The sequence below is a fragment of the Amblyraja radiata genome, chromosome 8 (assembly GCF_010909765.2).
Source record: "Amblyraja radiata isolate CabotCenter1 chromosome 8, sAmbRad1.1.pri, whole genome shotgun sequence".
NCBI classification, from domain to species: Eukaryota; Metazoa; Chordata; class Chondrichthyes; order Rajiformes; family Rajidae; genus Amblyraja; species Amblyraja radiata.
In genome coordinates, this window is record NC_045963.1 from 31,037,995 (window position 1) to 31,107,392 (window position 69,398).

At 43.4% G+C, this 69,398-nt stretch overlaps 1 protein-coding gene across 1 annotated transcript; it reads left to right on the plus strand.

The window, feature by feature from the left end:
- The first annotated feature begins 16,069 nt into the window (after positions 1-16,069).
- On the plus strand, positions 16,070-58,939 carry kcnk12 (potassium two pore domain channel subfamily K member 12). The gene is made up of 2 exons (XM_033026374.1): positions 16,070-16,406; positions 57,791-58,939. The coding sequence occupies exons 1-2, from the start codon at positions 16,070-16,072 to the stop codon at positions 58,687-58,689; spliced, it is 1,236 nt and encodes a 411-aa protein (XP_032882265.1). The 3' UTR covers positions 58,690-58,939.
- Positions 58,940-69,398: the final 10,459 nt, after the last annotated feature.

A 69,398-nucleotide genomic window follows, 5' to 3' on the forward strand; every position in this document is an offset into this window, starting at 1 on the left:
TTTTATATACCTTTTGTCATGTTGCTCCCTTATCAACAGATCAGGCAGGATAAAGGGGCATTCTCACTAATGCGGTTCTCATTTTAACGAGTAACTGAGTAAATTCCTGCTATCCATTTTCCCGCATTGGTTCTTTGTGCAGCAAATCATTCCAATGCTCTTCCTCTCTCAGCCAGGGAGCATGACTCACCCCATCACCAGGCAGCCTCAAATATTTGTTTTTTAGTAAGAAATGTATGAATGCAATTATCAGGTTAGTACCAAACTGCAGAAATATTTTGATGTGCAAGAACCGGTCTGCAAAAATGCATAATATTGAGAAACTTTATCCTCAGCAAAGTATAATGATTTTTATCTGATTTATTTGAGCAGGATTGTTCTCCCAGGTCTCAGAGGATGAAGAACATTATGAATTCTCTCTGCCGTTCAGATCTCCAACCAACTGCATATAGGATCCAAAACAAAATGGAAAATTGTGTATTTTCTTTTTATTAGTCTTGCTTATAAATTTTCCAATGATCACCACAGGAGTGTTTTTGTATTCGTGCTTACCTTGTTTTCAGTACTTTACAAATGGAATTATTTAACCAACAATACAATGCAGCGAATGTACCCAAGTAATATATCACATGACTAAACCAAAGCAAAATGAAAATGTAACTCACTGATGCATATATGGACATAGAAATCCAATCATAGGTTGGTTTGTAGTGTAACATCAATTGTGAAATGCAATGTGGGCGTTATGACATGCTTGCTCTAATTTGTCTTCCAATCGTACACCGTATGTACATAACATTCATAAAAGATGTAGAGAAAACTATCCACAAACATTGCCCAACTGATGCTCCAACGTGAAATGCCTTAAAAATATGCAGTAAAGCACATCTGGACAGTAGGGCCAAATCCTGTACTGAGAATCATAGAGTCATACAGCAAGGAAACTGGTCCCTCGACCCAACTGGCCCAAGCCGACCAACATGTCTCATCTACACTAGTCCCACCTGCCCACGCGTGGCTCATAACCTTCTAAATATATCATATCCACGTACCTGTCCAAATATCTCTTAAACGTTATGAGAGTACCTGCCTCAATTACCACCTCCTGCAGCTCATTCCATACACCCACCGCCATTTGTGTAAAAATATGACCCCTCAGGTTCCTATTAAATCTTTCCCCCCTCACCTTAAACCTATGTCCTCTGGTTCTCGATTCTCTTACTCTGGGCAAATGACTCGGTGCGTTTACCCGATCTATTCTTCTCATGATCTTGTACACCTTTATAAGATCACCCCTTATCCTCCTGCGCTCCAAGGAATAAAGTCCTTGCCTGCTTAACCTCTCCCTGTAAGTAATTGTAGACAGGTTTAAGTCTGGTCACTGATGAGATAACATAAATGTTAGCACCATTTCTCTCTCCACAGATACTACTTGACCTACTGAGTATTTTTTGGCAAATCTGTTCCAGCATCTGCAGTTTTTTGCCATTTGATATGGGAAGCAATTGGTGGACATTGTTTGTCTGGAGCATTATTTGCCTTTTGTAGATTCAGATTCAGATTCAACTTTATTGTCATTGTGCAGTGTACAATACAGAAACAACCAAATGCAGTTAGCATCTCCCTAGAGGGGGGGGGGGGGGGGGGGGGGGGGGTGATTGTCAATCACCGAGGTACAGTGTTGAGTAGTGTAACAGCTGCAGGGAAGAAGCTGTTCCTGGACCTGCTGGTCCGGCAACGGAGATACCTGTAGCGCCTCCCGGATGGTAGGAGGGTAAACAGTCTGTGGTTGGGGTGAGAGCAGTCCTTGGCGATGCTGAGCGCCCTTCGCAGACAACGCTTGCTTTGGACAGATTCAATGGAGGGGAGTGAGGAACCGGTGATGCGTTGGGCAATTTTCACCACCCTCTGCAGTGCTTTCCGGTCGGAGACAGAGCAGTTGCCATACCAGTACAATACAATACAATACGGTTTATTTGTCACATTGCACATAAAGTGCAAGTGAAATGAATATGTCAGCAGCGGTACAATGATAAAGAACACACACAGAAACACAATAAAAATTTAACATAAACATCCACCACAGCATTCATCACTGTGGTGGAAGGCACAGAAATTGGCCAGTCCTCCTCCATTTCCCCCCGTGGTCGGGACCTCAACCCTCCGCAGCCGTTGCTGCGGGCGTCCAGATGGTAAAAGGACAAGGTACAAGTCCAGGTAAGTCCAGGATCGGCTCTTCCCCACCGGAGACCGCGGCTTTAAGTTGGTGTAGGCCGCAGGCCGGCGGTCGAGATTTAAAGTTTAAAGTTCCCACCGCGCCGCAGCCAGAAGCACCGCAGACCGCAGGGCCGGCGGTCGAAGCTCCCCTCCAGGGGTGATGGTAAGTCGCCACCGCGCCCGCGGTAGAAGTTGGCCGCGGGCCGGCAGTGATGGCTTCTTCTTCCCCCGGGTCCCCCATGAGGGATCCCGGGCTGTAGACGCCGCGCCAGCTGGAGCTGTGCAGACCGCGCGCGGCTTCAGGCTGCCGGCTGCCCCGGGCCAGCAAAACGGAGCGCTCCCCTCCAGCGAGCCCCAGCGAGGGCTCACCCGCTCCACGCCGAGAGTCCACGCTGCGCCCGCCGCTGAAGCCCCGGGCGCGTCTCCGGGAAAGGCCGCGCCGATCCTTGCTGTTAGGCCACGGGGGAGGCGACCTGGAAAAAGTCGCCTCTCCATGGAGGAGGCGGCCGAAACGGTTTCCCCCTCACCCCCCCACACCACCCCCCACACAAAACACACAAAGAAACTGTGATACAGTTGGTAAGGATGCTCTCGATGGTGCAGCGGTAAAAGTTCACCAGAATCTGAGGAGACAGATGGACTTTCTTTAGTCTCCTCAGGAAGAAGAGACGCTGGTGAGCCTTCTTGACCAGAGTTGAGGTATTGTGGGTCCAAGAGAGGTCATCGGAGATGTTGACCCCCAGGAACCTGAAGCTGGAAACACGTTCCACCTCCGTCCCGTTAATGTGGATGGGGGTGTGCGTGCCTCCCCTAGACTTCCTGAAGTCTACAATGGGCTCCTTCGTCTTCTTGGAGTTAAGGGCCAGGTTGTTGTCAGCGCACCATGCTGCTAGGAGCTGGACCTCCTCCCTATAAGCCGACTCATCGTTGTTGCTGATGAGGCCAATCACCGTTGTATCATCTGCATACTTGATGATGGTGTTAGTACCATGTACAGGTGTGCAGTCGTAGGTGAAGAGGGAGTAGAGGAGGGGGCTCAGCACACAGCCCTGTGGAACGCTGGTGTTCAGGGTGAGGGTTGAAGAGGTGTGCTTGTCTAACCTAACAGACTGGGGTCTGTTGGTTAGAAAGTCCAGTATCCAGTTGCAGAGGGAGGGGTCGATGCCCAGGTCACCGAGTTTGGTGATCAGTTTAGAGGGTATGATAGTGTTGAATGCTGAGCTGTAATCGATGAACCGCATTCTTCCGTAAGTGTCTCTGTTGTCGAGTTGGGAGAGGGCGGAGTGAAGTGCCGTTGAGATGGCATCCTCCGTACTCCTGTTCTTGCGGTAGGCAAACTGAAAGGGATCCAGTGTGGTGTGCCTTTGAGGTGTGCCAGGCCCAGCCTTCCCTTGTAGGGTAGATATAGTCAGAGTAGACACAAGGAACTGCAGATGCTGGAATCTTGTACAGAACACAAAGTGCTGGAGTAACTAAGTGGGTCAGGCATTATCTCAGAGGGTCATTGATAGGTGATGTTTCGGGTTGGGATCCACCTTAGTCAGTGGACCCACTTGCTTCCAGCTGTCAGCAGCAGGAGGGGAAAGGCCAAAGGCCAGGCCTCCCTCGCAGAGCAGCAGGGCAGCACTGACCAGGAGTATTCCCCAGAAGTAAGAAATAAGGAACTGTAGATGCTGGTTTGCAAAAAAAGACACAAAATGCTGGAGTAACTCAGCAGGTCAGGCAGCATCTCTGGAAAACTTGGATAGGTAACTTCAGAGTCTAACAAAGGGTCCTGACCCAAAACATTACCTTCCCATAGATAGACTTAAAAAGCTGGAGTAACTCAGTGGGTCAGGCAGCATCTCTGGAGAAAAGGAATAGGTGATATTTCGGGTCGAGACCCTTCTTCAGACTGCAGACTTCAGACTCTTTGAGTATATCTTCAGTGCTAACCACCATCTGCATTTTCTTCCTACATCCCCTATCCATGTTCTCCAGAGATGCTGCCTGAGCTGCTGAGTTACTCCACCACTTTGTGTCATTTCCCTAACAGGCCACGAATCATTGCAGCACATAGAATGTTACACATGCTATTCTGACACTCATCTTACCCAATAGTGAAAGGCCTGGATAGAGTGGATGTGGAGAGGATGTTATCACTAATGGGAGAGCCGAGGGCCAGGCCTCAGAATTGAATACTTTATTGTCACGTGACAAGTCACAGTGAAATTCTTTGCTTGCATATCTTGCCAAGATATCCCTTTGTTATTCCCCCCCTCCCCCCTCCTTCACGACGGGTCCCCATTGTCCATTGTTCTCCCCCCCTCAGGGTGGCCCCTATGCCGGGTCCTCCTTTGTTCTTTCCCGAGGCAACTGCGTCCTCACTTCCGCGTGTGTGTCCACTATCACCGTCGGGTCCTCTCCAGACGCCTCCACCGCGTCGACCCAGGCCCCAGCTGCGGGCTCCGATCCACGGGGGCTCTGACCGCGGCTACTCCGCGGCTCACCGGGAGGCATCTGCCACCGAATTAAAGGACATACCTTTAGAAAGGAGAGGAGGAGGAATTTCTTTAGTGAGAGGATGGTGAATTTATGGCGGCTAAGTCATTGGGTATTTTTAAAGCACAGCTTTACAGATGCTTGATTAATAAGGGTGTTAGGTTATGGGGACGAGGTAGGACTATGGGGTTGAGGAAAGATCAGGGTTGAGGGAGAAAGATGTGGCCCTTGTGGCTAAAGGGATCAGGGGGTATGGAGAGAAGGCAGGTACAGGATACTGAGTTGGATGATCAGCCATGATCATATTGAATGACGGTGCAGGCTCGAAGGGCCGAATGGCCTACTCCTGCACCTATTTTCTATGTTTCTATGTTTCTATGAATGAATGGCAGAGTAGAGTTTCTATGGGCTGAGTGGCCTAATTCTGCTCCTGCAACTTATAAACGTTTCTTCTCCTGGAGTGTTGAGCAGCAGGCATCTAAGGGAAGATCACCAGCCTCACAGAGAAAGTCGAAGACTGCATCTTTATGACACTCTGGGTTGCACATGAGTACTCCAGGAATAACTGAGTATCAGTCCACGAATATCTGGATTGTGTGTGTCATCAGGAAACATCTCCTCCATGCAACTGGGAAGGCAGCAAGGAACTTTTATTCTAAGGACCACACGTGACATATTTCAGCTACTCGGGTGACTGAGCCGACCTTACACCCTTGGCTTCTGTCTATGCTCTTGGAATATAGAATAGTACAACACAGGAACAGGCCCTTCGGCCCACTATGTCTATGCTGAACATGATGCCAAGTCTGACTCTCATCCACCTGCACATAATCCATAACCCTCCATATCCATGTGCCTGTCCAAAGTCCTAGTTGTATTGCAGTGTGTAATAATATCAGCAGTCACAGAACTTGGCACAGTGTCATGAGGATGCTCAGTTTCTGCTGTTGAACGACTTGGGAAGGGGGTTCTGCACTGCAGAGCACATCACAGGTAGAATAAGAACAGTGAGAATGTTGAGGAGTGCCTTGTTACTAATATCCATTTATACAGGGTCCTGACCCGAAACGTCACCTATTTATGTTCCCCATACTTGCTGCCTGACTAGCTGAGTTACTCCAGCACTTTGTGTGTTTTGTTTTGTAAACCAGCATCTGCAATTCCTGTGAACCATATATATTGTTCCTCCCCTTTAAATATTGTTTGAAGGTTTCTTCCTCACCATCAGTTCTTCAAAGTGTCAAATTATTCCTTCTCACAGGAGCTGGATATGTAACAGAAAATGGAGATCCCCAACACCCAGGTCAGTTCAAATTTCCAACTCAAATTCTGGAAGTTCACATTCACAAGTTATAAGAGTAGAATTAGGCCATTCGGCCCATCAAGTCCACTCCGCCACTCAATCATTGCTGATCTCTGCCTCTTAATCCCATTTTCCTGCCTTCTCCCCATAACCCTTGACACCCGTTCTAATCAAGAATTTGTCCATCTCAGCCTTAAACATATCCACTGACTTGACCTCCACAGCCAAGATTTGCACAAAAGGAAAGGCCAACAGTGTGTAAGCTACAGTTGTATGAAATCATAGTCTTTAGAATTCTAATATTTTATATCATATTGTAAGTCCGAGGGATAAGGCAGTAGCTAAAAATAAGATGAATAAATCGGTATTAAGCTTTCTGTATGAATGGTAGCTTTGAAAAAAATAAAAATATAATTGTTTTGCATTCCAATTAATGCTGACGGACTCAAAAGAACTTCTCTTCCTCATTAGTACCATTTGTGACATTTTAATCATTCATTTGAGACCATTAGAATTTTGGTTTGTAATTTAATAGGCAGGTTAGTATTTAAGCCAATTAGTTTTTTACCTGAACAAACAGGGTAGTTTGAGATGTTTCTGAATGACACGTTCAATTGCGCCCACATTTCACGTTTTGATGGAAGGTGCTCAATGAAGTTTATGAGAGCATTTGGTTAATATCTAAATAGCAGAATATTTCAACAGTATAAGTGCATACTGGTGGTTGTACACTTGGATAGTCTGTGTTGTGGCATGTAACAGTTCCATTGGCAGTCACTTGGCCTAGAAACCTTGTTTAGTGCGCTGAATGAGTGCTGTGGTTAGAAGTAAATGGGTTCATTCAGAGGACTCCACCCCCCCCCCCCCTAAAAAACCCCACAAGAATTGAAAAATAAAATACCCATAAACAAAACTGTTCAAAGTGTTTTTTCACATTGAATGCTACATTAAAACACTGTTAAATCATTGTTGTTAGGGGTTATGAGAAGTGGGTCACAGCTGTAAATACCTTTCTGCTTGTGGGTCACAGCAGAGAATTGCAAACAGCTGGCATTAAGGGGGGGGGGGACCGGGGGGGGGGGGGGGGTGGATTGGGGTAGGTAGTGTAGGGAACGGTAAGGGAAGGGACGGGAAAGGGAAGGGAAAGGGGCAGTAGAATGGCATATATTTTGTGAAGAAGGGTCTCGACCTGAACCATCGCCTATCCATGTTCTCCCGGGATTCTGCCTGACCCTCGCTCAGTTACTCTAGCACTTTGTGTTTTTTTAATAAACCATTATTTGCATTTCTTTGTATCTTCTTCTAGTCTTCAGTGTGTGTGGCAACACTGTCCATGATCCTTCTACATCAGTCATCCTCGCTGTGCCACGAGCGGATCCCGCACCACTAGGAGACATGAACCCATTATTCAAGCAGAGGTCGCCATTTGCAAAAGGTGCCATAGTAAGAGGCGCCATTTTACAATCCCTGCTGCAGCTGGCCACCAAGGCCCATTGTAGCCAGCGCCTCCATTTCAGTTGTTCTGTGAACAGATGTCCCTCTCCACACCTGGCCCTCTTCAGCCCTCAAAATTGGGATAAATTGATCCAATTTATTTGTGCCTATATCTTGTAAAGCACTTATAACTGTTTCCAGAAGATTTTGTTTAGCGTTCAGACCAACTGATGCCATGGTTAGACCATCTAAATGTGGAGTATTTTGTGTTTACTGGATATCAAATTTTGGGGAATCCCCAGTAGCCCTGCCAAATGATCCATTGTAGACTATAGATAGATACATTGTAAACTATAGTTGTATAAACATGAATATGAAACATAAGGCAATGTGGAGAATAGGAAAATAAGCTGATCAATTGGGATTGTTCCAATGCAGAATTGGTTTGAAACACCATGAATTAAGAGGCGTAATAAACTAATGTGGCGATTATTCAGGATATGTAATCCAATTGGGACCCTTGAAACAAGAGCGATTCTGTGGTCCCTACATTTATTTTTTCCACAACTGGACAAATCTCTGACTGCAGAGTAACTGAGATCACAGGTGCTGTTGAAGGTTGTGTCTAGGTACTGCAACAAGATGCTACGAAGATTCCAATAGGTTTCTCTTTCTGATCTCTACGTGGGCGGGTATTCACGTGAAGAGAGTAATTCTTCAAAATGTCGCTGCCTCTCAGAATGTCTTGCAATCGTGAGAAAAGAGCTTTGTGCAACAGGGCTTGTTTCTTGCACTGATTGCTAGATATTACTAGATTGCTAGGGGTGGCACGGCAACGCAGCGGTAGAATTGCTGCCCCACAGCATTTGCAGCACTGGAGACCTGGGTTCGATCAAGACTATGGGTGCTGTCTATTCGGATTTATACGTTCTCCCCGTGACCACGTGGGTTTTCTCCGAAACCTTCGGTTTCCTCCCACACTTCAAAGACGTACAGGTATGAAGGTAAATTGGCTCGGTAAATGTAAAAATTGCCCCTAGTGTGTAGGATAGCGTTAATATGCGGGGAATGCTGGTCAACACGGATCCGGTGGGCAGAAGGGCCTGTTTCTGTGCTGTATCTCCAAACCAAAACTAGAAACGAAATACTGAGAGAGTGTTCGGCTGTAGGGGCATGACTTAAGTGGGAATCGATATGCACAGGGCAATGTACCATCCTACCATATCCAGTAATTATAAAATATGAGAAGGATGAAGAATCTTTACAAAAGTCCCTGCAACAGCAGGGCACAGAGAGTCACTGGCATGTTTGAGTTTAGCATAATGTCACGTGTACCGAGGCACAGTGAAAAGCTTCAGGATCCATCCTATGGTGACATCATCAAATCAGTTCCAGGAGATTTTTAAAGACAACCAAAATAGCTCACAGACTCCCTCAACTGGAAAAACACCACGTGTTTGCAGAGCATCCCTGGACACCAAGGGAAGCACCAATGCAAAGATATAGCAGCATTGAGGATGGATGGACTCATATGCTTGGGCAATAAAAAGTGATGGATTTGCAAGCTGTAAAACTGATGTAGAAGCACAATTGAATTTAAACTGCAAATGGAGAGCACTAATCTTTCAGTGGTAAAGTTAAAAAATCCAAATGTTCGAAATCTAAAATTGAAAAAAATACTAAAAATGATAGAAATGCACAGTAAGTCAGGCAGCAGCTGCCAAATGAGAAACAGGGTAAATGTTTAAAGTTTGAGATCCATCAATAATTTGAATGACGAGCCTCAGACTTGAACCATTCACCTTTCTCTTTCCGCAGATGCTGTTTGGCTGACCGCTATTAAACCTGATCTGTGATGTTGTGCAACTTTGCGGCCTGTGGATTGAAAATTACTGAAAAATTGGTTGGCAACCCTATGAAATTTGCAACGCTAAACCTGAAGCTTTATGCAAATTGTTAACACGTTTACATCTGCTAGACCCCAGAATTAAAAAGTTTCAAATTGCTGTGCATACTACTGTCAATAAACATGCAACCTATGTGCACTACAAAGATTTAAGGGGCTGTCCCACTTGGGCGACCTAATTAGTCTTCTAGAGTTTGAAAAAATGACATGTTGAAGACCTCCTTCGACTATGTTGAAGACCAGCTTCGACTAGCTACGACTAACTTCGGGAAAATTGGACACCGAATAGTGGAGAGTGAAGACGACCTCCTTCGACCTCCCTTCGACTACGATGAAGACTATCTACGACTATCTTCGACTACCCTCGATTACCTATGAATAACATGCCGACCTACTACGACCCACTACGACTAAACCTACGAGTAAAAAAAGTGTCGATTTTTTCCATGGCGGCCGTTTTTTACTCGCGGGCATTTTTTAACACGTTGAAAAAAACGCCGTGACCTAGCTAAGGCCTCGAGTATGCAGAGACCACTCTCGAGCATGAAAGAGAGTTACGAAGATCTCCTACGACCTCGTGTTGACCATGCTGCGAGTATAAGTCCAGGGCAAACTCACCAGAACTCGCGGATTAGGTCGCCCAAGTGGGACAGGCCCTTTATTCTATGAAACAGCAAAACTACAACGAAACTCCATATCTGGCTTTCAGCTTAATTAGATGTATGTGTTAAAATCTCACTATGCAGGGTGTAACCATAGCGTATGTTAAGATTCAGCTATTTTATCACCTAAAGAAAATCTTACAAGAAGTGGGTAATTTAGGCAAAAGAAAACAAAGTAACTCATCGGCATGGTTAGGCATCTCTGGAGATGAGTATGAAGAAGGGTCCTGACCCAAAATGTCACCCATCCTTTTTCTCCAGAGATGCTGCCTGACCCGCTGAGTTACTCCAACACTTTATGTCTGTCATCTTTGGAGAACATGGACAGGTGATGTTTCGGATCGGGACCCTTATTCATTCTCTGCGTGACCACCGAGTTACCTCAGCAATTTATGTCTTTTTTTAATATAAACAAAAATCTCCAGTTCCTTGTAACTCCTAGGATTTAGTAGGATGCACTATACAAAAGCTATAAATCACAGAACTGACACGTTTCATGTATATCTTGAATGGGATTGAGGTTCGTGATTTCATTATCTTCAACCCCCCTCCAATTGATTTATCTGTGTCAGTGTGAACCTGGCTGTTGGGAGTGCTGCAGCATATTCTCACCATTTTAACATGAGCGTGTGTAATTCCATCCTGAATCTACAGGATGGCCTTTCTATGTGCCATGTCACTGCTTCACTGTAGTGTGCTGTGTGTGCACAATGTCATTCTACGTTGGTGTGAGGCCAGACGAAACATGTCCTGTGTTGCTTTTTTCCCAACTCCTGGCAAAACCACGTTTCATTTTCGTCCCAAACCAACAGTATCATTCATTTATGTCTGTCGCTGTGTGTTATTCATCAGACCCAATGCATAATAGTAAGTATCTATCAGTCAGTATTGGACATTGAGACCATTATGCTTAATAGGACAAAATACAGATTAATGTCCATGTTCTTTACATCTCCATCCAACATCAGCATGGCTAAAGCAGTCTTCACTACTTCCTTTGAACAAAGGCCACCTAATCTCCACAACCCTCCAATATGCCTGGATGAACACATCCTCAATTTATCCTTTAACCTCACTCACTTCCTGCAAAGCTGGACGTAGCTATGGGAATTGAGAATTGAAAACGTCAGGGGAACTCAGCAGGTCAGGCAGCATTCTTGGCAGAAAACAGAATTGACATTTCAGACTCTTCATCAGAACTGGAAAAGTGAGAAAACAACCATGTTTTGAGTTGCAGGGAGGGGAGTGGTGGGGAGAGCAGAAGGAACGTCTGTGATAGGGTGCAGATTAAAAGGTTACTTTAAATGTCAGAAGAGAAAATAAATAACAGGTCAACTTGAAATATCTCAGCTATACCTGTGGAGAGAAAATAAAAAGGTTACCTGAAACTATATGTGGTGTATACAGTATATATATATATATATATATATATATATATATATATATATATATATATATATGGTGATGTATCTGGATATTCAGCCTTATTTGTGCACAATTAAAGAACATTTATTTGGAGTAATATATTGCATGGATTGAGAGAAATGAAACAAACTAGAAATAGGTGGGCAGTTTTCAAGTTAATAGACAATGACCAATGGCGACCAGTACATATGCCCCAGATATTTACAATCTATATCAATGATTTGAATAAGGAAGCAAGGTATTATGTCTACATTTGTTGAATACATGAAACTGGGTTTAATTGTACATTACCAAATGGATACAAAGAGGCATCACGATAATTTAGACAAATTATGTGAATTGGTAAATATGGCAGGTGCAGAATAACATGAACATGAAATCATCCATTTGTTAGGAAAGGCAAACTTTTATTTAAACAATGATTGGGAAATGTTGCGTAAATGAATCTGGGTTTTTATCTACATCAGTCTCTGAATGCAAACATGTGGGTAGGTGCAGAAAGCAGATACAAAGGCAAATGGTAACATTGATCTTTATTGCAAAATGATTTGTGTATAGTAGCAATTATGCCTATCCACAATAATATTCGGTCTTGGTGAGAACACACCTGGAGGATTATGTGCAATTTCGATATCCTTACCTCAGAAAGGGTCGCAGTTGCCTCAGAGGGAGTGCAACAGAAAATGGGAATAAGGTATTATAATAGAGAACAGCCAATCTATTGACTGTCACAGCGGATTCGCAAGCCTCAATGGACTGCTTCTGCTGCTATTTTTCTATGGTTCTGTTTCTATCATCCCCATTCCATTGTTTCCAAGAGGTCTTTTTTTCACTTCCGCGGTGGTTTCCCCTCCACCGTGATTGCCAGACCCAATCCCATCTGCCACATGTCCAGCCCTTCTGCTCTCAATCCTCTCTTCCATCGTGAGTGAGAATTAGGTTACCTTGATCTGCACCACCCCTCTCTCCCGACCAGCCTCCATATTCAATGGATCATTCTGTAGAATTTCCAACCTATCCAATGCGAGGCGCCTCACCGTCTCCTCTCCTCTCTGCATCTGAATAACCCTTATCTGACGGGTTATTCTCTCAGTGACATCTTGGTGTATGCTACCATTTCCACACACATTTCCAATTCAGGGACAGTTACAAGAATGGAATGCTTGCCATCCTCTGTCCCACGTGTGTGCTTAACATAGAAACATAGAACATAGAAACATAGAAATTAGGTGCAGGAGTAGGCCATTCGGCCCTTCGAGCCTGCACCGCCATTCAATATGATCATGGCTGATCATCCAACTCAGGTTACCACCACCTTGGTTTTTTAGGTCGCTTAAGGTCGTCAGAGGTCGCGAATTAGGTCGTGAAAGTGGGACAGGGGCTCTACACATACTAGGGACATTTTTTACCGAAGACAATTAACCTACAAACCTGCACGGCTTTGGAATATGGGATGAAACCGAGGCATCCGGAGGGAACCCACGCGTCCACAGGGAGAACATACAAACTCCGTGCAGACAGCATCCGTAGTCAGGATCGAACCTGTTCTCTAACGCTGTAAGGCAGCAACTCTACCGCTGCGCCACTGTGCCGCCCGTGTATTTTGCATACACAGAAATTTGCTTTGGGATTTTTATTTCCATTGTATACTAACATATCACTTCAAGGCAAACACGGAATATTTACGGGAGACTCAAGAAACTGCGTGCAGTTGCTGGAATCTTGAGCAACACATAAATGCTGCAGGAACTCAGCAGCAGAGGGTCTGGCAGCATCTGCGGAGGGAATGACCGACGACATTTCGGGCCGGGATCCTTCTTCCGACTGGCCCTCTCGACCCAAAACGTAACCCATGGCCACCTGTTGGAACAAAAAAAAACGTTTGTCAATTTGGCGTTGTATGGTCGAAATACTGGAGCGTCAAATCTGTTTATCGTTCCAGCTTCATCCGAAGTTTCAATATTAGTCAGCTTGGAAGTAATTTAATTTAGTTTTGAGCTGTGCACGGTAAAGATCGGGTCACGTCAAGCTATGGTTTTCCTGGTATTGACATCAATGTTGCCCTATGGACCAGATTTGGGAATGGATCACAGGTGAAACATTTTTTCTGACACGCCTTTACGTCCTCTCTCGCCGCTAGACATGGTGGTTGTAAACGTTTCTGAAACCTCACAAGACATCGTGAATCTTACACGGAATCCATGCAAAACTCGGAGCCGTCGCTGCTCGAATAAACCTGCGCCGTGAACCGCTGGGAGAATTCTTCCACTTTATCTTGGGTTGGATGGGGAACGGGAGGGGAGTGGGGGGAGGTGGTGGGGGGAGTAAGAGAAGGGTGAGATGGTTGTATAACATTTACTGGAGGGACCAGTGAACAAAATCATAGCAGGAGCCGCAGCTCGTCCGCGATATGAAGCAAAGGCAACCCTACATTTATAAATGAAGATATACATCATTATCACACAAATGAAGGTAAATGAAGGTCGAGTCTGGAAACTCTGCGGAAACAGTGTGTCAGATACGATTGTTTTTGTGTTAAAATGCGCGAATGTTTTAAATGTGTAGAAACAAAGACCCCGAATAAGGGTCTCGATCCGTAATATCACATATCCATGTTTTCCAGAGATGCTGCCTGACCTGCTAAGTTACTCCAGCACTTTGTGTCCTTTTATATTTTAAATTTACTATCAAGAGTTTCAATCAGTATGGCTGCAACTTGAACAGCATGAAATCCTTTACGGAGTTACAGCGAGTGAGTAGACCAATTTGACGCAGAGACGACAACCTGGCTGGGCTTGAGATCTAACTATTCCCTTGGTTTATGTTTCATTCGCAAGAAGAAGTAGAGCAATATCGTGGAAAATCATCCCACAAGAAATCAAATAGCCTCAAGAAGGGTCCCGACCCGAAACGGTGCCTATCCATGTTCTCTAGAGATGCTGCCTGCCTGGCCCGCTGAGTTACTTCAGCACGTTCTGCCTTTTTTTGTAAACCTGCATCAGCAGCAATTCCTTTCTCCCCAAGAAGACTGAGCTAATCGTTCGACTGGTTAGAAGGCGGTAATATTTCAAATTCGTCTGAAAGTGGTATCAGTATGTCCCTCGTTACCCTCTCGGCCTCGGCTGTTATATTGACTGTGAGACCCCAAACCCCCTCTAACGAGTGGACTCGGTTACACGGTGGATCTTGTGCGACTCATTGGGGGTTTGATTCGAAGCTACCGGTTCCATGAATAAAATTTGGTTGTCAATCCTCAGACTGATTGATTCCCGCTGTTACCGAGTGACTAAAATAAAATAATCTCCCGGACAACGCCATCTCTCGGAGTTAATATTTAACGGAGCCGTTCAGTGTTTGAAACGCAAATAGCCCAGGTTTTTTTTCATTGAAATAGAGGAGGGAGAAAATCTGGCATCTTTCTCCCCTGGTGTGGCGCTAATGGGAAACGGAGTGGACGGGAGAGCTCTGCGGGGCATTCAAAATACATTAACACTGGCACGAATCTACATACAATGCGGAAAGTAAGCGTGGATTTAGCGTGACTTTCCTGCCTTTACACTCAACCCGAGTAAAACTGCTGACCAGTTAGTCGCCGTGAGCTCTATATCAGCAATCCCGCTTGCCGTTTCATTACACGTTGAGAACAGAAGACGCCCTGAAGACCAGGAACGTCTTGTGTGTGCGCGCTGCTGAAGTAAACTGGTCCACACACACACACCAATGCGCGGCGGGGCTGCGGAGAGAGGTTGCGAGAGAGTTCTCAGCAAGCCCGGAGATACGCAGTGCCGGGCGTGAGAGCGCCTGGGGGCAAGCAAGGCAAGTCCGGTGGCATTATGGAGTGGATGGGAGGGGTGGAGAGGGGGGGGGGGGGGGGGGGGGGGTTGTATGTGAATGTGAGAGAGATTGGTACTGAAAAGCCAAAGCTCCGAACAGGAGCTCCGTCCATGGTGCTTAAGTGAAGGTTGATGTCGGCGTTAAGGACAGTGTCGCTTTCCCTGACTTGTCTCCCCCCCCCCCCCCCCCCCCCCCCACACACACACTCTCTCTTTCTCTCTCTCTTTCAGGTTAACCGCATTCCCAAAGGAAGTCGGCGCAGGAATCAGGAATGGCCTCACACAAGGAGGGAGAGGCAGCCTTCCGCATCCCTACAACGTGTCCCAGTCTCTTGCCCGGACCAGCCTTACTCTGATACTGGAAATATGACACCTCGTTAAAACAAGGTCTCAACGCTGTTTCCGCATTTGTGAGAACTGCCTGAAAGCAGAGAGGGGGAAAAGAGAGAGAGGGGGGGTGGGGGGAGGGAGGGAAGGAGAGAGGATTAAGATATCCATAATTCAACCTGACTCAGACGGTGATCTTTGGAAGGCATATGTTAATCGAAGATCTATCTCCCTTGATGTGGGATTCGCCAATGCAGGTACCCGGCATCTCACACACGGGGACTCGGAGCTGAGAGAAGATTGTTGGGGGATGTTGCGGCTGCAATTCTCCCATTCTCCCACCTGACCTAGCCTTGTGCAGCGGCGGAGGGAGAGGGTCGGCTGGGAGCAGGGACCCCACGGAAAGTTTGGTGGATGAGTGTCGGGGCGCCGGCTGCTCCGCTGGCAGCGGGAGAGAGCTGGAGCAGCGGATCGCCGGATGATGGGCAGCGGCGGAGCCCGGGGCTGCGCTCTGCTCCACCTCAACGAGGACAACGGGCGCTTGGTGCTGCTCGCTCTGCTCATCGTGGCTTACCTGCTGTGCGGCGCCGCCGTCTTCTCCGCCATCGAGCGGCCGGCCGAGCTGGAGGCGAGGAGCAGGTGGAACCGCACGCTGCACAACTTCGCCGACAAGTTCCACATCGCCGGCGGCGAGCTGAGCGCCTTCCTGCGGGACTACGAGGTGGCCGTCGCGACGGGCATCCACTCCGACAGCCTGAGACCCAGGTGGGACTTCACCGGAGCCTTTTACTTCGTGGGCACCGTGGTGTCCACCATCGGTAAGGAACTCCCTCCCAGCCCCGAGAGAGGGTGAGTGAGCGGGGTCGGGGGACGGGTGGGGTGGGTAGGGGGGGGGGAGATTGTCTGGGTCTGAAGGTACACAAAAATGCTGGAGAAACTCAGCGGGTGCAGCAGCATCTATGGAGCGAAGGAAATAGGTAACGTTTCGGGCCGAAACCCTTCTTCAGACCGGGTCTGAGACTGAGATGAGGGTGAGTGCATCAAGGAGTCTCTAGTTTCACCGCCGGCCTACAATGGGTTAAATCATGATCGCGAGTTCCAGCCAGGAAAGTGTCTTGTGTGAACTTTCCAGTGTTTACGTCAACTTGCCGAGGAGGAATATTAGCGGCATTTAAACGCTTGAGTGGACAACCTCTGACGCCCTTCCCTTGAGAAAGGAAGGCTGTCGGGGAGGGTTTTTTTGGGACTTTAAAGAGGTTTTGATTGAATGGATGCAGATTTTTTCCCCCCCATTTGTGGGAAAGAATATTAATAGGGATTGTCAGCAGGCTCACCAAGAAATCCAAAAGGGAATTCAATGGAAACTCCTTGACCGTAAGAGCGGTGAGAATGTGGAGCAGGGTGGAACAAATTCACCGAAGGAGAAGCTGTAAAAAGCATATTAGAGTGGTGGAGATGAAGGAGCTTCTAACTGGGGAAAATCACAACATAACTGCGGTCAGGCAGCATCTCCGGAGAACACGGTTATGCGACATTTCGGGTCGGGACCCTTCTTCAAAGTGATTGCAAGGGTTGGGGGGAAGAAAGCTAGAAGAGCGAGTTTCTAACTGATTTAGATGAAGAAGGGTGGGAGGTGATTCCCGTTTGGCTCAGATATGGTGAATCTGTGGAATTCTTTGCCACAGAGGGATGTGGAGGCCAAGTCAAGGCAGAGATAGATAAAGTCTTGATTAGTGCGCGTGTCAGGGGTTATGGGGAGAAGACAGGAGAATGGGGTTAGGAGGAAGAGAGAGATTGAATTACGAAGTAGACTTGATGGGCCGAATGGTCTAAATTCTGCTCCAATCGCTTATGTCAGCAGAGACTAGTTGGGCCGAATGGCCTGTTTCTGTGCCTTGCATCCTCTGTAACTCAGTTCAGGCAGTTTGGGGATTCTGTGTTTATTTATGGTGGTGGACCTCATCTTTGCATATGTCAGTGCTTTTGAATCTATTTACTAGGTGTATGGCATGCAGAATCTTTCAGCATATGTGGTGAACCGTACAGATGGGTGTGAGTAGTTATGTGGGCAACATCGAACTCGCTCACGGCTCATATCTGCTGTCCATGGAAAATAATAAAGTGAATGGAATACCACCAAGTGTTTCATTCCGATTTGTTGCTTAGGTATTGTGTGTAGAAGTGGGCTCCAGTTTGTGGAGTACTACCACTAGGAGCAGCGGAAAGTGAAACCTGGACCTTGGGGTCTTTGATACTCAAACTAAGCTGAGACCAGCTTTCTACGTGGCTCTAGAATGGAGAAAGGATTATAAACCAAATCACTGGGGCATGGCGAGAGTGTAGAGATAAAGTAGAGAGAAAGGTATGAATATAAGAAATCTTGTCAATACTGTTAAGATATTGCCTATTATTACCTATTATACTATTATCTATTGTATCAGCTGGTTGAGCTGTTGCCGTACAGTGGCAAAGAACTGGTTTGATCCTTACCGCAGGTGCCTTCTGTGTGGCTTTGCACCATCTCCCTGTGACCGCGTGTGTCTCCTCCGGGTCCTACAGTCTCCTTTCACATCCCAAAGAGATTTGTAGGTTAATTGGCCTCTGTAAATTGCCCCTAGTATGTAGTGCGTAAACGCAAAAGTCAGATAACATGGAAGTAGTGTAAATGGGTGATCAATGGTCGGCGTGGGCCGTAGGGCCTGTTTCCAAGCTGTATCTTTCAATCAATCAATCAATAATAGGAAGGGATAGTGAGAATTAATTAGAAGGTAAGGCTAGAGGTTATAATAATTGAAAGACAACGGTAAAGGTTTTGTATCTGAATGTGAGTAGCACTTAAAATAAAAGAGATGATAGATTGCAAATAGACATCAATTAATATGTCAAGGCAATATAGCTGAGCAATCTTAGCAAACAGCAATATAGCCCAGGGAGCAAGGAAAAGGTGGAGGAATGGTTCCGTGAATTAATGACTGACAGTGCAATATAGAGAGATGGCTACGTTCAGGAGAGCAGACATTTGAAGTAGTTTGGGTGGAGCTGGAAACAAATAAATGGAAGAACATTAACAGAAGAAACTAGGAACCAAATTATGTCACCTGAGCTCACAGCCTGATCTGCCATTCAATATGATCATGGCTGATCTGCCCCAGGTCTCAATTCAGATTCAGATTAGATGCGAAATACGTCAGGGTGCATTGATATTCTTTGTTCTCATGAAGCGCATAAAGTAAATAATTTACATACAATATTGATAAATACAACAATGAATGCCATGACAAGTGCAAAGCAGCAGAATGGTGCAAAGATTGTAGTGCAATCTGAAATACGGTAAACCGTTACAATTACAGACCTCTATGTAATAATCTCAGTTACAGTGGTGATGGTTGGCAGGCAGTGCGCAGCACAGTGCTGGGCAGCGGAAAGGCTGCTGCAAGGAGAGAGAGAGCAGTAAAATAAGAGAATTGCATTGGGCACAGGTTTGTGGTGGCTGCCACAATGTGAGGTCCTAGGTGTTGGGTGCAGATGTACCTGTGCCACCCTAGGTCATCTAGGCATAGGTCAGCCATGATTGAATGGCAGAGTAGACTTGATGGGCCGAATGGCCTAATGCTGCTTCTATCACTTATGAACTTATGAACCTGGTAATGGCGCGAGGCTCCCTTTGCACCATCCCTCACTCTTCCACCGTTTCCCCAATTAGCTGGTACCATATGGGAGCAGAGAGAGTGAGCAGCATGAAGGCTGTGTGAGTCCTGTGCACCACATGTGGGGCCAGAGGCTCTGTAACCTCAGTCAACTATATTTTTTCATCTTGCTGACGTTAAGGGCTAGGTTGTTGCTCTGACGTCATGACACAAGATTTGCAATCTCTTTCCTCAACTCCATGTCATCTTTGTTCTTGATTTGGCCAATGATAGTGGTGTCATGGACGAACTTGAAGATTGAGCTGCCGTTGTATTCGGCGGCACATGAGTGTACAGGGAGTAGAGCAAGGGGCTGACCACACAACCGTGAGGAGTAGCAGTACTTCGTGTCAGGTGGAGCAAATGTTATGACCAATTCTTGATGAAATTGGTGGCAACTGAGGTCTACTCATTCAGGCTGTATGAAATGGTCTTGAACATGTTCTGATCAATTGACGTAAGGTACTTCTGACGTAGGCCCTCAGCTTCCTTGGAACACTGCTATATTATTATTCTCATTGGTGTCTCATGCTTCAATCTGCATGTAAGCTGGCAGGAACAGCCCTGACAGATGATCAGACTGGCTGAAATGACACCAAGGATGGATCAATAGGCATTGTTGATGATGGTGTAATGGTGATCAAGAATGTTAACACCCCGCTTGGGCCAGGAGACATGTTGATGGTATTTAGAGTTTAGAGATACAGCGTGAAACAGGCCTTTTGGCCCACCGAGTCTGCACAGATCAGCAATCACCCCGCCTTAACCTACATGACCTCCCGGTGGCTCAGCACTTCAACTCCCCCTCCCATTCCCAATCCGACCTCTCTGTCCTGGGTCTCCTCCATTGCCAGAGTGAGCAACAGCGGAAATTGGAGGAACAGCACCTCATATTCCGTCTGGGGTCCTTGCGCCCCTATGGCATCAACATTGAATTCCCCCAATTTGGCTAGCCTGTGCTGTCCCCTCCCCTTCCTTCACCCTCTAGCTGTCTCCTCCCACCCTCCCATCCGCCCGCCCTCGGGCTCCTCCTCTTCCCCTTTTTCCTTCTTTCTTTCCCCACCCCCCATCAGTCTGAAGAAGGGTTTCGGCCCGAAACGTCGCCTATTTCCTTCGCTCCATAGATGCTGCTGCACCCGCTGAGTTCCTCCAGCAATTTTGTGTACCCCGCACACTAACACTACCCAACACACCAGGGACAATATACGTTCTTTTCCACAAAAAAAATTAACTTGATCTAAGTCACCGGCAATCATGAAACAGGGTTTGCCATCTCAAGAGAAATGACAGCGGAGTATAATTTGTACAATACTATCTTGACATTGGCTTGGGGTGGTATGTAGACAACTGACCTGGTGGTAGAGGTGATGAATTCCCAAAATGGATAAAAGGGATAATATTTTATCAACTAGTCATTTCAGGAAAGGGGATCAAAATTGAGCGAAGACCATCATATTAATGCAACACAAAGCAAAATGTAGATGCTGCCGCCTTTCCCCTTGCCTGATTGGATTCTGTACAATCAATACAATAAATGGAGAAACTCTCAAGCTGTAAAGCAGTGTCCGGTGAGTCGGGGGTGAGCCATGTTTTAGTGAAACGAAAAACTCAGCAGTCCATGATATCCTCTGAAACTGCTGCCTTGCTCTCAGCTCTTCAAGCTTATTTTCATTATTGAACATTAGCTAGAAGTATGTTGGGGAGGAGGGAACAAAATCCCTGTGATTTCAGCCGCATCTGACTTTAGACTTTAGATTTTAGATTCAGAGATACTTTGTGGCCTTTCACCCATTGTGTCCGCACCGACCAGCGATCCCCCCATACACTAGCACTATCCTACACACTGGGGATAATTTACAATTTACAGAAGTCAATTAATCTACAAACCTGCATGACTTTGTAGTCTGGGAGGAAACCAGAGCACCCAGAGAAAAACAGGGAGAACGTACAAACTCCATACAGCTAGCACCTGTAGTCAGGATTGAACCCGGGTCTCTGGGGCTGTAAAGCAGCAACTCTACCACTGCGCCACCGTGACACCCTAAAGGAGCCCCTTCACCCGACCTCACTCCGACCACCATGCTTACTTGTTTTGTTTGCACTCTGCAAAGATCAGTTGGGCAAAGGTAGCATAGAAGAGGAATTATTGGAGTGCCTTTAGGATAATAACAGAGAGCAAGCTATACTCGACCTGGTATCATGTAATGAAATGGGATTAATTAAAGATTTGATCATGAAGGCACCCACAGTGATCATCTATGATTAAATTTCATATTAAATTTGTTTGAGAAAAGGATGGGTCCAAGACTAATAACTAAAGTAACAGCAATTACGATGACATGAAAGCAGTGATAGCTGAAATGTATGAGCAAATTAGGGGAAGGGATTGGTCAGTCGAGGTGCAGGGGCAAATATTTAAGGGGGTCTTCCAGAATATGCACATTAAATGCATAACAACAGGAAGGAAAAATTAATGATTAATTCAAAAAGTTAAAGATAATAATGAACTGAAAGATAAAGGTAGGTGCAGGTCCGAAAATTGGATGGATTGTAAAAAATGGAGTGAAACAAAGGAGTCCTGGGTAAAGCCAGTCAGAAGTATAAAACTGATTGGTGATGTTTCTGCAGTTATTTTTTAAAATAATGAACATAGTGAGCATTGGGCCTGGAGAGACCGAGTGGGGAACGTGTGTTTTTGAAAACAGGGAGTTGGGATTTTTCACCATTTTTCAATAGAGAGGATGCCAATAACACTTAAGAAATTGTTTTAACGTGAATTGAGAGAGTGGGAAGAATTCAGGAAAATTACATTCATCAAGGAAGTGGTACCGAATGGATCTGTGGGTTGACAAGTCTCTGGGTTCTATTGGATAGAGAGATAATTTTGTGTTAGTGAGTTTTCCAAGATTCATCAGATTCCAGGAAAGTGCCATTAGATTGGACAATAATACATGGAGTTTGGTGTAAAGTATTGATCTGCTTATTTAAGGAGGTTAATGCATTGGAAGCAGACCCGTGCAAAGATCATGCTCTAATATCTTTGGTCCAGTGTAGGTTCTCAAAGGGAGCTGAGGGAATGCTCTGTGTTCTGTTTCACAGAGACATGGCTCACCCCCAGCTCCCCAGACTCAGCGGTCCAGCCTGAAGGGTTCTCCATCCACCGCATGGACCGTACCCTGGCATCTGGGAAAGGGAGAGGAGGGGGCGTCTGCCTCATGGTCAACTCTGCGTGGTGTTCCGACGTGGCAGTCCTGTCCAACTCATGCTCTCCACACCTCGAACATCTGGCGGTGAAGTGCCGTCCCTTCTACCTCCCGAGAGAATTCACCTCCGTTATCCTGACCGCGGTCTACATCCCACCCCAGGCAGACGTCCGTCTGGCACTGGAGGAGCTGCAGGCCGTGGTCAACAAACACCAGACGTCTTACCCCGAGGCATTTACCACCATTGCTGGGGACTTCAATAAGGCGAACCTCAAGAAATCACTCCCCAACTTCCACCAACATGTCTCCTGCTGCACCAGAGGACCAAACACCCTCGACCACTGCTACACCACCATCAAGAATGCCTATCGTTCTATCCCTCGCCCTCACTTCGGTAAATCCGACCATACCGCGGTGCTGCTTCTTCCTGCCTACAAGCAGCAATTAAAGAGCGCACCCCCAGAAGTGAGGACAGCACAGAGCTGGTCGGGGGGGGCAGAAGAACAACTCCAGGACTGTTTGGAGTCTGTAGACTGGGCAATGTTCAAGGACTCGGCAACGGACTTGAACGAATACGCCACAGTCGTTACAGACTTCATAAAGAAATGTGTGGAGGACTGCATCCCTACAAAAACCTTCCGAGTGTTTCCCAATCAGAAACCTTGGATGAACTTTGAGATCCGCACTCTCCTGAAGTCCAGACACAGGGCATTCACCTCCGATGATACAGTGGCCTACATGAAGACCAGATACGACCTTGGTAAGGCCATCAGAAAGGCCAAAAGGGACTTCTGCTCCAAACTGGAGGACGAGACAGATGTTCGGCAGCTGTGGCAGGGTCTGAATGCAATCACCTCCTACAAGGCAAAACCAGGAGGCAGCTCGAATGCCGGTGTAACATCACTCCCTGACGAGCTCAATGCATTTTACGCACGCTTTGACAGGGAGAATACTGATGTGCCTTCCCGATCCCCCATTCGCTGCGATGGCATTTCAGTCTCAGTCACAGAGGCCGATGTCAGGAAATCCTTCAGAGGGGCGAACCCCCGAAAAGCACCTGGTCCTGATGGTATACCCGGCCGTGTTCTAAAAACCTGTGCGGACCAACTGGCGGGAGTTTTTACGGACATTTTCAATCTCTCACTTCTGAGGTCTGAGGTCCCCACCTGCTTTAAAAGGGCATCAATTATACCGGTGCCCAAGAAGAGTAAGGTGACATGCCTCAATGACTATCGACCAGTGGCACTAACGCCGGTGGTGATGAAGTGCTTTGAGAGGTTGATCATGGAGCAAATCAACTCCTACATCGACAAAAACCTGGACCCACTGCAGTTCGCGTACCGCCACAACAGATCAACGGTGGATGCGATCTCGCTGGCCCTCCACTCCGCACTGGACCACTTGGACAACAAAAACTCATATGTCAGGCTGTTATTCATTGATTACAGCTCGGCATTTAACACAATCATCCCCTCCAAACTGGTTACCAAACTCGCAGAACTGGGTCTCTGCGCATCCCTCTGCAACTGGATCCTCGACTTCCTCGTCCACAGACCACAGTCTGTTCGTATTGGTGGAAATGTGTCAGCCTCAATAACAATCAGCACGGGAGCACCTCAAGGCTGCGTGCTCAGCCCCCTGCTGTACTCACTCTATACCCATGACTGCGTAGCGAACTACAGTGCGAACTCCATCATCAAGTTCGCTGACGACACCACTATTGTGGGGCGTATCACTGATGGGGATGAGTCAGAGTACAGAAGAGAGATCGAGCAACTGTCCATATGGTGCCAGCGCAATAACCTGGCCCTCAACACCAGCAAAACCAAGGAACTGATTGTGGACTTTGGAAGGAGTAGGAGGGGGACCCACAGCCCCATTTATATCAACGGGTCGATGGTTGAAAGGGTCAAGAGCTTCAAATTCCTGGGCGTGCACATCTCTGAAGATCTTTCCTGGTCCGAGAACACTAATGCAATCATCAAAAAAGCACATCAGCGCCTCTACTTCCTGAGAAGATTACGGAGAGTCGGATTGTCAAGGAAGACTCTCTCTAACTTCTACAGGTGCACAGTCGAGAGCATGCTGACCGGTTGCATCGTGGCTTGGTTCGGCAATTTGAGCGCCCTGGAAAGAAAAAGACTACAAAAAGTAGTAAACACTGCCCAGTCCATCATCGGCTCTGACCTTCCTTCCATCGAGGGGATCTATCGCAGTCGCTGCCTCAAAAAGGCTGGCAGTATCATGAAAGACCCACACCATCCTGGCCACACACTCATCTCCCTGCTACCTTCAGGTAGAAGGTACAGGAGCCTGAAGACTGCAACAACCAGGTTCAGGAATAGTTACTTCCCCTCAGCCATCAGGCTATTAAACCTGGCTCGGACAAAACTCTGATTATTACCAACCACTTTCTGTTATTTGCACTATCAGTTTATTTATTCATGTGTGTATATATTTATATCATGGTATATGGACACATTTATCTGTTTTGTAGTAAATGCCTACTATTTTCTGTGTGCTTAAGCAAAGCAAGAATTTCATTGTCCTATACAGGGACACATGACAATAAACTATCTTGAACTTGAACTTGAACTTGAACTTCACTAAACTAATACCTGTACCAGGAATGGGTGGGTTATCTTCTGATTGAACAGGCTAGATATGTACCCGCTGGAGTTATATGGGAGTTTATTGAAATGTGTAATATTCTGAAGTGTCATTATAGGGTGGAACTGGAGAGGGTGTTTTCTATTGTGGGTGAATCTAGAACACAACATGCTGGAGTAATTCAACAGGTCAGGCAGCTTCTCTGGAGAACATGGATAGGTGACGTTTCGGGTCGAGACACTACTTCTGACTAATCAGTTAATAGATCAGATAATAGATCAGACTGATCAATATTAGATACGCAGAGATGGAGAAAATGTTTCCAACTGTGGGAGAGTCTAGGACCAGAGGGTACAGCCTCAGAATAAAATAATGTACCTTTAGAAAGGAGATGAGGAGGAATTTCCTTAGTCAGAGGGTGGCGAATCTGTGGAGTTCATTGCCACAGATGGCTGAAGAGACTGTCTTTGGGTATTTTTAAAGCAGAGATTGATAGGTTTTTGATTAGTAAGGCTGTCAAAAAGTTAACAGATATTGCCACAAACTCTGACTGAATCAACAATAACACTTATTCCAAAAAGAGATAGGATCTTGAAGACCCTGGCTCGAATAAAGCACTGATTTTAAACACTGATCAGAAGATACTAACTAAAATCATAGCTCACAGATTAAGTTTAGTGATCCACAAGTTAATACATCCCGATCAATCAGGTTTTATTTCAAAACGCTATTCATTCTATAATCTGAGACGTTTGTTTAATATAATATATTCAAATAGAATATTAAATGAAGATTTAGCAGTCATTTCGCTAGACGCTGCAAAAGCATTTGATCAGGTGGAATGCCCCTATCTTTTTTCTGTGATGGAAAAATTTCAACTTGGTGAAAACTTCTGTTCATGGGTGAAACTCCTATATACAAGCCCAACAGCTAGAATATTGACAAACCAAATGTTGTCACCCAAGTTTCATTTATCCAATGACTGGTATACCATGACACCCAGATCTCGTTGCATCTCCCCTTTTCCTAATCGGCCACCATTGGCATTTGATTACTATCAATATCCAAGGGGCAAAGTGAGAAACTGCGGGAGTGATTTTTCACGATGGTTCAAGAATCTTCTTAGTGTCACAAATGGGGACATGGTTTAAAGTTCTTGGGCTAATAATATGTACGCTATTGTAAGGATTTTCCCCATTAACTGCTCCCTAGTGGATCATATTTATCACTGTTCAACATCTTTTCAATTGATCCCCTCTTATCTTAAACCTATGCCCTCTAGCTTTGGACTCCCCTATTCTGGGAAAAATACACTGACTCTCCACCCTGTCTATGCACCTCATGATTTTATAAACTATACGGTCACCCCTCAGCTTTGTTTATTCCAGGGAAAACAGTCCCAATTTATCCAATCTCTCCTTCAATCCCTCCAATCCAGCCAACATTCCTGTGAATCTTTTCTGCACCATTTTCCTGCACTATTTAACAGATTTGTTGGGAACATTAGTGGAGTTTTTAACAAAGGTCATAAATCGGTGGCTTTGGACAATAGTGCTAAATTAACATGTTTTCTCTGGATAGTCTGAGAAAGCATTGGCAAGTCTCTTGAACTTGCTGATGATGCATTCATAACAGCAATCGGTGGAGGATTTAACAATATTGATATTATTATTGATGTTTATACTGATATCTAAGTAAAATAATTTCAAGAGTGGTTTCTATTGTCCTACATGGAATACATTGGAAGGTGACAAATGTGACCCCACTATGTAGAAAAGGAAAGAGAATGGAGGGAACCATAGACAAAGTAGACTGACACCAATGGGAGGGAAATGCTTGATTCTATTACAAAATTTATGAGAACAGGGCACTTGTCCTGAGCAGAAACATCACCTGTCCATGTTCTCCAGAGATACTGCCCATCCCCTGAGTTACTCCAGCACTTTGTGTCTTTGCTTATAGGATAGGATTGGGTAATAGGGTCAACAATATAAGAATACTATTAACATGAATTTATGAAAGGGGAAGTACGTTTGACCAATCTATTTGAATAGTTTGTGGTAGTAACTAGCAGAATAGGTGCATCATGAGACGTACATAGATCTAAATCCTGGAACGCCCTGTGCAACAAAATTGTGGGAATACCTTCATCAGAAGGACTGCAGAGGCTCAGTGTGATGGCTCACAAACAATAGACAATAGACAATAGGTGCAGGAGTAGGCCATTTGGCCCTTCGAGCCAGCACCGCCATTCACTGTGATCGTGGCTGATCATCCACATTCAGTGCCATATTCCTGCCTTCTCACCATATCCCCTGACTCCGCTATCTTTAAGAGCTCTATCTAACTCTCTCTTGAAAGCATCCAGAGAATTGGCCTCCACTGCTTTCTGAGGCAGAGAATTCCACAGATTCACAACTGTCTGGGTTAAAAAGTTTTTCTCATCTCCATTCTAAATGGCCTAACCCTTATTATTAAACTGTGGCCCCTGGTTATGGACTCCCCCAACACCAGGAACATGTTTCCTGCCTCTAGCATGTCCAATCCCTTAATAATCTTAAATGTTTCAATAAGATCTCCTCTCATCCTTCTAAATTCCAGAGTATACAAGCCCAGCCGCTCCATTCTATCAACATAACACAATCTCGAGGGTAATAAGGCTTAGGCAATAAATGCAGGCCACTAGTAGATAGAGGCATATGGTATGCTTGCTTAAGTATAAAAGTCAAGAAGTCATGATGCAATTTTATAGGACTTTGGTAAGTCCACAATTAGAGTATTGTGTGCATTTGTGGCTGCCCCATTTAAGGAAGGATGTGGAGACTTTGGAAAGGGTTAGAGGAGGTTTACCAGAATGCTGCCTGAATTTGGGGATATTAGCCACAGGGAGAGTTTGGACAGACGTGCATTATTTTCTCCAGAACGTTGGAGGTAGCGGGGAGACCTTTTAGAAGTATAAGAAAATTATGCGAAGCATAGATAGGGTAGACAGTCAGAATATTTTTCCCAGTATGAAAAAAAAAATACTAAAGGGCATAGCTTTAAGGAGAGAGTGGCAAAGTTTAAAAGAGATGTGAGAGGTAATTTTTTTATACAGAGGATGGTGTGTGCTTGAAACGCGCTACCTGGGGCGGTGGTTGAAGCAGATATGTTAGTGGTACTTGAAAGACATTTGGATAAGCATATGGGTATGCAGGGAATGGCGGAATATGGGTTTTGCGCAGCTAGATAAGTGATGGTCTTGGCACCATTTTCAGCACAGACATTGAGGTCTGAAGAGCCTGCCATTGTGCTGTACTATTCTCTGTTCTATGCCAGTGACACCCACATCCTGAAACATAATTAGAAACAAACATGGAAATTTAACACCAGGAATCTTAAATATGGTAAGTCCTTGTTCCTAAAATCAAAGAGAAGCTCCAGATTCAATCCCTTTGTTAAGTTTGGTGATCACATGCACGGTGATGCTCAGGGACATCACATTCATCATTTGTGCACCTAGTAAAGGAGGGGAAAAGTTAGATGGATTCTGATTAACTCAAAGTGACTCCACTTAGAAAGTGAACATGCACGGTAACATCTTACACCATCGCCATCCGCCAGGCCAGGAAGTCACTCGAATGCCTTATGTACTGAAGTATTTTGCAAATATTCAGGACTTAAGTGCAAAAAAATGATGAATGGGTATTTGGGTAGGGCTGGAGAAGCCAATGGAGCCACCCCAATGAAGCAGCAGCTTTAGATGAGTTGAGGTGAAAGTGGAAGGAGAGTGGTGGATAGGAGAGTTCAGGCCCAATATACTTAATGTATCCCGGGGTTACTGCTGCACAACCACTGTACAACTGGTTTTGGATGGAGAGCTGTGTAAAGAAAGTGCAGAAACATGGAACTGCAGATACTGGTTTACCAAGGAAAGGCACAAAATGCTGGAGTAGCTCAGTGGGTCAGGCAGCATCCCTGAAGAACATGGATAGGTGGCGTTTCGGGTGGGGACCTTCTTCAGACTGATCGTAAAGAAACTGCATGTCTCTGTATTCTCTCTTCTCTTTTTCCCTTCTTCTCGTGTCAGGTCTGGAGTTGAGCATTTCATTTTTTACCTTTGAGAATTCAAAGCCATATACAGGTTTTTAATGTTGTTTAAGTAATCTGTCCCATGGAGTACGACAATTCAAAAACTAATGCCTGGTGCCATGGAGATACGGAATGAAGTTTAGATTTCTTGCTGTTTATTAGCGATATTGCTGGTGGATGTTGCCATGGTAATATTTCCTTAAATCTCTCCCTTGCTGGTATTAAACAATATGAACTGTTCACGGAGCTGAAAAATGACCATTCAACTCGTACTTAGATACTGTTAGTGGGAGTCGTATATACAGAAAATAGTCATTAGATTGCCGTGAAGAACAGTCCTCATGGCATCTGAAGCACAACGTGGGCAAACCTCCAGTAGCAATATATCAATGGGTATCGCAGCAGAAAACACATTTCTCCCCTCTCCTCCCTCTTATATTGCATCATGGACAATATAAATTCATAAGTCATAGGAGCAGAATTAGGCCATTTGGCCCATCAAGTCTACTCTGCCATTCAATCGTGGCTGATCTATCTTTCCTTCTCAATTGCATTCTCCTGCCTTCTCCCCATAACCCCTGACACCTGTACTAATGAATAATCGGTCAATCTCCGCCTTAAATGTATCCATTGACTTGCCCTCCATAGCCGTCTGTCGCAATGAAGTCCACAGATTCATCACCCTCTGACTAAAGAGATTCCTCCTCTCCTCCATTCTAAATGTACACTGTGGAATTATGAAAGACAGCTTATTCTAAAAGAGCCACATGCCTTAAAGTTGACCCACTGGAATAGATTTGAAATGCCGTCCTGATTCCTGGCCCATTAATGGCAGCAGAAGACCATATTAAAAATATCTGGAGCATGCCTCACCCCAGTGGAATAGGGTAACTTTAGCAGCTCTGCTGGCACAAACTGATGTCCCTTTATTGTTGCTGATTTAGAATTGTGAAACTGTGAAAAAAATCTTCACTTTAAGCTGCAATGCTTCACGTTCATTCACCAGCTCCTTGTCAATGGCAGCTAGTGATGGCCAATAAATGCCAGCATGGCCGGATATGGCCACTAATCTTGGAAATAAATCTGAAAATAAAATACACGGACTAACACAATAGGCAAACATAGCTGAGACTAAGTGGCAAACATAGATGCCACTTAGCAAAATTCATTCTGCTGAATACACCACACACCCTATATTGTGTGTGTTCTATAATCTGAATATTTGGTATATTTGTGATGTATTTTGGGAAGTTAAACCAGGGCAGGACAGACACATTAGTTTAGTTCAGTTTATTGTCACGTGTACCGAGGTACAGTGAAACGCTTTCTGTTGCATGCTATCCAGTCAGCGGAAAGACTATACATGATTACAATTGTGTCAGGGCATTGGAGAGTGTTGCAGAACAGAGAGCCCTAGGAGTACAAGTACATAGTTTGCTGAAAGTGGCATCACAGAGAGACAAGGTGGTGAAAAGGCATATAGGCTGCTTGACTTCATCAGATGGGACATTGAGTGCATTAGTTGGGATGTCATGTTATTACAGCCATACCAGTCGTCGGTGAGACCGCACCTGAAATATAGTTCTGGTCACCAGACTATAGAAACGATTTGATTCATCTAGAGAAGGTTCAGAAAATATTTACAAAGATATTGCGAAGGCCAGAGGGCATAAGCAATAAGAAGAGATTGGATAAACTAGGGCAGTTTTATCAAGAGCAAAGGAGGCTGAAGGAGTGATCGTACAGAAGTTTAGAAAATCATAAGGTAAACAGTCATTCCTTTTCCCAAGATAGGGAGTCTAAAACCAGAGGGTATAGGTTTATGATGAGAGGGGAAATATTTAAAGGGAAGGTGAGAGGGCCAAGATTTAAAGGGGAACCGAGGGGTAAATTGTTCACAAAGTGAGTGATAGTTATATTGAATGAACTGCCAGAGAAAGTGGTAGAGGCTGGTAAAAAGAAAGGTTTGGATGAGTATGGACCAAATCAAGAAAAATGAGACTAATTCAAGAAGGCATGAACAAGTTGGGCCAAATAACTTGTTTCCATTTTGTACAACTCTATGACTCTTTGACAATGGAGTTAAATGGAAAGTTCGTTAAACAAAACAATCTACCTTGGTAGCTTGAAATAAATAAAGTCCAATGCCACCGGAAATAGAATGATGTCAGACAACAACAATTGAAAAGTATCATATTAAAAATGATAAAATTGGAAACTAGAAGCAAAGACAGGATAAAGTGATCCTCCAAAGCCATCATTATTTTTTCAGGGATGACTGCTCAAGCCAATTAAGAGCCTACATTTTGTAGTGGGGGTGGATTAGGGGACAGTTTGGGGCAGCTTCATTTCATTGGTTTTTCATGCATCATAAAACAAAAATATCTTTGTTTGCAAATTGCTGAAAATCACTCTGGTAATGGAGTATTTTGGATCTTATTTAAAGGAAAATTAGCAGTAAAATGTAAGAACTGAGGAAAATAAACAGAGGAATGACAGAGAACTAGTATAAATTGGAATAAAGTGCAGAAATGCATACGAGGGAAGAGAAAAAGATAAAGCAAGAATCAAAATTAACTTTTGTACCCACAAAAATATAACAAAATACTACAGTAAGGTAACAGTTTAAATAAACCCATTTTGAGGTCCTTGCCATTGCATTAATAATTAATCACCTCATATTTAATTCATACAGTGAGTTTAATGATTAATTAATGTCTAGAATTTGCAGGGTCTTGGGGGAAATGGAGAGGTTGAAAATGAGGTGCTTTTAGTGAGAAATAAATCGTGGTGGATCACCATAAACCTCAATTTGTGCATTAGCGATGTGTCGCGATCTTCCCAGTCTTCATCAAACAAGATTTGGATCAACGTAAAATGGGCAGGAGAAATAATCAGGGATTGATGGATCAGCTGAGAAGCCGATCAAAATAATAGTCTTTCAATACTGACCATAACTCAATACTTACATCTTTAAAATTTCCCCTTAAATAAGGAAACCAAATATATTAAATTCATTTAATTTGCTTGTGATACCTGCCATGAGTTAACTTTGCTATTTAGGTTCCGCAATAACATAGAAAATAGTAAACACTCAGCAGGTCAAGCAGCATCTATGGAAAGAGAAACATCGTTAATGTCTCAAGTCTGAGTTCCTTCAGCAGAATGGTCAGTTCTTGTAGGATGATTATCAATGCTGCCTTACTGGACATTAATTTCCAAATTAATGCAAAGATGCAAACCATTTATAAAAACAATGCTTTCCCATTTTGATCATTTATTATCTAGATGTTTTTTCCCCCTTCAAAACAACTCTAAGTTCCAGACAGGAGAGACAGAGATGATTATGGATGTTCCATTGTGTGGGAATATTATTGAACTTGACACCTGGAGACAAGACCGAGAGAGATGGGAGAATGAATGATCTGAATACTCGATTTAAGCAGTGATCACGGATACAGAAGGCAAAATCAGTATTAAAAATCTTGAAAGAATATTAATAGAAATCTTATATCTCTGGTGGCGTCTAACTATATCCTTACCAATTATTATGATTTTAATCTCCTTACAAAAGAATTGGACAGTTACCTGACTAAGAATTTATTGTAAGGTTTTAGGGTTAACTACAGATACAGATACAAGCAAAAACCTAATTTTATATAAGTACATCCAGAGAAAGAAGCCAGACAGAGTAAAAAACAACAGAAAAATCTGATCTGGTATTGAACTAAAGTAGGAAAAGTTACAACAAGCAAACAAATAGCTCCTAAGATTCTTTAGTTTTTGTTACATGGGCGTATTTTACCTGCACGCTCATTATCATAGAATCTTCTGCAAAATCTTCATTTTCTATCTCTGTAGTTTTGTAACGTTCTGACCTTGATATTTCATGGCAAGATTATTTTGAAAATACAGGTTCAAACGTGTTCAGTCCAGGGCAACCTCGCTTCTCCACACGCACTCCCAATACCTCGTGTTGCCAGTCATTGATTTAGCTTCTCATCTACCTTATATTCCCTTCATTATCCAACATATACAATTAAACCAGACCAGCATTTCAACCACACAGCATTTTATTTAATCATTTGTCTTCTACATTAAAATCATCACCATCATCATTATCATTCAACAATGCGCAGACAGCACTGTTGCACAGCTGGTAGAGCTACTGTTTCACAGCGCTGAAGCCCTGTAACCGCATGAGTTTTCTCCACGTGCTCCAATTTCCTCCCACATCCCAAAGATGTGCGGGTTTGTAGGTTAATTGTTCTCTGTAAATTGCCGCCGGTGTGTAGGGAGTGAATGAGAAAGTGGGATAACATAAACTAATAAATGACTTCAACCTGCTTGGAAGAATATCGAAAAATATCCTGAGTTGCTTCACACCTAGATAATCAAGCAAGACTGCTATCTCTGTAATATCTCCCTCTTTCAGCAGGTCAATTACTGCCGCAATTCTTATTTGTTCTATTTTACTTCCAAACTCAACTAATTCAACTCCCCCATCTCCACCTGTATCCATCTATCATTTGCCAGGCTTTGGCCCGCCCCCACTTCTCATTTTTCATCTTTCTCCCCTCTGCTACTATCAAGGTCCTGACCCAAAACATCGTCTGTCCATTTCCTCCACAGATGTTACCTGACCTGCGAAGTCTCTGTAGCACATTGTGTTTTGCTCAAGTAGTTCAATGCTTTCCCATCCACCATAGATACTGTAAGAGATTAATGTGGACTGGGATGTGTGTGCTGCTTCAATTCCTGAAGTCATTCACAAATCTCCTTTGTCTTGCTCACACTGAGGGAGAGTTTGTTGTTTCGGCACCAAGTTACAAGGTGCTTAAGGTCTGTACTCCATCATGCCATTATTCGACATCTGGCCCACTAAGGTGTTGTTATCTGTGAACGTAGACATAGTGAAGTCTTTGAAGCAGGCAGTGACAGTACAGGTTTTCAGGGACTGGGTGAAAATGTCAGTGTAGACCGGTGCCAGTTGTTCAGCGCAGAGCTTGAGGGTAGAGGGAGAAATTGTCCGGTCCTGGAGATTTCCGGCTTTTCTGTCTCCTGAATAGCTTTCTACCTCCTCAATTGCTATTGTTAGTGAGGGAAGAAACCAAAGATCTCAGAGAAAACCCATGCGGTCACGGGGAGAACATATAAACTCCATACAAACAGCACCCAGAGTCAGGATTGAACCTGGGTCTCTGGCGCTGTAAGGCAGCAACTCTACCGCTGCGCCACCGTGCCACCCTTAGGAAGAGTGAAACATTTTAGATATATACATGAAAGAGTGAGGGAGAGGGAGAGGTAGGGAGGTGGAAGGGGGGGAGGGGGAGAGAGAGGGTGAGGGAGGAAGAGAGAGGGAAGGGGAGAGAGAGGGAGGGAGAGAGAGGGAGAGAGAGAGAGAGTGAGAGAGAGAGAAATAAAGATTCAGCATTTTTCAAAGTGCATAAGTGACCAAATACAGATAAGCATTTATCCCTGCATACCAGCCTATAAATCTGAGAATTTTCAATCATTGTTGGCCATAGATATAGTGCTGGAGCACTGGAAGACTGCTGACATGGTACTCTTGTTTACAAGGATAGAAAAGATCTGACCAGGTAAATCCAGGTCAATTGGCTTAATGTAAGCCCAACAAGAGCAAGATAACAGGTTTATTGCACATAGATGTAATGTGTACAATGGCAAAGGTGTGATCTAGGCAGGTATTATTTATGGTTTTCAGAAAAACAAATAATTGTTATACTACCATATATAGACCACAATATGCCTTGCTTTGAAATTAAAAGCAATACAGGTGCACAACCTTTTATCCGAAGATCCAAATAACGAAAACCTCCGAATAACGGACATTTTTTCGGTCCTTGAAGAAAGGTCCTTGAAAACGTTCACCGAGGGCGGCCCGCAGAGGTGACAGCGGAACCTCCGGTCGGTCCTCGAAGAAAGGGGAACTAAATCCCCATTCATAAAAGAGAAGGCGAGGGTATATTGCGCGGGAGGGTTAATAATTGACAATCTGCTGCTGCCTGCCCGCTGAGTTAAAAAGTTCCCACGGTAGACTCACGATACACAGTGTATCGTGAGTCTTGCGTGGGAACTTTTTAACTCAGCGGGCAGGCAGCAGCAGATTGTCGCTCCCTTCAATTTCACCCCACCTACACCCCTCTGCTTCCCGGCCATGTGTGTGACCCCTTCCCTCCCCTCTCCAGCTCCCCGCCCATTGCACCGGCGCGGGGGCTTTGCACTGTCTTCACGTCGGTGATGATAGCAGGACAGTGCCAGTCACCGGAGACGTCACGACCAACGGGACACCGACCCCCAGGCCCACTGCAAGCACGGAGATCCCAGAGACCCACAGCCAGCAGCAGCCCAGCCCCGTTCCAACTCCAGAGGAAAACTGCAAACTGGCCGGGGACGTCAGGACCACCAGAAGCCGTTCCCCGAGCTGCGCCCCCTCATCGGGACACCGACCCCCAGGCCCACTGCAAGCACGGAGATCCCAGAGACCCACAGCCAACAGCAGCCCAGCCCAGCCCCGCTCCAACTACAGAGGAACCTGGGTTGCGGATGACGGGGCGCAGCTCGGGGCGTCGGGGAGCGGGGCCCATCGGGGAGCGGGTTCCTGTTGGTCCTGACGTCTCCGGCCACCTGCCATCCTCCGGGAACTGTACCGCCCTTGCAGGAGAGTGGGGTTGTTTGCTGTTGCAGAGGGAGGGGGCAAGGGCGGTACAGTTCCCAGTCTCAGCTCCAGTCCAGGGGGGTGGCCGGAGACGTCAGGACCAACGGGACACCGACCCCCAGACCCACTGCAAGCAGGGAGATCCCAGAGACCCACAGCCAGCAGCAACTCCAGCCCAGCCCTGCTCCAACTCCAGAGGAACACGTAGGGGAAGAAGCTGATGGTGTGCAAGGTACGTCTTGTTCTTGGGGTGGCGGATGAGGGGGCGCAGCTCGGGCTGTGGGCAAACTGCCACTTGTCGCCGTAGCGGCCCATCGGGGAGCGGATTCCTCTGGAGTTGGAGGGGGAGGGGGGTATTGTGCTGTTTGATCGCCCCCTGCTATCCCAGGGACAGGGAGACACAGCGGCTTTTTAGACTGGTGGGCAATCACTTCCAAAGTTCTGCCCACACAGTCAGTACACCTCTCCTACACTGCATTTCATACAGACATTTATTCTGCAAGAAAAAACGACTTTGAAGACTCAAACTCGCGACCGAGTAACTGCCGGGATCAAGGCGCAAACTCGCGACCTTGCGGATATGAGCCGAGCACTCTACCACTGAGCCAGCCATTAAAATCTACGCTAAAAAAATTCCATTCCGAAGGCCGACAAATTCTGAATTACGAAAAGTGTCTGGTCCCAAGGCTTTCGGATAAAAGGTTGTGCACCTGTAGTAAAGTAAAAGATTTCAAGATTTTTCTCCTTTTAATGATCTTTTATCTATGTCTGAAGGTGATTATGTTAATCTTCAAAGAGTCAGGGTTGGCAGTAACCTGTTCTAATGGCTTTGGTGCGATTATTGAGGGGAGACAAGCAGTCCTCAAACAACATTTTCATTTGTTTTCAAATGAAACAATAAAAGTCAGACTGGTTCAGATTACCCAGGAATAATTCTGTGTTTCTCCAATAATTCCATCTGAATTTTGGCAGCATTATTTATCAATGCATTGTATTAACTTATAAATGGGGCCCAAAACAAAATCCTCATGACAGTGCAGAGAGTGCTACATTTTAGCAGTGCACTTTCAGTTGCACATTTCTGTCAAGGCATAAACGGAGAGATACGATGCACAGCACAGTGACACAATGGTGCTTTACAGCGCCAGAAACCATGATTCAATCCTGACTACGGGTGTTGCCTGTACAGAGTTTGTACATTCTCCCTGTGACCGTGTGGGTTTTCTCTGGGTGCTCCCGTTTCATCCGACATTCCACAGACATGCAGGTTTGTAGGTTAATGGACTTCTGTAAATTTCCCTCATGTGTAAGACAGAACTAGTGTACAGGGTGATCGCTGGTTGGCGCGCACTCGGTGGGCTGAAGGGCCCGTTTCTACGTTGTATCTCCAAACTAAACTAAACTATATGTAAATTCTTTAGGTACTAAATTAGCCAAGCTACTTAATCACAGAGTCATGCAGAACAGAAACAGATTCCCTCAGTCCATCACGTCAATGTCCATCATCGTCCCCATCTATACTAATTCCATTTACTGCCACCTGAACCATAGCCTTGGCAACATAATGTTCATCTGGATATTTCTTAAACATGATGAGAGTACCTGCCCTCATCACCTTCTTAGGTAATTCATTCCAGATTCCAACTACCCTGCAAGTGAAAACAATCCCTGATCAGATCCTCTCTAAACCTCATCCCTTGCTCAAAAGTTTAATTTTAATAATCTTTTGCAAAAGGATAAAGTTTCTTACTCTCTGTCCCCCTAACAATGCCCCTCATAATTTTAGGTTAGCTTTAGTTTAGAGATACAACGTGGAACAGGCCCTTTGGCCCACCAAGTCCGTGCTGGCCAACAATCACCTCATCCACTATTTCTGTCCGATAAACTAGGGACAATTGATAGTAATGGTAGAGTTAGGGATGTGCCAAGCCATGGTGTTACAGTTTGTGAAGGGTTTCTACTGCTGATCAGGCACGAACATTGGGCATATTAAAGGACATTCTACTGGAACAATTATTTTAAATTGAAGATTATTAATGGAATACAAATTTCACAGCTGCCAAGCAGACATTTGATTTCATAATCTGGATGGCTGGTCCAGACATCTGGGCTACTAGACAGTAATCACTACATCCCCTATACCTCGTGTCTGTGCAATTAAAGACAGGAGGGCCTGGCATTGATTCAAACCCATTACTTCAGTACAAGACAATTGAAAATGAGTCACAAAACTGAAATTCAATCTTGGAGGTCAAGTGGCATTTCTAAATGTGTGTCCTCATGATACATCTTCATTGACTCAAGGTTTGGTTATGAGGTTTTGGACATTTTGTTGCAATTAAAGGATTTTAAGAATCAAGAATGTTTGTGCTAGGAATTCTATTCCAAACATGTCCAAATGAGCAATTTATTTCACTATTTTTATTCAATCTACTTGAAGTCAATGTCTGGATTTGGTGCCTTTTGAAAGCTTCAATCAAGTGCAGTCTTGCTTGTGGAACCTTCCCACCAAATGTCCATCAGTTCTCCACTGGAGAAACAGAGAACTGCAGATGCCAGTTTACAAAAAAAGACACAAAGTGCTGGGGTAACTCAACAGGTCAGGCAGCATCTCAAAAAAACATGGATAGGTGACATTTGAGTCAGGGCCTTTCTTCAGTCTGACTGCATTTGAATTCATTAATTTGTCATAGAGTCCCTCTGCAAGGAAACAGGCCCTTCCGCCTAACTCATCCACGCCAACATTCTCTCGTATCATTGATGGGAGGAATTTCCAGAATTTAGCCCTGGCCCTGATGCTGAAACTGAAATATAATTTTAAGTCAGGGTAGTTTGGAGGGGAATCTGCAGTTGGTGATGATTCTACGTACCTGCTGCCCTTGTCCTTCTTGGTGGTTAAGGTCACGGTCATGGAAGGTCCTGTTGTAGGAGCCTGGCTGAGAAACCATAGTGCCTTTGAACATTGATGCACAATGCAGTATTGGAAGGAAGGAATGATTGTGGGGTGCTAGGCAAGTGAGTTGCTTTGTCCTGAGTAGTGTTGAGCTTCTTGAAAGATTAGTTCAGTTTAGTTTACAGCGTGGAAACAAGCCCTTTGGCCCACCGAGTCTACGCCGACCAGCGATTATCCTTACACTAATTCTATCCTACACACTGGGGAACAATTGACAGAAACCAATTAACCTACAAACCTGCACATCGATGAAATGTGGGAGTAAATGGGAGCATCAAGAGAAAACCCATGTGGTCACAGGGAGAATGTACAAACTCCATACATGCAGCACCCATTGTTAGGATTGCACCCGGGTCTCTGGCGCAATAACTCTACTGCTGCGCCACTGTGCCACCCAATTTGTTGAAGCTAATTGAACATTAAATTGTACACTTAATTTGTGCATTCCAGATGGTAGAGAGGCTTTGGGGTGTCAGGGACTCAGTTACTCCTGCAGGATATCCAGCCGCTGATATGTTGCTGTGGCCACAGGATTTGTGTGGCAGATCTGGTTGAGTTTCTGCTCAGTGGTGATCCTCACTACATAGATGGTGAGGGATTTGGAGGCAATAATGTAATGTGGAGTGATTTATGTGTTAGAGTCATAGAGTCATACAGCATGGAAACAGGCCGTTTGGCCCAACCTGTTCATGCCGACCAAGATGCCCCATCTACTCTAGTCCCACCTGCCTGCATCTGGCCCAATAGAGTCATGGAGTTATAGATTTAAGTATTTTGCTGGTTCTCATCTGAATGAGGTTTGTCACAATAATCATAGAAACATAGAAACATAGAAAATAGGTGCAGGAGTAGGCCATTCGGCCCTTCAAGCCTGCACCGCCATTCAATATGATAATGGCTGATCATCCAACTCAGTATCCTGTACCTGCCTTCTCTCCATACCTCCTGATCCCTTTAGCCACAAGGGCCACATCTAACTCCCTCTTAAATATAACCAATGAACTGGCCTCAACTACCTTCTGTGGCAGAGAATTCCACAGATTCACCACTCTCTGTGTGAAAAATGTTTTTCTCATCTCGGTCCTAAAAGATTTTCCCCTTATCCTTAAACTGTGACCCCTTGTTCTGGACTTCCCCAACATCGGGAACAATCATCCTGCATCTAGCCTGTCCAACCCCTTAAGAATTTTGTAAGTTTCTATAAGATCCCCCCTCAATCTTCTAAATTCTAGCGAGTACAAGCCGAATCATTTGGTATTTCACAATGTAGATATACAAGATCAGAATCAAAGCATACGCAATTATTTAGAGTTTGTGAACAATATACATTCATAGAGTGGAAAATGCCTTCAATGCCTCCTCAATAGATTAACAGCCGTAGAAGAAAAATGGAATATCATTGCAATTTATTTCACACTGATCAAAGGATTTCCTGACAACATGATCAGGTCTTAGTTAATTATTTCCTTCAGTACAAATTGATTGAACAAAAGTTGACAGCAACAGAGCTCCCTGCAGTGGTTTGATTCAAAGAGCATTAATAGGATATCATTAACTCGGTTTCTAAATAATTCCATTACTCTGGTTCCTTCCATCCAAACACATGCACATGCACACCATTATTTGAATTAAAAAGCCCTGTTTTCCTTCACTGAGCCCATTTAAAATAAGATGCAAAATGGGGTGCGTTGTGAGCAGTACTACCATACAAATGAATTGACATCTTCCTTAATCTATGGCCAGACCCTAAATCAGTTTAGAGATACAGCCCTTTGGCCCACTGAGTCCACGCCGACCAGCAATCACCCATACACTGGTTCTATCCTACACACCAGGGGCAATTTACAGAACCAATTAACCTACAAATCTGCGCGTCTTTGGAATTTCTAGGAGGAAACTGGAGCACCTGGAGAAATCCCATGTGGTCACAGGGAGAACGTACAAACTCTGTACAAACAGTACCCATAGTCAGGATGGAACTCGGGTCTCTGGGATTGTAAGGCAGCACCTCTACCACTGCGCCACTGTGCTGCCCACTTCACCTCAACCATCCAATGTTATGATACATAGCGCAACCTCAAGTAACCGAAAGACAAAGTGGCAAGGGAATTTTCTCCATCCTGCACCCAGGAACTGTGGTTAACCAATGGCCTTACCCTTCAGACTGAGCTGTTTGTTCTTAGCTGGCACATAATGCAGAAAGTTATTATTAATTGAAAAAAATAAAAGGAAAGCTAAATAAAGATTGTGATGTATATTTTAAGTTCAGCAGATTTGAAGATAATGCTATGGTTAGCAGTATTACAGTTGTAGATGTTCAATGATTTCAGCAAAAGGCTGACATGCAGAGATTAGGCTCGTGTTTAATTAGGAAATGTGTAGGCCAATACGTAGTGAGTGAGTGAGTGCCAAGCTCGGTGCGAAGGAGAATCACTGTTTAATGCAATTCTCTGAAGACCATTTGCAATGCATGGAGCCAAGAGTAAAGTGCAGAGAACATTGAGGTGTAATCACAGTGTTTATAAGGCGGGGAATACTATACTATGGACACTAAATGCTGGAGCAACTCAGCGGGTCATGCAGCACCTCTGAAGAAAGGGAATAGGTGATGTTTTAGGTCTAGACCCCTAATACTATATTATCCCTATTCATATGGATGGTAAAAGCAATGTTTGGAATATTGTGTAGGAAGGAGCTGTAGATGCTGGTTATACACCGAACATAGACACAGAATGCTGGAGTAACTCAGCGGAACAGGCAACTTCTCTGGAGAGAAAGAATGGGTAACATTTTGGGTCAAGACCCTTCTTCAGACTGGAATATTGTGTTCAATTTCAATGCCCTCACATAGTCATAGAATTTTGTGATCTCCATCAATCTTTTGTGCATAATTTAAAGGCTGTGAAAATGTGAAAGATGAGATTACTAATCTAATTCAAAGGCATCCTAATTGTCAAGATGGACTATAAGAATCAGAATGCTTTATTGTCATTGCATGTGTCACATACAACGAGATTACTGTGTCTCTCCATTTAAAAGAACTTCAAACATTCACATACTCATACATTTTACACTCCCTCCCTCCCCAAACCCACCCATGGATTCACATTTACATAAATTAACACTGTCTCCTTCCCCATAACCCGCTCCCGAGACAGAGTTCAGTTCCAAGATTGCTGATGGGTAAAAGCTGTTCTTGAGTCTGGCAGTGCGTGACTTTAGCGACCTGTACCTTTTTCCTGAGGGCAGCAGTGTGAAAAGGTGGTGACAAGGATGTGTAATGTCTTTCACGATATTACAGGTCCTGCTGCGGCATCTGGAATGGTAAATGTCCTCCAGAGTGGGCAGAGGGAGTCCAATGATACCCTGGGCAGTTTTTATCACCCTCTGGCGAGCTGCTCTGTCAGCTGCTGAACAGTTCCCAAACCAGGCAGTTATGCAGTAAGTCAGTATGCTTTCTACCGAACAGCGGTAGAAAGACTGCTCTATAGACTATAACTCTAATAGTGTTCATTTTAAAGTAGCATATATTGGAGGACAATCTAATCTGTCTTTTATGAAATTATGATGGGATATTCTCAAATGTTGTTCCAGTTGATAATATGTTCCAATGAGGTTAATTCCAGCAGAGCAGAATGTCAATTTATACATAAGTAGCTGGGTCCAATGGAAGGAAATGGTTCTTTACCCAGAGAATATTTAGCCCTGGAATTCACTGTCAGTTCATGGTGATTTTTTTGCTCATTGACAGCTGGTCATATTCCAAAAGAAAGGCAACTTGGAAGGGGTTCGGAGTAATCAGAGGCATTAAGTTAGCTTGCCTTGATTGAGAGGAATTTCCAATTTGCTTTACCCCAAGTTTGTAACCTGGGGTATCTCACCAGTCCCAAGAGACTACTTGCTTTTGGGTGGGGCAGAGAGTGTATTATACATTGCAATGTACTATCGCAGAGCGATGGTTCAAGAGATTTTTACAAGTTCATCAGTGCTTATATGTTCATGTGTTATAATTCCAAACATATGAACCATCCTAATGTCTCTTTCTGCCACCTTAGCGGAGATTCTAACCCAAATAAATTCCACATATTGATAGATTTGTGAAAATAATAACGATATAACTCGATATGAGCATATATAGGATCGGCATAAAGTGAATTTTAAGATATGCAATCATCCATGAAGCTAATAGCTGCAGAGTCATTGTCATACATTAGGGAAAATATATTTTCATTGCAGAGATGAGGAATAAATTCTGTTCACAGAAATTCATTAACAGTATCCAATAGGCCCTTTAGCCCAACTTGCCCATGCCAACCAAGATACCTAATCTCATTTGCCTGCATTTGGCCCATATCTTTCTAAATATTTCCTGTCCGTATACCTGTGCCAATATTTTAAAATCATTGTATTAGTACCTGCCTCTACCACCCTCTGACAGCCCATTTCCTATATCTACCACACTTCCCTCTCAGATCCCCAGGGGTGGCACAGTGGAGCAGTGGTAGAGTTGCTGCCTTACAGCAATAGTCCGAGGGTCTCCAATGAGGTAGATGGTAGGTCTGGACCGCTCTCTAGTTGTAGATAGGATTGTTCTGATGCCTGCTGATTGCAGGGAAGAAACTGTCCCTGAATCTTGAGGTGTGAGTTTACACACTTCTGTACCTCTTGCCTGATGGGAGAGGGGAGAAGAGAGAGTCATCCTTGATTGTACTGGTGGCCTTGCCGAGGCAGCGTGAAGTGCAAATTGAATAAATGGAAGGGAGGTTGGTTTGTGTGATGGTCTGGGTTACGTCCACAATTCTCTGCAATTCCTTACCATCTTGGATGGAGCTGTTCTCAAACTATGCTGTGATGCATCACAATACAATGCTGTCTGCGGCACATCTCTAGCAGTGGTGAGAGTTGTCAGGGACATGCTGAACTTCCTAATCCTTCTAAGGAAGTAGAGGCGTCGGTGTGCTTTCTTGCTTCGATATGGCTGGTCCAGGACAAGTTGCTGGTGATATTGACTCCTAGGAACTTGAAGCTTTTAACCACCTCTACTTTGGAGCCATCAATGTATACCGGGGTATGTCGCTTCCTGGTCGATCATTATCTCCTTTGTCTTACTGACATTGAGAGAAAAGTTGTTGTCTTGACACCAGGTTCCAAGATACGTGCCTCAGTACGTGTGGCAATAATAATAATAATAATAATAATAAATAATAAACCATATTAATGGCCTTCTGAAAATCTAAGTGAACAACATCACTGACTCTCCTTTGTCTATCCTGCTATTTACTTCCTCAAATGATTCTAAAATCTTGCCAATTTATGAAGCCAGGCTAACCGGCTATAGTTTTTCCTCTTTTGCCTCGCTCCCTTCTTGAACAGTGGAGTAACATTGGCAATTTTCCCGTCTTCCGGAACCACTCCCGACTTGAGTTGTTCTGGAAAGATCACTACTAATGGTTCCACAAACGCTAATTTTTTCAGAACCCTGGGGTGTGGTGCATCTGGTCCTTCTTCAGACCCATCAGCTTCCCAAGCACCTTCTCCTTAGTAATAAAAACTCCACTAACTTCTGCCCATTGATACTCTTGAATTCCTGGCACATTGCTGGTGTCTACACTGTGAAGTATGATGCAAAAAACGTATCAATTCATCCACCATTTCTTTATTCCCCATTACTACTTCTCCATCATCATTTATCAGTTGTCCAATGTCCACTCTTGCTTCTCTTTTACTCTTTATATATCTGCAGAATCTTTTGGTATCCTCTTTTATATTATTGACTAGCTTACCGTCATATTTTATCGTTTTTACAAGTTCATCAGTGCTTATATGTTCATGTGTTATAATTCATTGCCTTCTGTTGGTTTTTAAAAGCTTCCCAATCCTGTAGCTCCCCGCTAATCTTTGCAATATTCTTTGCCTTCTCATTTAGTTTAGTTTAGTTTAGTTGAGTTTATTGTCATGTGTACCGAGGTATAGTGAAACGCTTATGCTGCATGGTAACCAGTCAGCAGAAAGGCAATACATGATTTAGTTTTATGCTGTCATTGGCTTCCTTTGTCAGCCACAATACCCTCATTCTCCGCTTAGATTCTTTCTTCCTCTTTGCGTCTTCCGAATTACTCCCAGAAATTCCTGCCATTGCTGTTCCACCATCATTCCTGGTAGGGTCCCTTTCCAATCAACTTTACCCAGCTCCTCCCTCATGCCTCTGTAGTTACCTTTATTCAACAGTAATACAGACACATCTTATTTATATTCTCGCCCTCAAACTGCAGGTTGAATTTTATCATATTATGTTCACTACATTCTAGAGGTTCCTTCACCTTAAGCTCCCTAATCAAATCCAGTTCATTACATAACACCAAATCCAGAATTGCCTTTTTCGTAGTAGACTTGACCACAAGCTCTTCTAAGAAGCTATCTCGTAGTCTACAAATTCCTTCTCTTGGGATCCAGTGCCAACCTGATTTTCCCAGTCTGCCTGTACATTGAAATCCACCATGACCACTGTAACATTACCTTTCTTACAAGATGATTGTATCTCCTGATGTAATTTGTACCCTACATCCTGGCTACTGTTTGGAGGCCTATATATATCTCCCATCAGGGACTTTTTACCCTTGCATTTCTTAATTGTACCCACAAGGATTATACATCTTCTGATCCTATGTCATCTCTTGTTAAGGATTTAGTTCCTTTACCAGCAGAGCCATCCCAAACCCTCTGCTCACCTGCCTGTTTTTTCAATAGGATGTGGATCTGTTTGGAGAGGTTGAGCTGAAGAATCATGTTCAAAACTGCTGGTGTTGAATCAGCACTGTTGATTGATTGACATTGTACGCACCATGCTCCTCACAGCCGGCAGCAATAAAATGCATGCATGCAAATCCTTCCAACAAGATCGCAATAACTGCATTTCCTATAGATGCGTGCATGAGCACTTTGGATGGAATCTACAAAATGAATCCGTTTCTGCAGAACAATGTTTTACTCCCTCCATCTTTTTCATTCTCTCCCATCTCTTCGAAGCTTTATCAGATGAACCTTGCTTTATCTGGACTTCCACTAAATCTTAATCTCTCCTACTTTAACCATTTCTTTCCCTGAGCCTGTTTGTGAAACATCAATATATTTTTTTTAAATAGTAAAGATGCCTTATAAATACAAGTTTATGATTATATATTACTGATACAATGACTTCTTTAAAGTTAATACTGTACGTACAAGGACCGTTTGATGGCTCTTGGCCTGGACTTACTGGAGTTTAGAAGGATGAGGGGGATCTCATTGAAACCTGCCAAATAATGAAAGGCGCAGATAAAGTTGATGTGGAAAGGATGTTTCCAGTAATGAATCAGAGGTCACAGCCTTACAATAAAAGGACATAGTTTTATAATGGACATGAGGAGGAATTTCTTTAGCTAGATGGTAGTGAATCTGTGGAATTCACAGCCACAGACGGCTATGGAGGCCAAGACATTGGGTAGTTATAAAACAGAGATTCATAAATTCTTAATTGGTAAGGGTGTCAAAGGGTACAGGCAGGGCATTCGGGTTAATAGTGAAAAATAGATCATCCATGAGCGAATGGCGGAGTAGACTCGATGGGCTGAATGGCCTAATTCAGCTCCTGTGATTTATGGCCTCATAATCTGTTGCTGGAGAATTTAAGACTAGCCAGTTTCTGGAATGTTTGATTTCACAAACGGACCCTGGAAAATGTTATAACGACACTCTACCACAACATCTAATAAATCTTTAAAAGTATAACGTCCATTTTTAGAATTTTGGCATTACCTTTCTCTGATGTAATTTTCCAGCTATTCTACATATATTCAAATTTTTACCTAATTTATATTGCTGCTCAATGTAGCTGTTCATATTAGCAATGATTAACCTTGAATGGCCAACACTAATTCATGTTTCTAAATGGTATCTATCTATCTATCTATCTATCTATCTATCTATCTATCTATCTATCTATCTATCTATCTATCTATCTATCTATCTATCTATCTATCTATCTATCTATCTATCTATCTATCTATCTATCTATCTATCTATCTATCTATTTGTTTGTTTATTACCGCTTTATACCTTCTTTTCTGAATCCCTGTTCAGAACATCTAAACACATAGTGATATATGATTCCACTTTTATTTTGCAGCAAATAACTAGTGAGGTGTAATTATGCTGCTATTGGAGAGATGCAAGTGCAGGAAAGTAGACTGAGGAGATGCATGTCTGTGTTGAGCTCTGAGTCAATCTGCAAATGCCAATATTGTCTTCCTCTCAAAATGTCCATTCCACTGATCAAACATGAAACCTCCAGCAGAAGACCAAGGAGGCAAGGCCAGAAAGATTGCTTCATTAGCCAAACTTCCCCCAGAAAAACAAGCCCGATCCAGAGTCCACACTGTCACTGCCACAGCATGGAAACAGCCCCTTCAGCCCAACTTGTCCATGCTGACCAAGATGCCCCATCTAAGCTAACCCCCTTTTGCCCACATTTGGCCCATATCCCTCTCAAACCTTCCTATCCATGTACCTGTCCAAATATCCTTTAAATGCTGTTATAGTACCTACTTCAAATACCTCCTCTGGCAGCATGTCCATATATTCACCACCCTCTGAGTGAAAAACTTGCCCATGAGGTTTGTATTAAATCTTGCCCCTCTCACCATCAACATATGTCCTTTTGTTTTTGATTCCCAATGCTATTACTTCATTTCTATCCAAATTGTACATGAAAGGTCTATTCTTTCTTTTGATTATCAGCATTTGGAGTCACATAGTGAAAACCAGTTCTACTCCCACCACACTGGTCATTCCCATTCCTTTTTACTGACCCCAGTCTGTGCTTACCCTCTTTACTGTTCCCAGTCCATCCTACATTTACTGACCCCAGTCCATGCTTATCCCTCTTTACTAATCCAGTCCACACCTTGTCCCAGTCTCCATCCATTTCTCATTACTGATCCCAATCAATGTTCATCCCTCATCACTGATCCTGTTCCATGTCCATCCCTCTTTACTGTTCCCAATTCACATGCATCCTCCATCATTGTTCCCAGTAGTTCACCTTGATCCTGTCTCTCACTCAGACCCAGCCTACTGGAGGCTTGCTCCTGAGCCCAGCCTGGCCTGTCTCTACCCAAGATAGACACCAAATGCTGGAGTAACTCAATGGGTCAGGCAGCATCTCTGGAGAAATAAATAGGTGACATTTCAGGTCGAGAACCTTCTGCAGACTGAGAGTCAAGGGAGAGGGAAACTAGAGGTATGAAAAAGTTCAGAGTCTGTCACTACCCACCCCAACTCCCAGCTCTATATGATGCAGAGGGAGCACAAAGTGGTGGGGGAAACGTGCAGACATAAACTAAGGCAGAGAGTGCCAGATGAACCAAAGGGGAAAGAGGGTGAAGAATGTTGATATGGACTGTGCGAGTATAACAAATGTTATGCATGGTGAATAGCACTAGGTTGGAATGTGTAAAGTGAAAGGAATTGAGAAATACACTTTATTGTCACCATCTTATTTGTATAAATAACCTAAAACCTTGAGCTGGTAAAATAGAGCATAATTGATTCTCTGCAAAGCCTTCAGATAAATGAAGAAAGCTCCTACTTGCGTGCTAGTGGTGGAATGCTGATATGCCAGTTGCTAAATTAGGGCAGGACCCGTTGCACTTGTAATGTAAGCAAAAGCTGCCTGCATCATAACTGATTGTAACATGGCTGATCTTTGTGGTAACTCTTCCATCATTCAGCCAAATGCTCCCAGTTGCCAATGGGATAAGAGACTTGATTCTTTTACTTCCTACTGACCTCTATATTTGCTGGTTTTATTAGTCCCAAACTTAAACAATTATTGTCTCCATATCGCTTATCCATCACCCGGTTTTTAGCTTCAAAATAGATTTGGAAAAGATCACATTATTAAAGAATATAATGAAAACACACATTAACAAGGATATTAAAATTTTGTATCTGTGCAAAATGGTTGAAGCATGAATTCACAGCCATTAATCAGTTATTGTAAAATGAGAATGAAAGTGCTTTCCATCAAATAATAATACATAACTTTAATAAGGTGACTTTAATGCATTATGATGACGGTTCCTCTCCATTAGAAAATTATGCAGAGAATATATTTTATCGATAAGCATCAAAAGAGCTTTGAGATGGCCTGAAGGAATAACTGAAACTTGATTTGTCTCCCTGATTTATGGCACAGGTTCACACTGAGAACAGAACATACAGATGAAGCCAAGGCATTCACAAGGCATTCACAAGTCAATTGGAAAGTCTCATTTTAGTTTCTAGTTCAGTTGACTGTGGGATAAGAGAATAAAGAGAGTAAAGGATTTTAAAAAACTAATCAGTTTGAATCCTGAAACAGAATTTAAATCATTTATCAAGTGGTCTGCTCTGAATGGGGTTTTTTTCCACATTCTAATTTTTTAACTCTCTCTCATGTTAACATTGTGCCTTTATTAATTGGTAGAGATAAATTTCCAAGGCACTACATGCACGCGCGCACATACACGCATGCGCACGAGCACACACAGTCATATACAAATGCACACACATGCACTTGTTTGCACATACACACACACACATAACTCCCATTGCCCCCAGGCAACTGTGTAAAATATAACATGAAGATTAGAATACTACTTTATGACAGGAAATGGACAACTGAAATTGACCATATTCACATATTTGGTTCCATGTATAGATTTTTCTAATAATATCACCAAATAGTGATCAGAAGCAGAACATCCTCCAAGACCTGTTAGACCATGAAGTGTGCTCAGTGGGCATATTGTGATGTATATCAGTGAGCAAAGGTCGTTTGACTCCACAATGATGTAGATAACATCACGTATTCAACTCACACTTTATGATCAGCGTGTTGCAGCAGGAATGACATCTATTTAGGGGGATCACGGATTACTCTCACGTTTCTATCTGATTGATGTACAATGTGTTGGTTGGATTTAGTCGCCGTTTAGAGTATCTCATAAGGCTTAAATTAAGGTTTATTTATTATTCTTATGTGCACTGAAGTACAATGAAATGCTTTGTTTTGGTTGCTATCCAAACAGATCAGATATACCATACATAAATGCAATCGAGTCAAACTCAAGTACAATAAATAGAGCAAAGGGGAAGATTCAGAGTGCAGAATATAGTGTGGTTCACCACTTTGTAGCGCATAGTAGCCTATCATTTCCATAGACAATGTCCAATGTCCACAATGAGGTGGAGATGAATCACAGCTGATGCGAATAGTAGCAGAAAGGTGGATTGTGTATTGCTGGTTTGGCAAAAGAGTGTTGTTGCCAGACAGGGATGCTTTCCCCAGGAAAACTCGCGTGTTTGGAGTTAATAATCCATCACGGATTCTGGCTAGCAATACGATTTATGTCTTTATTTGCACTAGGTCTTAATTTATTTGCATGTTTGTAGCATTACACGGATATCCTGGATGAGACTGAACAGGATTCTCATTGTTGCTATCATTCCTGTGACTCCTGAATTTATACTTTTTCACTTGCGCTAAAAAAATAATTATCCCAACTGATATTGCTGTGATCTGTGGACCTCTCAAAAGTCTTGTGCAGGGCTGCATGTGGTTGCACAATGGTAGAGTTAATGCCTTACAGTGCTTACAGCACCAGAGACGTGGGTTCGATCCCGACTATGGGTGCCATCTGTACGGAGTTTGTACTTCTCCCTGTGATCACGTGGGTTTTTATCCGAGATCTTCGGTTTCCTCCCACACTTCAAAGATGTACAGGGTTGTAGGTTAATTGGCTTAGTATAAATGTAAATTGTCCCCAGTGTGTAGGATAGTGTTAATGTGCAGGGATCACTGGTCGGCGCGGATTCGGTGGGCCGAAGGGCCTGTTTCCGCGCTGTATCTCTAAACTAAACTAAACTAAACTAAATGAAATAGTCACCAAATGAACCAATGCAGCCTCCAGCTTACAGCCTAGAACTCTCGATAAAATACAATTTCAAGAAAACGAAGACTAGGTAAAACATTTTCTGATCCATTGTCAGTCTCTTATTCAGATCAATGGAGGAAAAATAATTAAAGTGACCTAACTACTGTTTACTCACTTTAGAGATACAGTGTGGAAACAGGCCCTTTGACCCACTAGACCATACCGATCAGCCCCGTACACTAGCATTATCTTACACATTAGGGCGAATTTACAATTTTTACTGAGCCAATTAACCTACAAACCTGTGCACGTTTGGAGTGTGGGAGGAAACCAGAGCATCCTACATGGTTGCAGGGAGATTGTACAAACTCTGTACAGACAGCACTTGTAGTCAGGATCGATCCCGGGTCTCCAGTTTTGAAAGACAGCAACTCTACTGCTGCGCCACGATGTCACCTGCTCCAGGAAATCTTTACAGACCAATGTTCAATGGAGCCATTGTTAGAATCCACCATTGAAGCAATTGTCCACTCTGCACAGTGCTACAGGAATACCTTGAAACCAGAATCCACCTCCCATTGAATACAGTCAAATGGAGTTAAGGAGGTGATGCCTGAAATTTTGACAATACTGATTCCTTCCTGTGGGTGCTAAATAATTGCGGCATCATCCCAGCAGCCAAGAAGTACTGCTTTCATCAGATTGCTTTTTGCGGGGCATGTTTTCTTATTAATACATGGAAAGACACAAAAAGCTGGAGTAACTCAATGGGTCAGGCAACATCACTGGAGAACATGGATAGGTGACAGTTTAAGTTGGGATCCTTCTTCAGACTCCAGCATCTGTAAACCAGCATCTGTAGTTCCTCGTGTCTACTTATCAATGCATGGTTTCTTCTCAGCATTACTTCACTGAGGAGGCTGTCGTCCTTGCAATTTGCTGTCCCTTTCTGAACGGAGAAGATCTGTGGAAAAGAAGATGTTCCAATGCTGGAAGCAGCTCCAGTAAAATACAGAAAAGAGTAGGCAGAGAGGATCAATTCTTCCAGAAAGTTGGTAGAGGCAGAGGAGAGAAATACCATCCACTATACTTTCATTGTGCTTCACGGCAACTTTTAATAGAATCCATTTTTTGATATTGATATATAACAAGGCTAACAATTAGCATTTTTTAACCACCTATTTAAACCATCAACTGCATTGCAGGCAAAGTCCTTGATTACATGTGAAGCATGTTACACTCTAGATAAAATACATTTTCAAGAAATGAAGACTAGGTAAATGCATGAAGATTAGTTGATTTATTCTCTGCCTAGGGTTAAGGCAGTCTGAGTATGTACAGTTTGCATAATTTGCTGCATTTATGGAATGTTTTCTTTACCTCAGCACTTTCAGCAATGTATTTAATATTCAAATAGTTCTGAAAAACAAGACGGGAAATCTCAAAACGTTTACTGAGGTACAACTTATATCATATTTTCCCTCGACAATAAGAGGCAAAGTTCTTTCCCATTTGAATGAAAAAGAAAGCAGTGTCCTACTGTAAATACTCGTCTTATGAACAATAAGATTTTTTTAATGTTTTTAAATAAAAGATGGAGTAAAGATGGGTTGAGGAGAGTCCTTTCTTCATTTTATTTTATTTCAGTTTTCAATCAAATGAAATTAACTTTTGAAACTAAATAATTCTCTTCACCAGAAAATGTGGTCATAAGGTCATAAGTGATAGGAGTAGAATTAGACCATTCAGCCCATCAAGTCTACACCGCCATTCAATCATGGCTGATCTATCTCTCCTAACCTGGTCGACACGGTCTATGTGTGCCTAAGGGCCTGTTTCCGCACTGTATCTCTAAAGTACTAAAGTAAAACAGTGAGAAGTGGAATGCAGAGGAAAGTAAAGACAGGAGAAGTAAAACAGCAAATCAATCACATGGAAACATGAGGCAGAAGAGGCAGAAGAGGCAGTGATCCCTTTCTGTCAGTTACTTTGAACAATGCAAGATAGATAACTAGCCAAAAGATTTAGGTCAGTGTATTTTTAATTGAAACTTTCATAGTGGCAGCAACATTGAAGAAGCTTGGCACTGTCCAGGACAAAACCCAGCACATGAGAAGCAACCTGTTGCATCAGCCCAGTGTAAACATTCACCAGCAATGTCCTTGGCTGCAGAAATCAACATTTGCAAACTGCACTGAATCAATTAGCTTCTTCATGAGTATTGTACAAAACCATGAGCTCTATAGACCAGCAGGTACCTGGGAATACCAGCCATAGGATCCTCTTACCTAACACTACTGTGCAAGTACCATTACCAGTGCATCATGAAAGCAGGTCTTCTCAAGCACTATTAGGAACATGTAAGTAATGACTACATGTTATATAAATGAATACTAGTTCAGTTTATTATTGTCACGTGTACTGAGGTACCATGAAAACCTATCCAGTCAGCGAAAAGACTATACATGATTACAATCAAGCCGTTCAAAGTATATGGATACAGGAAAAAAGGTATAACGTTTAGTGCTCGGTAAAGTCCAATTAAAGATAGTTGAAATGTCTCCAATGGGATATATGGGAGGTCAGGACTGCTCTCCAGTTGGTGAGAGGATGGTTCAGGTGCCTGATAACAGCTGGGAAGAAACTATTCTGGAATCTGGAGGTGTGCGTTTTTTCAAACTTCTTCACTATGCTGGTGGCCTTGGCAAGACAGCATGAAGTGTAGATGGAGTCAATAGAAGGGTGGTTGGTGTAAGTGATTGTCTGGGTTACTAGAGATAAGTAGCCACATGGAAGTCCAGAATGGTGGCAATAATACTGTAACCATGTCACATTTCAACCCAGGAAACCCGTCCATGAGAACATAGGAATCTTTATTTCCATTCTCCTTAACATCAAAAAGATGTGTTGGAAGGTTCCACACTCCCAACATCAGTGAGCTGCATCAGATGAGTTCCTGAAATCTAAAATATCTTGTATCTAAAATATCTTGCTGCTTCCAATTTTGAAAGAGGCCCTGCTGTTACAATGCTGTTCACCAGGCTCTTTGCTTTGAACGAGTTAATGGGTTTATCGAAAATTGTTCAGCAATTCCACTGATAGAACTAGAAATGTAATGATAAAACTATTGACTTTTATAGCTGTTGATAATGCATTGATTTTGTGACCTTTTCTGATTTATTCAAAGGAAGCAAGATCAATCACCATGTAGATAAATGACACTTAGGAAACTGTCTATCGGGGCTCCCATGGCATCTTAATCCTAGAGCAATGTTATAGATGGCCGACAAATGAGGGCAGTTCTGGATGATCAGGAAACGTGAACCATATATAATGGTGCAAAGAGACAAAGTAATGCAAGTGTCAGTATTTGAAAAAGATTCCGTCTGATATCCTCTGTCCATCTTGAAGTCAAGGAAAATTTACTTGAGCTTTGAGACTTTGCATTTTTCTCCCCCCTGTTTGTAAAGCTGGTTTCCAATGTAGTTACGGAGAGGGGGGGGAGGTTGTGGTTTCATCTCAGTGAACTGCAAGATAATACAGAGCGTCCCCAGGTAACAAACAATTCAATTTCTGCAGACGTCCATATGTTGATTTGACTATAAGTGGGAAGGTACACAAAAGTCACTCAATGTAGTAACCAGATCTCCATAGTATTGTAATGAATGGCATCAAAAGCACATTAAACTGATAAGGGAGAACAATTACTGAAAGTGGAGAGAGAAAGAAAACTAGTAGTATAGGAAGGGACTGCAAATGCTGGTTCATACGAAAGATAGACACAAAATGCTGAAGTAACTCAGCGGGTCAGGCAGCATCTCTGGAGAATAGGAATAGGTGATGTTTTGGGTCAGAACCTTGAAATGGGAAGAAAACTAGTAGTGCCTTTTATCGGAATAAACTCATGTATGTAAGTTGGGCCTATGAATTTAATAATATTATGGGAGCTTGTTTGGTTGTAGATGTGTCCATGTGATGTTTTCATAACTGAGGATGGCTTGTAATCCAACTGACAAGTTAACACACCTCAGAAATATGACATTTGCTTGGACCCTCAAGCCTGTCCCACTATTCAATATGATCATTGCTGAATTCCCTTAGGCCCCAACTGTTCTTCTGTGCCAATTACACATGGCCCTCAATTCCCTGATCCTTCAACAATTTATCAACAGTACATCCTCTTTAAATATTCCCAACCATCTCACCGCCACTGCCCTCCAAGGTTGATGGTTCCAAGGATCCACCACTTACCGTCAAATTAAACAGTTGTATGAATATGTCACAGTCATACAGCACAGAAACAGGCCTTTTGGCCCATCTTGTCCATGCCGACTAAGATGCCCATTTAAGAAGGCCCATTTGCCCGCACTTGACTCATATCCCTCTAAACCTTCTTGTCCATGTTCCCGTCCAACTGTCTTTTAAATGCTGATATAATACTGGAAAGTTATTATTATAAATTTTGTTGAAGCATGTTGCTCAGCCAATACAACAATAAACACATTTTGAATGCAATTCCCCGATTATACCCAGCCCCACGATGCATGTAGTTGATTTCCAGCCCCATGCTGGGGGGTGGTTTCTGTATAAGGTGTTTCTGATAAAATGATAGCTTTTCGTTTAGTTTAGAGACACAGCATGGGAACAGGCCTTTCAGACCCTGAATCTGCCAGAACCAGCGATCACCCACACACTAGTTCTATCCTACACACTATGGACAATTTACAGAAGTAAATTAATCTACAAACCATGGAGTGTGGGAAGAAACCAGAGCACCAGGAGAAAACTAACGTGGTCACAGGGAGAATGTACAAACTCCGTACAGACAGCATCCGTAATCAGGATCGAACATGGGTCTCTGGCAGCAACTTTACCACCGCGCCACCGTGCCACCCTAATCATTCTATGAATTTTGGATATAGATTTTTTCTCTATCATTTGAAAGAGCCATTACACTGAGGTCTCAAGAAACCAGGAAAAATCTCATGGCACAGTTGGAAGAAATGAACAAAAATGTTACTACAATGTCGTGGCATGTATCCTTCAAACAAATCTCACTGAACACCTATTTTCTAGCCATCCTAACAGTACTGTTTATATGAAGTGATGTGCACAGTTGCCATTTTTTCTACACATTATGCTGACTACTCTTCAAAGATTTTTCATCCAGTCTTTCTTCATATGAAAGTCCTGACATCCCAGGAATCAGTCTTCTCTGTACTCCCTCTATGGCAAGAATGTCTTTCCTCAGATTAGGAGACCAAAACTGTACGCAATACTCCAGGTGTGGTCTCACCAAGACCCTGTACAACTGCAGTAGAACCTCTCTGTTCCTATACTCAAATCCTTTTGCTATGAATGCTAACATACCATTCGCTTTCTTCACTGCCTGCTGCACCTGCATGCCTACTTTCAATGACTGGTGTACCATGACACCCAGGTCTTGTTGCATCTCCCCTTTTCCTAATCGGCCACCATTCAGATAATAGTCTACTTTCCTGTTTTTGCCACCAAAGTAGATAACCTCACATTTATCCACATTATACTGCATCTGCCATGCATTTGCCCACTCACCCAGCCTATCCAAGTCACCTTGCAGCCTCCTAGCATCCTCCTCACAGCTAACACTGTCCCCCAGCTTCGTGTCATCCGCAAACTTGGAGATGTTGCATTCAATTCCCTCGTCCAAATCATTAATGTATATTGTAAATAGCTGGGGTCCCATCACTGAGCCTTGCGGTACGTCACTAGTCACTGCCTGCCATTGTGAAAAGGACCCGTTTACTCCAGCACTTTGTGTCTATCTTTGGTACATACCAGCATCTGCGGTTTCTTTCTGCGCATTGTTTGATAGTGTGCTGTATGGTCGGTGGTGGAAGTCGAAGTGGGATTTGTTGACTCATTTACCAGTATCAATACCCAGTAACCTAGAGAGTTATTCAAGCAAGGAGGCTAGAAAACTTTGCTTGGTATCAAATGTTTAATCTCTATGAGCAATTTTTTTCATCAGCAGAGATATGACTAATGTGTAGAAACAAAGAACTGCGGATGCTAATTTAATACACAAATGAACACAAATTGTTGGAGTAACACATCCTTCTTCAGTCTCGATTCGTGACATCACCTATCTATGTTCTCCAGACCTGCTGAGTTGCTCCAGCACATTATGTCCTTTTGAGTTATCTGTAGTTGGTTAATTACTGGAGAGTATTCTGAAGGATAAGATATACAGGCATTTGGATGGGCAAGGGCTGATTAGGGATAGTCAGCATGGCTTTGTACTTGGGAAGTCGTGTCTCACAAATCTGATTGATTTTTTTGAAGACGTGACCAAAAAGGTTGATGAGGGCAGAGCTGTAGATGTTGTGTACATGGACTTAGGAAAGGGGTTCTTCCGCATGGTGGGCTGCTATGGAAGGTTAGATCGCATGGGATCCAAGGAAAGATAGCTGAATGGATAGCAAATTGGCTCCATGGAAGGAAGCAGAGGGAGTGTGTGGGAAAAAGACTGTGTGTTTACCCGATATACCCCTCTCATGAACAGGGTACTGATTGTGGATGATCAGCCTTGATCACATTGAATGGTGGTGCTGGCTCAAAATGCCGAATGGCCTACTCCTGCACCTATTGTCTATGTTCTATGTTTCTATGATTTTGTATATCTATAGAATATTTTTGTACATCTCTATAAGATTTCTGTACAACTCAATAAGATAGCCATTATGTGTCGGAAGGAACTGCAAATGTTGGTTTACACATTGATCCGAAGATAAACACAAAATGCTGGAGTACTGATTGTGGCTGATCATCCATGATTACATTAAATGGCGGTGCTGTCTCGAGGGGGCGAATGGCCCTCTCCTGCACCTATTGTCTATTGTAACATTTCAGGTTCAGACATTCAGATAGCCATTGTGTTTGTTTGGTTCTTAGTGTTGCTTAACAAGAACAATTGGTAAATGAATCCTGCTATTATTTGTTTAATGGGCTGCAGTTGTGCATGAGGAAACCATAAATTCCACCTTTTTTTTTCCTTCTTCTTTTAGGTTTTGGCATGACAACTCCAGCGACAGTGACTGGGAAAGTGTTTCTGATATTTTACGGCCTTCTTGGATGCGCAGGGACTATTCTGTTCTTCAACCTCTTTCTCGAGCGCACCATCACGCTGCTAGCTTTCATCATGAAGGCGTGTTACCAGAGGCAGCTGCAGAACAAGGGCCTGCTGCCTCCCATCATTGGCCGCCAGTCTGCCCTCATGGACGCGGCCAGCCTGGCGGGATGGAAGCCGTCTGTGTACTACATCATGCTGATCCTGGCCATTGCCGCTGTGGTGATATCCTGCTGTGCTTCCGCCATGTACACGCCAGTGGAAGGGTGGAACTACACCGACTCACTGTACTTCTGCTTCGTCACCTTCAGTACTATTGGCTTTGGGGATCTCGTCAGCAGCCAGAACGCGGCCTACACTAATCAGGGATTGTACAGATTTGGTAATTTTGTATTCATACTCTTGGGGGTGTGCTGCATCTACTCGCTCTTCAATGTTATCTCCATCGTGATCAAACAGTTCCTCAACTGGTTGATGAAGAAGCTGGAGTGCGGTTGCTGCCCGAGATGTCGGAGGGGGAAGATGCGCACTGGACGTCGTAACGCCATCACGCCGGGGCAGTCCCGCATCCGCAGGAACCACGTCCTGGTGGAGGAGGACGAGCCGTGCGACAGTGACACCGAGGGAAGGAGGCTCTCTGGGGAGATGATCTCCATGAGGGACTTGACTGCCTCCAACAAGGTGTCCCTTGCCATCCTGCAGAAGCAACTGTCAGAAACTGCCAACGGCTACCCCAGGAGAGTGTGCATCAACACAAGGCAGAACGGCTTCTCGGGAGGGGTGGGAGCTTTGGCCATCATGAATAACAGGTTAGCGGAGACCAGTGAGACAAGGTGATAAGTACAAGGCCTCACCAGCAATCAGGGTGGTCTGATTTCATTCAGCAAATGCATCGACGGGCAACTCATGCCGGTGTCTTCTACAGCACAGCTCCATGACACTGTGAGAGTGTCGCTGCATCTCACTCCACATACACTGCATCCTCTGAGGCTACGTCAGAGTTTTTTCTCCCAATGCAGGAGGTATAATCTCTTCCCACATGCCATTTTGTTGCCTGCAGTATTTCCTCGAAGGATTAAATGTCTCCCTCCAATTAAGAAATGTGCCTGATGAGGGAACTCTACTTCATACTTAAAAGTACGGTGCAGCACACATTGAATGTCTAGATTCTGCTTCAGATAGAGGTCAGCAAAAGAGTTGGACTTGTTTTATTTGAAACCTGCCTTTAAGCAGGTATGCAATCCCCTGGTAATATTGGGAACTATATATCATTCAAATTTTAACCATATTAGTGAAGAGGAAATCAAATGGCAAAAAGGATTAAGTGAATTAGAGGATTAAGTAAAAATTGTTCTACGTTCCAACAAGACAAGGAAGATAAACGGAACAGATTAAACAATCGATTTGGATTCTGACCAGATTATCCACTGTGACAGTGTGTGTAACTCCCCATCCATATCCCTCCCACTGGTCCAAAACAACATCCATCTCAAAATATTGATAGTTGTCTCTTCTGCGTCTTGGGCTAAATCACCTTTAGACTTTAGGTATACAACGCGGAAACAGGCCCTTCAGCCCACCAAGTCCGTGCCAACCAGCTAACACTATCCTACACACTAGGGACAATTTACAATTTAACCAAAGTCAATTAACCTACAAACCCGCACGTCATAGGAGTGTGGGAGGAGCACCCAGAGAAAACCCACGCGGTGACAGGGAGAACGTGCAAAGTCTGTACAGGCAGCACCGTAGTCAGGATCGAACCCGGGAGCCACTGTGCCGCTCGCTACCTGAAACAAATGCAATCCAGATATAAAGATCGCAAGGAATTGATGCGTAATTGGCCAGTCTGCATTTACACCATGAACCTGGTGCCCAAGAACGCATCTCAAACTAGGGGAAGTTAGGGTTAGGCAATGCTGGGCATAGCCATGGATGTCCACACCCGTAAATGAATACAGTGATTACCATTCTGGGGAAAAAAGGAAATTATTAGGGCACTAATAATACTTCAAAATCAAATGACAACCTTGCTAAGATCTGAGCAGACACAATTAGGGTGATTTTAATTTGTTGCTTACTTGCAACATGTCTGAGGAAGGTTTGGGAGGGAAGAAAGTTTGGTCCTATTTAGATACCCAAGACTAATTTCTTATAAATGTGCAGACATCACATCTACCTGTTTTGAGCAGGTGGTTTTTATAAATATGTCAATTGAAATCCTACATAATTTTAGCCCCCAAACTGCAACTTTGAAATGCAAATATGTCAAGTAGGAGTGAGTTGCCTGACCAGTTAGAGCGTGCCTTCCATATAACAGTGCAATGTAGAGAAGGAACTGTTGCTAAGGACATAAAAGACAGGGGTATGGGTCAGCCATCTTTGAGTACCTTTGAAACTGCTCTGCCTTCCAGTAGAATCATGGCTCATGCTGTTCCTCAAGATAACCAAAGTACTATGTCCATCCCCACCTGCCTATCCTCACTTCAACATCCTGATTTCCTGTCCTCCCACAAACTTTGAGCTGCTAGATGGTTGGAGGAATAAACCTGTGTGTCTTTTCCACCTTTCCATGGGCTGCACAAGCATTTCACTTTCATTTTGTTCACACTAAATAAAAATTGTTAGACAGACATGTTGAATGGTTTATCCCGACACAGATATTTAAAGAAGAGGCTAAATTTAAAATGTATATTCCTTGTTTCACCACTTTCGGTGAGTGGGATTTGTTCAGTTGTAAAAAAAGCACCAAAATGTCAGCTGGGAGTATTAACATTGAATAGAGGTGGATCAAGCTGAATTTCTCAGTTGGACAGAAAGTAAAATAGTATGTTAATCCAACACAGCACAGAACACACTTACTGAGGCCAAGGACATAGAAACAGCGAAGGACGCACAGTGCTGGCATAATTCAGCAGGCCAGGCAGCAGCCCTGGAGAACGTTTCGTGTCAGGACCCTTCTTCAGTCTAACTGAAAGGTTGGGAGCCTTCTTTAGACTGATCAGTGTGAAGAAGCATCCTGACCCGAAACGTCTCCAATGTCTTTCAAAGAGCTGAATGAACAAAAAGCATACCCCAGACAATGAAATAATAAATTTGTTGTTACAAAAGCAAAATAATGCAGATGCTAGACATCTGAAAAAATAATTTGAGCTTGAGTTTAGTTTATTGTCACGCGTACCAAGGTGCAGCGGAAAGTTTGTGTTGCGTGCTATCCAGTCAGTGGAAAGACTATACATGATTACAGTCGAGCCAACATGACTTCACGTGGCAATGAAAGATCATCAATCTGGAACTCTGTTTTTCTTGCCATGGATTCTGTCTGACCGACAGAATATTTTCAGCATTTCTGTTGTTAAACCCATAGTTAATTTTTATTATTCTTTATAATTGAAGGCTAACATGCCCTGAGTAACAGGGCAATGAATACACCAGGAGAATGCACTTTGGAAGAGGATGACGTAAAATATAATTAGCACAAGGTGTAGAGCTTAGGTCGAGGAGCTTGCGGATGGTGCAAGGCAGGTACGTAATGCAATATTCCTGTGGTAGACTAATTTGGTTAAAGTAATTCACAGTTGAATCAATGAAAGAGAAGTATGTGAAAGGAGATGTCCTACGTGCTAATAATATCTCATCTACTATTTTCATAGAGCAGAGAAAACATTTTGATCATCTGATTACGCTGTATGTGAACCATCATCACCTGAGTTAACAACTCGAGCACGGGCACTTTGCCTGCATTACTTAGCAATGAGGATATGGCATTGCAAAGTTCTTCTTCATATAGCAGAGATGCAATGTTCTGTCCTCACATGAGAGGGCCTCATAAGGAAATGCTCCCCAGTGATCTGGATACACAATTTAACATTCACCTGACGGGTCTGGCATTTCTGGGCCAGTGGATTGTCTTGGACAATGGATTTCAGTTGTCACTTAAGAAAGTATTAGGTCTCCAACAACTGGAGAACAGGATAAGTGGAACTGTTGCACATCGATCAGAGTTACTCTCAGGTGTAATTGGCAGGTCCTCTTACTTTACTTTGCTTTAGACTTTAGAGATACAGGTGTGAAACCAGAGATACAGCCCACCGAGTCTGCGCTGACCAGGGATTACGCCGTACACTAGCCCTAACCTAAACACTAGGGACAATTCATGGAAGCTAATTAACCTACAAACCTGTATGTCTTTAAAGAGTGGGAGGGGAAACCGAAGCACCCGAAGAAAACCCACGCGGTCATAGAGAGAACGTACAAATTCCGTACAGACAGCATCGAACCTGGGTCTCTGGTGCAGTAAGGCAGCAACTGTGCGACTCTGGGTGCCGCACTATCCACTTAATTATAGGCAACAAATCGACAGCCAGAAGCAACTGCTTTACCTCAGCTAGCGAGTAACTTGGAATAAGTAGTAAAAATATGCAAGTATTCTTGAATCGCAAGGGCCCATGCAAATCACCTCAGAAAAATCATTTTGAGTCCTTCACTATGTGCCTCCAAAACTTCATGCACTCATCCTAAATGTGAATTTAGTTATTAATAAAACTTTGCACTAAGAATATATCTTGTGGTCTATGATTCTTTCGCTGTACCAAAAGGAGAACAAAAAATATTTATTCACTTTGTGCAAAGTGTAAAACAGATGACAGGAAATCTTTTCCCTCCTGCTTTTTAATTTGATTGCCTTGGATTAAAATAAACCGAGAAAGATGGATAACATATTCCCACAAGAAGTACAAGGATGTACATGGAGATCATTTTGGTCATCGAGGCTGTTCCACCTCTCTGGGCACCCAGACTCCCTTAACACCCACCGTTTTCATCATCTCCCTTCATTCAATTATCAGTGACATTTATACCAACCCGTATGTCTTTGGGATGTGGGAGGAAACCGTAGCACGGGGATCCCATGCAGTCAGAGTGAGAACATGCAAACATCATACAGACAACACAAGTGGTCAAGATTGAACCCAGTTTTCTGGAGCTGTAAGGCTGTGCCACTGCACCATACCAGCACCACAACAATTCTCCCTGCTATTTGTACAATAATCCACATTGACATGCTCTCTGGGCAACTTCCATGCATGGAGTGGTGCTGTCAATGGTCCTGCTCTACAGACCTGAAGAACCATACACCTACTAACTAGCTCTTCTTGATTCTTGTCTATACTACGCTAAAAGGCAAAACCTCAAGACATTGCCTTCAAATTCACTAGAACTTATTGGAAGAAGGCTGCCTTACTCCAGCACTTTGTGTCCATTTTTGTAAACCAACATCTGCAGTTCCTTGTTTCTACTATAACTAAATGGTATGGAGTTACTGCCTTGTAGATCTTTGGCTCTAAACACTCAGACCCCACATAATAAGGAAGGGCCTCGACACAAAATGTCATGCATTTCCTTCCACAGATGCTGCCTGACTCACCAGCTCGAGTTCATCCAGCACTTTGTTTCTTTGGTCACGTTTCTTACATGTACAATCATTTGTGTTTCCCACATAATACAGCCCTGATTTGTGGACAACTTGTAGCCTCTGTGATGGAAAAACCTTATATTCTCGTCCAAGGTGCCTGAATCAGTTCAGCCATTCAACACTCCTTTCAAGTCCGTGCCTCATTCTTGGCATAATTCTTGCTATAATGCTCGTAGACTATAAATTTCATTTTTGTGTTTATAACAGCTTCAACATGAGACAATCTTGGCAAGCATCCTCTGTACCATTTTGTTTAGATTCCTTTATTGAATGTCAAAATCATGTGACTCCATGTGACTCCAAATATAATAATTAATGTTTCCTTCATCATTAAAGCCAGCAATAAGTTTCTCATGACCACTCTCGCTGCTGATACAACTTAATGTTGCTCAGTATCCATGGTTGGAACCATTTCAAGCAAGTTAAAAGTGGTGATTAATGCTATAATTCATCAAAAAGGACTTTTGCTGCAACAGTGCTCCTTACAAAAGATTGTACAGTTTCTGCTGCCTCTTCCCCCTACAGATTTGTCGTGCTTTTACAATAGTTAGAGAAGCAGTGTTAATACTGTTGCAAGATCGTGCAGAGACGTGGTATAATATTGAAGCATACCTAAAAATCATTGATACTCAGCAAACTCTAAGGTTTTACACCAGTCTCAATTGTTATTATTAATTGGCAACTTCTTCTTCTTGCGTATGGTGTGCACAGCCTAAAGTTGTAGGACAACTTGTTCTATTTGATCCTGTTTGATTGTGCGCACCAGGTTGATTGCATTTGTTGAAACAGGGTGGACCATGTGAAGGTTGCAATCTCCCACCCCATTAATTGGCATCCACTCCGGATTAAGCAAGTCATTTCCTTCTGCACAAGATCATGTTCGCTTTAACATTATGCTTACATAAGCTTTTGAATTCTTCCTCAATTATCCAAAGATATTCTTCTCTCTGCCTATTAGGATGTCAACCTGATTGCATAAAGAATGCTGGACTCTTATCCATGGTTACCTGAAAGATTTTTGATGATGACTTTATTGGTATATGAATACTAAACCTTACAAATGTCAGTTAATAATAGGCAGTGTTGGCTTTCTTTGTCCAGGTCCAGCCAGCATAGGCATGGGACAGGTTCAACTTGTTATATTCTTGGCTCTTGTCAATTCATATGTTCATACGGTATAGAAGCAGAATTAGGCCATTCGGCCCATCAAGTCTACTGCGCCATTCAATCATGGTTGAGCTATCTTTCCCTTTCAACCACATTCTCCAGCCTTCACCACAAAACCCCTGACACCAGTACTAATCAAGAATCTATCAATCTCTGCCTTGGAAGTATCCATTGACTTGGCCTCCACAGCCATCTGTGGCAATGAATTCACCTATATTCTCCAAAGATACTGCCTGACACGTTGAGTTACGAGGAGGTTGCCGGGACTCGAGAACCTAAGCTCCTTTTACGAGGATCTTGCCAGGACGAGGGCCTGAGCTACAGGGAGATGTTGAGCAGGCTAGCACTTTATTCCTTGGAGCAGAGGAGGATGAGTGTGATCTTTTAAAGGTGTACAAAATCATAAAAGAAATAGATCGGGTAAATGCACAGTCTTTTGCCCAGAGTAGGGGAATTGAGAACCAGAGGACAGCTTTTTCCAATGCCTTCCTCTGTAATCATGACCACCCACCCATCCTATCCTCATACCCCAATATGTGATTCCCCAGGAAAAACAATGAAGGAACTAATTCTGCAGGGACACCGACATTGTAAAAGTCACAGAGTTATGCAGCATGGAAACAAATCTTTCAGCCCAACTCGTCCAAGCCGACCAAGGTAGTTTAGTTCAGTTGTTTAGTTCAGTTTAGTTTATTATCAAGTGTACCGAAATACGTTGAACATTTTTTGTTGCATGCTATCCAATCAGTGGGAAGACAATACTTGATTAGAATTGAGCCATTCACAGTGTATAGATACATGATAAAGGAATAATGTTTGGTGCAAGATAAAGCCAGCAAAGTCCGATCAAGGGTAGTCCGAGGGTCACCAATGATGTAGATACTATTTCAGGGCTGCTCTCTGGTTGTGGTAGGATGATTCAGTTGTCCGATCATAAATAGCAAAGGAATAGGTGACATTTCAGGTCGAGACCCTTCTTCTGACCCCAGAGGTCAGGATCGAACCCAGGGTCTCTGGCGCTGTGAGGCAGCAGGTCTACCAGCGACTGCCACTGTACCGTACCTGAGCTCGTCTCATTTGCCTGAGTTTGGCCCATATCCCTCTAAACCTTTCCTGTGCAAATGCCTTTTAAACATTGTAAATGTTCATGTCATAGGAGCAGAATTAAGCCATTTGGCCCATCTTCTACTCCGCCATTCAATCATGGCTGATCTATCTTCCCTCTCAACCCAACTCTCCTGCCTTCTCCCCATAACCCTTGACACTGTTACTAATCAAGAATTTGCCCATCTCCGCCTTAAATATACCCCATGACTTGGCCTCCACAGCTGTCCGTGGCAATGAATTCCACAGATTCACCACCCTCTGACTAAAGAAATTCCTCCTCATCTTCTTTCTAAAGGTACGTCCAATTAATCTGAAGCTGTGCTCTTTGGTCCTAGACGCTCCCACTAGTGGAAACATCCTCTCTATCTCCACTCTATTCAGGCCATTCACTATTTGGTAAGTTTCAATGAGGTCCCACCTCATCCTTCTAAACTCCAGTGAGTACAGGCCCAGCAGTGTCAAACACTCATCATATGCTCACATCACCATAATTGTAACTGCCTCTACCACTTCCTTTGGCAGCTTGTTCCGTACACCTATCATCCCCGGTGTGAAAAACTTGCCACTTGGGTCCCTTCAAACCTTTCCTCTCTCACCTTAAACCTATGCCCCCAAGTTTCTACACCCCCTACCCTGGGAAATAGACTGACCTTCTACACAACTGCCAATGATCACCTTCATGCATTCATATATGGCTGCACTCTGAACACTTTTGTCCTTATTCTCTACCATCACATATCACTCGCCCAACAAGCATATAGAGTGAAGGGATTTCATTGTTTGCCATTACATAGGAAGATTTGCAATGTAGCCAGTTTGATAAATCTTTAAATTACTAAAGGCAATATTCTCCTTTGTGAGTGAAGCAGGGATTTAATACCACCATTGCCTATTGAGGATATGTCATGTTTGAAAAAGCCTGCTCTTTAGTAAGATTATATCTGTATGGGCTCAGAAATGTAGCTTCAGTTGAAAAAGTTTCCAATAATTTTTTTAAAGTTATGAGATTGAAAAATTCTGCATTAACTTATCCTCAAGTTCTGATTCTTTTTTTGGCCCAATTCCTTTGTGCCATGAGTTTCTGGGACAGTTTTTATACTTCATTAAGCACGCTGAATTGAGTTCAGGCCACAATTTAGTTGGTGGGCCAGGAGTGTCTGAATGCAAAGGTCAAATTATTTATCATGCCAGTGAAGCGAAGGTTGTAACCCAATATGAATCAGGGCACAAAAAGATTGAAACTTGAGTTGTTTCAGCGAATGTGTGGGTGGAAATCCTGTAATTGTAGAGACTGTGATTAGGAACTTTAATCAGTACTCTGTGACTCTCTCGGTACCTGCAACACTTTATAAATCCAGTTAAGTTGCACCCAAAGGAAATCATTCTCACAAATTGCCTTCATTTAGTCTATCATAGCAGTTACATTGGTTAGAAGATATTTAGAAACATTACAGCAGAGAAAGAAGCAATTCAGTCGGCCAAATGCATGTGACACTCTCAGCGATGTTCAATTCTTTTTTACAGAGTGGGCTGGATTTCCGACTGTTTTGCACTGGCGACTTACATAAAAACACATTTTAATTTAACCAGACTGCTAATTTTAAATCACATAAATTCACAAATGCAGACTTTCTTGCTGCCCTCTTTAATTGGACGTTACCTTGCACTAAATGTTGTGCCCTTTATCCATTATCTGTGTACTGTGAATGGTTTGATCGTTATCATGTAGCCTATTCTCTGACTGGATAGCTCGCAAACAAAAGCTTTTCACTGTACCTCGTTTCACGTGACAATAATAAACTAAACTAAACTCACGCTCCATTTGCCACCTTCTGACTGCCCCAGAAGATGGTACTCCCTACATTTCTGCTTCCCCTCACCACCCTGCCAACAACCTCTAACTCTCCTATCTGCTTGGATTTCCTTTCACATCCCAAAGACATGCCTTTCAGTAGGTTAGATAGACACAAATTGCTGGAGTAACTTGGCGGGTCAGGCAGCATCTCTGGGGAAAAAGGATGGTTGACATTTTGGGTCGGATCCCTCCTTCAGACTTTCAGTAGGTTAATTGGCTGCTGTAAAAACTGCCCATAGTGCAGGTGAATGGTAGGATTTAGGGGGAGTTGATAGGAAAAGAGAATAAAATGGCTCATCCTTGTCTTTTGAACCCCAGCCTTCACTGAGTAGCCAAAGACAATGGCATCCAAGCACCTACTCAGGGTTAAAGCATTACTTTGTATGATTACTTTTAATTTATTTTTTCCTATTTTAATGGTTGCCTTTTGGGAAATACATACAACTCCATCAGAAATTATCTATCTCTTTCAGATGCCTTCAAGCCTACTGAATAATTTAAGCTTGTTCTGTTTCCCAACATGTTCAAATGATAATATTTTTCGCATCACGTACAAATGTTAAAATTATCAACTGACGAGAAAAGATTTGTCAGACATACAAATCCCAAATCATAATTACTAAAGTGTCTCAATGTTTCTACAGCTCTTTAAGTCACCAAGTTACATTTGAAAAAAAAAGCAAAAAAGACAGCTGCTAATAAACTGAAACAAGTCAAGAAAGGGATGGAGATATACTGTAGAATAGACAGTTTCTGTGGTGGGAAAAACAATGCCTTTCGGGTTCATGACTTGTCATCAGAATATTTTAATAGTTTGGTCAATAATCTCTTGCCAACCACTCTGCCTGAAATGTTAACTTTGATTCACGCTCCACAGATGCTATCTGACCTTCTATGCCCAGCTTTATTCAAGGGATTTTTCCAGTTGAATTTTACAGAATAAATGGTCATTTGTTTCATGTTATTCACCCATTACTCTGTGCATAATGCACCTCAAATTAAAGCACATATACATTTGGCCAAAGACTGAAGCGTTTGTTGATAATCATTGGTAATAAACTCGGACATTTGTTTCACAACACCAGTGCTGCCCACAGTCCTGTAATCATTAACCAACACTCCTCATTGTAATCAACACACTGAAGAGCGACATTTCAGTGGTTTATAACCATTGTTTACTTTAGTTTTGGTTCAATTTAGAGATAAAGTGTGATAAAGCATGGTTGACGCAGACTTCAGCCCATTCAGTCCACGTCAACTATTCATCACCTGTTCACATTATGTTATCCCACTTTCACTTCCACTCCCTTCCACACAAGAGACAATTTACAGAGGCCAACTAAACTGCAAACCTGCATCTTTGCATTGTGGGGGAAATCAGGAGCATCACGACCACAGGGAGAATATGCAAACTCCACGCAGACAGCACCCGAGGTCAGGATTGAACCTGATTCTCTGACGCTATGAGGCAGCAGCTCCACCAGCTGCACCACTGTGAACATTAAAATTGTTTTTGACCTTGAAGTCACTGAGTGTTTGACAAGGTGAATTTTCAAAGTGTTTGAAGCAGGTATTACTCTATTGACATATTTTGTGAAATAAATATTTTATTCAGCAACTGACCAAAGCTGGAAATAGTGATTCACATATTTTTCTCAGGGCCCTTTTGTTCCACGATCAGGGTCTGGCAGGAGACTGGCATTTCAGAGATGTTCAAACTTTTTTTTTTAAATTCAAAGTCTGAACATCAGGAAAAAAAAGACCTGAATGAATAGTACAAAAATGTCATTTAGAATATTTAATTCTCTTGCTTGCATTCTTGAACTTTAGGAACACTCAGACTAAGAATTGATCTTTGATTATTTTTGAATGTATTTTGTTAAAAACAAATTAGAGTTTTTGATTAAATTACAGAGAGGGGAACATAATCAATGTGGAGTACAC

Coding starts and splice junctions, on each gene's coding strand:
- kcnk12 (XM_033026374.1), top strand. CDS start 16,070: ATGGGCAGCGGCGGAGCCCGGGGCTGCGCTCTGCTCCACCTCAACGAG. Junction 16,407..57,790: donor CACCGTGGTGTCCACCATCG/GTAAGGAACTCC, acceptor TTCTTCTTTTAG/GTTTTGGCATGACAACTCCA.